The sequence below is a fragment of the Mercenaria mercenaria genome, chromosome 13 (assembly GCF_021730395.1).
Source record: "Mercenaria mercenaria strain notata chromosome 13, MADL_Memer_1, whole genome shotgun sequence".
In the NCBI taxonomy this organism is placed as follows: Eukaryota; Metazoa; Mollusca; class Bivalvia; order Venerida; family Veneridae; genus Mercenaria; species Mercenaria mercenaria.
In genome coordinates, this window is record NC_069373.1 from 63,133,757 (window position 1) to 63,198,998 (window position 65,242).

Sequence of the window (65,242 nt, forward strand, 5' to 3'; positions counted from 1 at the left end):
ACGACACAGATCTAGAGTTGATACTTTCTTTTCCTCTAGGATCAGTCTCCTGCCACAACCGGCCGTCCAAAAGATTTTGAAACTGACACTAACAGCCCTCTGTCGATTAAGTCATATGAACGTCGAAGACATGGATCTGCTCCAAAATTCTTACTGCCAGGAGCAAAAACCAAAACATCACGTGACTGGAAAGCATTTTTGTCAAATAGTGAAAACAAAACACAGTTAATCAATCTAATTTTCGAGCAATGGAAATCAGATTCCTATGCTAAGACAACTGCATTTTGCCAATGGTGAAAAGAGTTATTTACTCACAACTGAAGATGGAAGCAAAGTTCAAGCTCGACCTTATGTACCACTGTACTCTAAACAGGAAGAAGCAGACACAAGAATAATACTTCACTGTTTAGACATCAGTACTATAGTACTTCACAAAAGACGACAACCATAGCTTGATCCCCAGATACAGACATACTTGTGTTATTGATGAAACATTCTTCAAAGAAAACGAAATACTGTTTTGTTTGACACGGGAACAGGCAACAAGGGACGCCTATTAAATGTTCACAACATCTTTAAAAGCAATGGAGACAGAATCTGCTCAAATTTGCCGGCAATACAGTGTCTGAATGGTGTGAAACAACCAGTGCTTTTGTTCGCAGAGGAAAAGTAACACCGCTCAAATTAGTAAAGAAACGCCAGGGCCCAGTTGTTCGAAACTTTAACATGTGATTAAGCTAACGGTCGATTAACTTTTAGGGTTATATTTCAACAATTTAAAAGACTTGGTAAACATATGTAAGAATTAAGTATTATGAACACTGATGAGTCTTAACCGTAGAATTAAAACATTAAACTAATGTTTCCCACCAAGACTTTTATTTTGAATCAAAAGTTAACCGCCGGTTAGTTTAACAGCCGCTTAAAGTTTCGAACAACTGGGCCCAGGAGTATGTTGCAACATCAACGAAAGTAGGTCATACACATCACTAATGACCACTTTAACATCATCAAAACTGTTGTATGTACAATCTATGGACACAAAGATAACAATGTCATCAACCATCTTATATATATGACATGTTTCTTGAAAAGTATTAAGTACATGCTGGCAATGTTCTAAGTACATATAATGGTATGGACACGAATCTATTGCCACCGTGCCAATCGTGACTTAAAATGCACATAAAACGTGTGAATTATCAAGTGTTCATTTGGATTCATGCTCATGAGAACTTCCGAAATATACCAAAGGTAAACGAATGGAAATTTTCGATCAGAAAATTTGTTGGAATATGACTGGTGTCTAGCTGAAATTATTTGTGACACACCAACACCATGTGACGAGGATGACTCTAATGATAACTATGAAGACGTAGAGATGACCAATATAACTGACACCATATTTGAAACAGATAGTGATTATGAGGACTTAGGTGACTAAAAATATAAAACTGAAAAGAACAGTTTATAGCAGTAAATACTAAATTGTTTATTACAAGGTAGCGGAATAGTGTTAAAATTCAATGCTACAACAAATAGATAGATACAACTTAATTGTTTCTCGTTTATGATTTATGTGAATTGATTTGGTTAAGCAGATAAGCACTTGTTAGCATGTATTTTTTCAGTTACTAAAACACATTCAGTAACGTATAGTTACGTAGGTTACAATGTCAGTGCTGTGCTATATACATTCTTATATGAAAGATACTCGCATTATCTATGTCTAAACATCATTATAAGGATTACATAAACACCCTATTGGCTGAGAAATGAAAAGGTTATATCGTGAATTCTAGTAACGTATATAATAATGGTAACGTACTCGTTCTTAAAACTGTTGAACGTTTAATTCTTGAATATATGTATCTGAAAATACTATATTTCACACTGAAACAGATGGTAACGTAAATTAAAAAAAATGAAATGATCGATTGAGAGAATAAAACTAAGCGGGAACATTGACACCATCATATACTGCATATCACTGAACCCAACTGCTAATGAGTTTGGTTGTTTCTACCATAAAAGTCACCCGATTCCAGTTTTATCATTATTAATAAACCGTTAAGATAATGTAAATAACAAACTGTAATTTATAGAAAACCAGCTTGCCAGATGGCAGAATTCAAAAATACGCTCTACAGACACATGACTTCAAACATAATGGGGTCTACAAAAATCAATAGAGGGGGGAGGGGCCACCTTCCAGCTCGAGGCCTACTTATTTATATTTCTATGTTACGTTCAGTGTTGACAATCTTTACAGAGATAACATGACACCCCATTCGTTAGCCACAGTATCACATATACGCTCCATGTAGTTATAGAGACCGTACAGCGAGTTCCTTTTCAAACATGCCTTAGATTATGAATAAATAATTCTAATCTTTCGTTATAGATTCAGGAAACGCTGCAAGTTTTCAAATATCACATCAGATTACTTCTTTACTGCTGTAAGGATCGTTAGAGCGAAATTATACATTTTGTAAATAAAAAAAGTATAGAAATGGTATCGTGTATCACGATTCCTAGCCTAGTGCCATATTCCGATAATGAAAAAAAAATCGTCGTCCCGGCGATAGTCTTCCTTTTTCTATAATGTTACCCATTATCACAGCTGACCTAACACTTGTAAGAAAGTGTTATGTACAAATCTTATTCTTGATCTTATTCGAATTGGTAAACAAACGCTTTCTACTGTACAGAGGCGTCAGAAAAGTTGAATCACACGCATTACAAAAAGAGAAAAAAGGTGTACTAGCTAAATAAATAACTTAGATAGACAAAACTTGCTTTAATGCATTAGTACTCGACAATGCAAATTGATGACTTATAACCAGCTTACCTATTTCTCCGAAAACAACACTCTAATTTAGATGCTTTGCCACGCAGACCTTCATACTTTCATAATGATTTTATTGTGATGAATGGAAAGCTGGTGTGCGTGCTCACGAGTCAAAAGGGCTATTAAAGAGCAGAATATATCATTAGATTAATGTATCATAAAATGAATTTGAAATATCCGTGCATTAATTTTGGATATCACAAATTAGTGAATGAATAGTAAAATGCGTTTTGTGATGAGCTCATTAATTTAGGGCAAGTGGGCAAGGATTAAGCTCCCCAACGCCCAATCCGCCCCCCTCTCCACCAAAAAAAAGAAAGAAAGAAATAAAATCAAACAAAATCAAAAGAAAACCTCACACACTTTATGAAAAAGATGATTTTAGTTCAATAGTTTTCAATAAAACATGTCACTGCATCCTGTGACAGCTGTGGCATTGTGGTCAGCTATGATATATCACTTGTGGAAATAGGTATAGAGAAATGTCAAATCCACATGCTGTTCATATATGATGGCCTTCGGTGCTTTGAACTCTTGAACCGCTAATGTAGCCTTACACTAATATATACAAGAACCCGGTAGTCAGGCTGCCAGTTCAGTTGTTAACTGCTTGTAGACAAATCATGTCTAAATTAGTGGTATTCGTGACTGTTATATTTGTGGTGTTTGCACTCTCGGTAGCTGTACACCGTGACGACCGACATGGGAACAACGTGGATGATATTGCTCACTGGGCTCTGGATGAGATAGGTCCGGGATACCAACTTATCAAAGTGAGAAAGGTCAAGCGACAGGTAATTATTGTACACATTTCATAATTTGTCCATTTGAACCTTGTTCAGAGGCAGTAATTAGTAGAGGTGCATGGTCAGGCATTCATAAAAATACAATATATATATATATTGACGACTTCTGGATCTTCATGGGACTTGGCCTGTAGCATCCTTGCGTGGTCCTCTCTCGTATTTTTTTCAAATGATTCCGTTCGGCCCCTTCAGTCGAATCCATGTAAATTTCCCTCTCAGATTTATTCAAAAAGATTTCCTTTAATCCATGTTAGGGGTAGCTAGAGCTAAAAATATAATTTCCTCGTGATTTACCACTTGATACATCGGCACTAGACCTGGTCTGTAGCATTCTTGTGCGGCCTAATACTAAGATTATTCAAGTTTTGCCCTTGGTACCTTTAAGGGCCACCAGAACTACAAATAGTGAAAACCTTTAAACAGCCTTTTCTCGTGAATCAAGTGATAGACCTCCACTTTTGTCTGTAGCATCTGTATGTGGGTTTCTTTCAAGTTTGGTCAAGTGGTTTTGTCTGGTTCCTTTAAGGGCCATTCAGAGTTAAAAAAAGAAAAAGCTTTAAATGATTTCTTATATGAACAGCTTGATTGAAATTCACCAAACGTGGTATGGAATCTGAAAAGTAGATCCCTCGGAAGCACCGAGAACATGGCAAACAGTGAAAATTGCAGACTCGATTTGATTGAGTCTGTTCATGGAGCATCCTTGTACATGTCCCACATCTTTTAGACCTAAACAGGAGAGTGACTTAGGCCCATTTAGGCATCCTGTTAAATTTTAATATAACATTGTTGTATTTTCAAGTCTGCATATTTTGACATCAGCCTACAATAATGAAACTTTTCAAGATCAGGGAAAAAAACGGGTTTGACCGTGACTCGATAGTTCTTTAAAAATGACATTTTGTTCAAATTCATTGCCATTATATATAGATATTGCTAAAATCTAAATAAAGCTTTCTGTATTCTGTAAAATAAAAGATATAAAAAATATATTTTATAGTTTCGATATTTTTATTTTGTTAAATATAATGTAAGAGATTTTCACAGCCTCAGTGAACTTGTAATTCTGTTCTTTTTGAAATGAGTCTCTAAAATATTTGTTTTGCAGCATGTGGATGGTACACTTTATCATCTGACATTGAAAGTCAGGACGTTCAGGCCGGGTGGGGTATGATTATATTAATTATCTCTATATTATATAACATCGGTAAACACTGTACATGCAGATTAGGCTTTATTGTAACTTTGTTTTATTCGTCGATGTCTTTATTATGGTAACACTTCTATAAGGTTTTCTCTATTTTTGACATAGTACAAAATGTTTTATTTAACGCTATGAACATATTCGAATAAATATGCCATTACCACAGGACGCAACAGACTCATTAGTAATATTTCAGTTCAGTGAAAAGAAGAAATGCATCGTTAAAGTACTTGTCTATGATAACTACAAGACTCTCCAGTACCATAGGTGCTTCGAGACAGGTAAGAACAACATGTAGAAAATTACGAACAACATAGAATATTTAACCAAAATAAATTATTTAAAAATATAGCTTATATTGGACAAGTATATATGACCAGGTAGTAAACAAATTTCGCATTGTACTATATTGAAATCCAGTCGCGTATCTTGCGTGTGTCCTGACTTCTTTCTTAAATATTCATGACCCGGTTCTGTACTTGAAATAGTTCAAATAGAGAAACTTTTTTATGGAGAGCGAGCCCCTTACAATGTCTGTGCTAACATAAAGTCACGAATGGCATTATTTTCTTATTCATTTCAAGATTTATTTTTTTCGCAAAAAATGTAAACGAAGGACATGAATCTACCACGAGTAAACAAAAATGATGTCTATATGTTTAAATATTTTACAGGTCGCCGTGGCTCTCGTATCGGCAGTCAGTTACCATGAAACAGTTCTTACTGCGAGATGTGTTCTATTTTATACACATACATTTTGTGGTTCAATGTATTCGAAATAAATATTCAAAAACGCTTGATTATAATTATTTTGCTTTGTTGTGAAGTGCTTTCTGTTAGACGGCAGCTGGTTATCACGATAGCCCATACAATACGTTACATGTGTGACATGTCATTTGTTACACCGTTGACATATATGTAAACGTACACATTTTAGCGTAACTTTATCAGAAACAGCAACTGTAACAACATTGCCGTAAATGTTACAAAATGAAAAATAAAAACCATGAAAGCGATATCAATTTAAAAGAAATCATTCAGTTTTTTTTTTCAAATGTAACACATGAATGTGCGTACCTTTGATCACAGCATTGTTTGCAATATTTATGGCTAGACTGTAAAAATACCGCTCAGTGGTACAGTTTCTTCGAAATATGTAATAACCACAGATACATATGTATATATTGAACTTGGCATATTTATAAAAGCCGCCGCCCCCCCCCCCCCCCCCCCCCTCCCCCACACACACTTACACACACGCGCGCGCACACACAAAATGACAAAATCAAAAAAAATGAATGACACTTTCAAAGCACGCAGCCATCCATACACCAATCAATACACTTTTTAGGAAACGATATAAGAATCCCCAAAGGGCGAAGGAACTTCAACGAAAACAAAAACTAATCTCGAAGAAAGAAATTACAGATCATTAGAAAACGATATTAGAATTCATATATATACTAAATAGTAATATTCCATTACACTTCAGTTAGTTTTGTTCATTGAGATCAAGATGGTTGTTCTGGTTGTCAAGTTTCAAGTCATTGGCACTGCAGATGATTTTGACCTCAGGTCCCTATTCTGTCTATAAACTTCTGTCATTTTAGGTGCAAACAAATCTCGTTTGTACCTTATGGCAAGTTTTTGTGGCATATAATCTGACTATAGTCAGACATCCTACTTATAATGCAAGTCGTAGTTTATCCAATACTAGTAGTTTGCTATAAATACCATAAAACAAGGAATTGCAAAAAAAAGAGTCTGAATTGTGACGTAATCAGAATTAAAAACGGAGTTGTTTACATCATCTGTTAGGTACCGCCTCGTCTGATCTGTTATACGTAGTTGTGGATATACAGCGTTATGGATATACAGCCTTGCACAAAGAATTGAGCCATGTTAAAGTGTAACCGTACCCGAGATTCCTAACATACTTTGTTGATTCTATCAAAGAGTGACTGCCCTTCCTCGGTATGTTCAGGGTAGAGAACGTAAGGTGGTATGCTGTAAGGATTAAGTCAGCAAAATGTATTGCTGTAACAAAAATGGCGGAACTTTAAACGGAAAATACACGTGGCAGAACTGGTAAGTGGGTTTTTGCCACTTTGGTTTGACTTCTAACGTTTCCATATAAGTTTATTCATTATACGCATATTCCGTTTTGCTTCATGATAATATCAGTGTATCTTAGGACGGATAATATTCTTTGTTCCATGAGAGAAAAGAGAAAAGTTAACACCAATGCAAATTGTGATTAGTGATTCAAATGCCTGACTTCTAATATATATACACAAGATACAAAAAAAAATGTATTAACTCTCGAAATATGTATAAACATTAAAATGTATATATTTCAAACAACTGACTTTACTTTATGAGCTATTTTCCCGCTAACGTAAAGAATAAATATGAATATAAATGAGTAAATCATAATTGAGCTCATCAAAAGCCAAGTAAAACTAAACAGAAATACAGAGCTTATAAAAATCCTGTCTAAACTAGTCCTTACTCCCCTGTAGTGCGATAAGATACGTGCCGACCTTTCATGTAAAGATCAAGGTAATAAGTGAATGCGACATCTTACGTCATATACTACTTACCACTGTACCACTGTGGGAGACATATTGTTTTTGCCCTGTCCGTCCGTCAATCAGGCAGTCCGTCCATCCGTACGTCCGTCACACTTCATTTCCGATCAATATCTGGAGAACAATTTGACCTAGATCCTTCAAACTTCATAGGGTGGTAGGGCTTATAGACTAGATGATCCCTTTTGTTTTATGGGTCACTCCGTCTAAGATCAAGGTCACAGGGGCCTGAACATGGAAAACTATTTCCGATCAAAAACTTGAGAACCACTTGACCCAGAATGTTGAAACTTCATAGGATGATTGGACATACAGAGCAAATGACCCCTTTGATTTTGGGATCACTCTATTTAAGGTCAAGGTCACAGGGGCCTGGACATGGAAAACCCTTTCCGATCAATAACTTGAGAACCACTTGACCCAGAATGTTGAAATTTCATAAGATAATTGGACTTGGGGTCACTCTATTAAAAGTATCACAGGGGTCAGAACATTAACTTTAGAACCATTGATCCAGAACCTTCAAACTTCATTGGGTGATAGGACTTACATAGTAGATGACCCCTATAGTTTTGGAGGTCACTCCATCAAAGGTTAAGGGCACATGGACATCAGGCTGTCCGTCACACTTCATATTCGACCAATAACTGGAGAACCATTTGACCTAGAACCTTCAAACTTCATAGGGTGATAGGGCTTATAGAGTAGTTAACCCATATTATCTTTGGGTTATTTAATCAAAGGTCAAGACCAAACGGGCCTGAACATGGAAAACTATTTCCGATCAATAACTTAAGAACCACTTGATCCAGAATGTTGAAACTTCATAGGATGATTGGACATGCAGACTAGATGACCCTTAGTGATTTTTGGGTCACTTGATCAAAGGTTAAGGTCACAGGGGCCAGAACATGGAAAACGGTTTCTTATCAATAAATATAGAACCATCTGACCCAGAACCTTCAAACTTCATAGGATGGTAGGACTTACAAAGTAGGTGACCCCTTTTGTTTTGGGGCCACTCGATCAAAGGTCAAGGTCACAGGGGCCTGAACAGGGAAAACAATTTCTGATCAATAACTTGAGAACCACTTGACCCAGAATGTTGAAACTTCATATGATGATTGGACATGCAGAGTAAATGAGTCATGTTTATTTTGGGGTCACTTGATCAAAGGACAAGGTCACAGGGGTCAGAACATGGAAAACCGTTTGGGGAAGACATGCGCTTTTCTACAAAAGCATCTTCTAGTTACATAGAAAGGACCCAGCCTGTCACCAAGAATAAGAATAGCCTTATTTGTAATAAGTACTGCTAATGTAGTAGATGCTTATAAATTTGTTTGTCCTGTAAAATCCTCGCATATTTTTGTGCAATTTGTTCATTTAAAGCTGGTATTTGATTCTCTCTTAAATGGAACTAACCCAGGCAAGTAAAATATTCTCTTTTAATCTACATTCTGCGAATGAAGGAATGGTGAAATTAGAGTTTATAACTGATATTGAAAAGTTAAATTAACATAAAAATTGACATCACACTAAATAGATCTACATGTTGCATATATAAATTTTGTTTATTAACCCATTCACATGTACATGGATATACACATCATGTATAACAAACAGCATACACTTTCGGTCTTACATTAAAATAGAAACCTTTCTAATCCGAAAACCCCTCTAATCGGAACTTCTTTTCTGGTCCGAGCATATACGGATTAAAAATATTCCACTGTATTTTCCTAGAAGATAAGATGCAATATTGTATTACTCACTCTATGTAGTGAGTAAATCAATTATTCACTAATTTCATGTTCCTAACTACAAAAACAACAAACACAAATATAGGATACAGGTCTTAGTATTTGACAGCATTCCAATGTACAAAAAATACGAATATATTTGTCTTGCAAATGTCAGACGGTACGATGTTGTGCGATGTGTTGATGATCGACCAGTAGAAGTTGGGTAAATGTGGTTATCTTTATCTTTGTACACCACTCAGCCTGAAAACATACTATCAAAATTTAAGGCAAACATACAATCAGATGTACATGAAAATCTAAACTGTAAAAAGGTCCCGAATGAACCAAATGTAATAACTTGAACTCATCTTATCTAGAATAATTAAACAGCATATAAGATGGCAATTCTGGTCTCTCTCAGCTTCGTTGAATAACCACAAAATAAGAAAAATGTGCAGTGTGTAAAACATAACATTCTTTCAACTGAAGGTAAAATCAAAAATAAAATGAAAACTAGCTCAAAAGAGGATAACGGCAATTTCCATTTGATAACGAAAGAATAACATTGCATGGGAAAAAACAGCATAAAATATATAGATATAGACTTAAATGCGTACTTGCGAATGTTACTTTTCTAAATGTAGATACCGAGTCTGGCATGAAGAATTCAAATGTTCTCATATAATGTTAAATGTATATCTGCCTTTAAAGTTCTAGTAATACATGAATACTCAACAGTAATAGTTATCAAGAAACTGTTCATGTCTAAAGACCCTTGAAAGATAAGGTACGTAACTGTGAACCTTATTTTCTATCAGAACATAAAGGAGACGTAATGTCTGACCTGAGGAATCTCTCTAGAACTAAATGTTTACTCTTGTTAAAATCACAGTCAAAAAGTCAAATCTGCCTTTGATATTCGAATACAGTTACAAGCCATCAGCAATAACTATTAAGAAACTTGAAATGGCTGTTAGGGTGGGTGGGAGGGAATAAACAAATAATCAAAATACTTGTTATGCTGTCAAATATTCAACCTTGAGTGAAGAATATCAATTAACAATCACTTATATAGTGCACTGAAAACATGAGAAAATCGTGAATTGCAAGCAGAAAACGCGGTAAAATAACTACCGGGAACTGGAGACAAAATAGTTAGCAGACGATGAAAAACGTGAATAATTTTATGTATTCGCATAACAAAATAGTCAAGCAGTGCTATGTTTAGCCCTTACTTTAAATGTATAATACATTGTCAAAACTTTTAATTGACTTGCTTAATTTGCTAAGATAAAGTTTACATCGATTCAAGTGTTCCTGTGAGAAAAATAAGTAAAAGTAAATCAGATATTCATTACTCATTATTTCATTTAGCTCGACTATTCGATTGACTTTTGTGCCGGTGTTGGCGGTTGGCGTAGGCGTCAATGTCGGCAGTCGTCATTGGCGACAATGTGACCTTGCTATAACGTTAAAGTTTTGTGGTTCGCTATATTTTATTAACCACTAACCCTGTTATCATTAAACATCGTGTAATGGCGGAAATTATCTTTTGGTTATGGGTCAGGTAGTCAGGTACTAGACTAGCTCCTAGACTATGATATATTTTTTAAATGTTTTATCTTTTAAATTGAATGTAGCAAGTCTATATCCTATTGCATTTGTCACTATCACATAAAATAAGAGAAAACATATAAAAGTCTAGTGGCTAGTCTATACAGGTATCTATAGGTCAATGATTTTTCAATTTCTTCTATTTGATCTCATTATTGCTTCTTATTTAGTAGGTCTGCCCCACCAATTATTACACCTAAAAATTAAGGTATTCAAATTTTGGTCAATTATTTCATAACTTCGCCCATTCATGCGAACATCCCTAAACCCCGCTCTCATTACTTGTTTCTTAGTATTCCCAAGCCAAAGCCCCTCCCTCCCACCGCACGCACGCTCGCACGCACGCATAATTTCTATTGTTTTACAACATATCTGTATTTTATCCACCGCTCGTGTCGTGTTCATTTTCTATTCAGTCGAGTGACTCTTGTACGTAAATATATACCATCTCTCATTGTGAAGGAGAAAAGTGATTTGATTGCACGAAAAGAAGAATCGCCGTCAGTTCTGACTATTTAAAAGTTAAATACCATAACGGTTGGTGGATCGTTGTCCTCGCCTAAACAGTTTGGAATCCGTTACGCCGACGAAGCCGGAATTTGATTCACCATTGTATAGGCCGGATATTTTAAAATTGTAAATACCATGCTATCTTTTATTTTGCTAGAATGTGTTCACTTACTGCGACGAAATTTATGGATCTATATAAATTCTTTTACTTCTTTTTGGTTCAGATGGGAATATCAGGCTCGACGGTCGCAGAATTCGCGGTAACATAGCTTGATAGAGTGCCGGATATTCTCATCTGCACCCACAATCGTGTTCCGCAAAATTAATAATAGTGAAATATTATGAAACGAATGTTTTGATAGCATTGTTTACTTATCGTAGCGTGGGGAATCCTCGTCCGTAAATAAGAAATACACAACGATACCTCATTTTATATTATGACCTACGCCGTAACGTTATGAATTTTTCGTAAAATGAAGTTTTATGAATCGAGAAACATACTTTAAAAGGGCGGCCAACCGAGGGGACATTTCAGTATCGTACACACGGAGTTTTCGCTCGATTTAGGTAACGTTTTTGCTTATAATTTTGTTATTACCTGACTAACTGAATGATATAAAAAGCGTCGAGGACAGATAAATGAGTCTTTTTTCGGCACAAAACGTGTAGTAGCCATTCACAATACTTACTTCAAACACTTCGCTCAAATGTTTTTTTCACGGACCAATAAGTCCCAGTAGTCCGCTTTGAGTGCGGGAGGTCTGTGGTTCGATCCTCGGCCGCGTTATTCCGAAGATGTAAAACATGGTACTGGTAGTTCCCTTGCTTGGCACTCGGCAAAAGAATGGTACCAGGAGGTAAAATAAGCGAGAGTAAGTAAGTTTTTTGTTGCACAAGAGCTTTGTAGCTATCGTTTTTATAGGAAAACCTTCTTTTTTCTAAAAATCGGTGTTTTTACAAGATTTTTTTAACACGTTTGTACGAAAACAGACGTTTGAGACAAAAATAGGTATAAAAATGCATTTTATGAAATCTCTGTATCCTTTCAGCGACCGTAACGTAATAAAACGTATTAGCGTCTGATGGCCCTTTCACGCTTCTGTAGAATCAATATTTATTACACGAAATTCATTTTGAAAATATTTCTGATGTTGTCTGTCAAAAACATACGTATGCCTGGCGAGATTGTATAAAAATGTGCTGGCCGTCCTAAGGTTATGTTAATTGTATGCGACGTTAAATAAAGCTCACCTTTACCTTTACCACAGGTGGCCTGCGGCTGGACATATAACCGGCGTTTTGACTAGCCGCCGTGATTTGACCGTTATTTCTCCTATTTGAAATTCTTTACATAGACTACATAGTCACCAAATAACCCATAACTTTCGATTAAAATGCTTCTTTAAAATATCCAGACGTTGCCGATGATATTTAGAAAATGACAAGGTAGCTCTCACGCCATTTTTTCAACCAACAGAAGTGGACTGAGCCCGGCTTGGCAATGAAAACGACAACATCCGCAAGGATATGTAATCAGAGCGAGATTCCTGGCATGCGCAAGCATTTTCAATGCCAAGCCGGGCTCAATCCGCTTCCGTTGGCAGAAAAAATGGCGTGAGAGCTACCTTGTTATCCCCCGACGAAAGTCGGAGGGATATAGTTTTGGCGTTGTCCGTCCGTCCGTCCTTCCGTCCGTCTTTCCGTCCGTCCGTCCGTCCGTCCGTCCTTCCGTCTTTCCGTCCGTCCGTCCGGAGCCTTATCTAGGAAATCTTCAAGTTTCAGTCAGATTGCCCAAGTAACACCAGAGTTATGGCCCTTAGAAGTTTCTAGTGTTAACTATATAGGGTGCTATAAATATGGCAATTTCTGCATCATAACTTTTGATATATTTGACCTAGAACTATGAAACTTAAACAGAATTTAGATCACCATAATGTGGTTGTGTACACACAATTTCATTTGGATTTATTTGTAAATTAAGAGTTATTGCCCTTTAATTGTATAAAAATCCACATATTTGTACATAACAAACTTACCATTTGGTAGAATTTCATTAAATTTCTTTCATTCTTGTCCATGAACATTTATTGTAAACATGTGAAGTTGTGTACCCACACCTGGTCACCCCCTTACCTTGATCACGCACCTCCCCCCCCCCCTATCCCCCGACACCCCCCCCCACCCCCACACCCCCAAAAAAATCCAAAAAAATCATTCCTTATTTTAGATTTTTTTCAAACAAACTTCATATACATGTTCACCACTGTGAGGTTGTGGGGCCCATCAAGTTTCAGACAGATTGCCCAAGTAACACCAGAGTTATGGCCCTTAGAAGTTTCTAGTGTTAACTATATAGGGTACTATAGATCTATAGGTATGCCAATTTCTGCATCATAACTTTTGATATATTTGACCTAGAACTATGAAACTTTAACAGAATTTAGAGCACTATAATGTGGTTGTGCACAGACAATTTTGTACGGATTTCTTTTTGTAACTTCAGAGTTATTGCCCTTTAATTGTCTAAAAATCCACATATTTGTACATAACAAACTTACCATTTGGCAGAATTTCATTAAATTTCTTTCATTCTTTTCTGTGAACATTTATTATAAACATGTGAAGTTGCGCACCCACACCTGGTCACCCACTTGCCTTGGTCACACCCCCTCCCCCTCCCCCCCCCCCCCCCCCCCCCCTCCCAATTTTTTTTTTTTTCATTTCTTATTTTAGATTTTTTTCAAACCTTCCAAGTTGTACCATTCCCCCACCTCACTTCTCCACCCAGTCATGCCCACCACTGATCATGCATCCTCTGCCCCCCCCCCCCTCCAACTTTTACCTTTTTTTTTTCATTTTTAATTTTCAATCAATATTTATAATCAACATGTGAAATTTTGTTTCCTCTCCAATTCCCCTGCACCCCCACCCCTAAAAAAATAAATATATGCATATATCTATATATAGATATATATATTTCCATTCCTTTTTTTTTTTTTTTTAAATGTTCAAACCTTCGACATGTTAAGTTGTGACTGCACAAACCTTGCCCTCAGCCATGTTCAAGATATCTTACCTGTGTTCTCTTAAGGACATCTGATCTTTTAAGTTCAAATGTACATGTAAAACAGCAACACCTGGTGCCAAACCACTCAAAGACAATATTTCATTCCAGTTAAACTTCAAGCTCACATTTCAATTAACTGCATTTAATTTTAAAAGCTAAGCTTATTACAGTAAGCATATCCCATTCAAAATAAATTCTTTAGTCAGGATCAAAGTATCATACATTTATTATGTACTCTTTAATTAAACATTTGTTTTCTGTTAAATTGATTTTGACTAATGAAATTATTTGCTTCTTATTAACATCCTTAACTTTTTGCCGAATATATCTTTTTGTCATTCCTGACCACAAACCCTTTCGGCGGGGGATACCAATTCATCGAATTTGCTTGTTTTTTAATACCATCGGCAAATTATGAATCTGTGTTTTATTTGGTGACTGTAAATGTAAAGAATTTCAAATAGGAGAATTAACGGTCAAATCGAGGTGGGTAGTCAAAACGGCGGCGCTTTATGTATATTTGAATGTGTAGTAGATGCATTGTGCCGAGGAAACTACGGTGTTCCGTTAGGGCCAGGGCCTGCTCGCTGTGAACGCGAAGCGCGAAGTAACGACAGTACGATGGCAAAGCGCGACAGTAAGATGCTTTGCGAGTATCATGCCACTTTTGTTGTTGTCATGATTTCACAAGGTTTTCATACTGTAATTTTTACCTCGTCTCTTCCTGCTCAAAAAAGTTAGAAAAAATTGTAATTATATTGTAAACAAATAAATGCTTAACTAAATTCATAATGACTCTTCAACAGATTTAGTTGTAAATATTCAATTCGGGAAAAAAAAACTTCATATCTTTTCCACTCTCATTTCCAGTCAATGACCTCTATTTTAAATTAGAAGAATTTTTGTCGGTCAATGTAGCAAAAGTAACCACGCACTCACGAACTTTTTAACAAGTGAAAAGGCTTATCACCAAGAACCTCAAGTTTACTGCCAGCTTGCTTATAATCATCAATCAAATTACAGAGAAGACGTCACATATTCTTAACAAAACTCGTCAGTTCGTCAGGAACAATGATTTCTGAGTCAATTAAGATCAGGGGTTTGTGTTTGCAACCAAATATTCTACTTAAAACTTGGCTAACATTGGAATTTGCAATTCGTTTTGCAAAACCTGTCTCATAAAATTCCATATCCCTGTTTATATCAACCCTCCCAAGACTGACTTATAAGACACCACGGACAGGAGTACGTAGCAGTCAAACCACTCAACACCTGACAGATCTGTGTGAATTTCATTTCACCACTGAATGTGACATCTATTTTATACAAAACATTTCTATATAGTTTTTCTCTATCAAGTTGTTTAGGTCAGTAAAATCTGGTTCGCAGGCTACTCTCAGTTCATCATAGTTTTCGTTGCATTTGATGAAGCTTGCAGACAAACATGTTTCTTCGTTTTTGGAAGCTTAAAGACAAAGTTACAAAATTTTAAACCCTGCATACTTGGCCCCATCCCTTGAGACTTTAATTTTTTACCACAGACTCTAGAGGAGTTTCTTTTTGCCTAACGTATTGTTTTATCTCAGATTTAATAGTAGCATATTCACCAGAGGCTTGTCCCGGACATCTTTGAACGGAAAATTTAATGTTAATTTCTTGTTTTTCTTTTCTCACTTCAGAATTGGAAGACGCACATTTAAACGCTAGTTCGCCAATTTATTGATGCATTTGTCGGAGCTACTGTGAGATTTGGGATTTCGGAATGAGCAATGAAATTGACGTATATAAATTTTGTAAGCAATTGTTAAATGTTAAAACTTCAACTAGTAATAAGGGTTATATGGTGACAAGTAAGAGTGTAATAAAATACTAGTGTAAAATTGTTACTTCAACAAATATTCTATAGCCAAGCTCTATAAATACTGGTTAAAATGTAATAGTAGAAAAAATAACTGGGCATACAATTTAAAATCACTCTTAAATAAATACGTTTTTTCTTTTATTTGGGATAATCAATTTGGGTTAAATTTAGAAAAGTTTCATTTATTATTTAAAGAACGCTTATTGGTTGTGTTTAAGCAAACGTGGTACCAAAATATATATGGGTGTAGAACATTATTTACTTACAGACATGCAAATGAAAATTTTGGATTACATAGATATCTTGATATTTTGCTACGTAAATATAGACTTGTTGTATCAAAATTGAGATTATCATCACATGCATGAACTATTGAAACTGGACGTCGTACTGGAATTGTTAGGGAAGAGCGCTTTTGTAAATTCATTTTATGTTAATATGTCCGGTGTACAATAACCTTCGGCATATTTATATCAAACCTATTATAACCATAGACAAAGTGTTCAAAAATATGTTTGTCTCCTTAAATGTCATAAGAATAGAATAATGCTCAACTTAGCAAAGTTTATTTACTATGCATTATCCTGAAGATCAAGTTTATTGCAATACTTGGCATCATGCCCATGCATTAATGAACACTCGGAAACATTTTAAAGAACAAAATAGTGTATTTGATTACCCTCCATCTATTTTAACTTATTGTTAAAACTGTCCGCATTGTATGACTTTTGCTGACAAATATTTATATGTATATATGCATCACAAAACAACTGTATAGTTTACGGGAATAAAATTATCTGTCTGTCTGTCTTTATTCCTAGTTTTACATTTTAAGACTGTTTGCGTCAGACCGATTTGCTCTGCAAATCACAGGGCTGTATTCGCCTTTTCCCTAAAATGTTTTGACAAATCTATCTTTGTGTTTTGATCACAGTTGACTTTTTGTTAAATCTCCAATAACTTTGCCATTACTTTTGCAATTGGTTTTGTAAAGAAAACGTGTACTATCTAATTGATTTTTGAGAAAAAAAAAAAAAAACATTTTTCTTTTTTTTTAATTTGACATTTTCATTTCTTTTAGACTTTTCACTTGTCAGAAGTGTAAAATTTTCAAGCTGAAGGTCGCTTTCGGACATTTTGGCTTTCTAAAGCAAATTGAACAATCCAGAAACACCATTGTTCGTTTTCAACATTTTCTCTCTTAAAATGGTCCAACTCGCAATTAATACTTTGGACGTTAACAAGTTCATTTACAAAAACAGCACTACTAACTGTCTGCTCAAGAAAAGTAACGCGTTTTCTGCCTGATTAAAATTTTGTTTCTAGTTGAGAGTTAATCCTATAACAAACTTGAAAAAATCTTGCTTCAAGTCTCTCACTTGCCGTTAGCTGAAAATAAAGTTATTTTAAGTTCTAATGATACAGCTATATTTCCGTGATATCTGAAAGTATTACTAAGAAAAAGCCAACGGAAAAATTGTCCTTAAATCAGATTTTATCCGGGGTAGAACATATGCCAGTCATCTTGAAAGTTCTCCCAATACATAGGTTCGACAGTGCAGAACAGGTAGAGTTTTCAACAGGAGCCTCAAACTAAAAAGAATGTGCACTTTACAGCTTTAGGAATGTGTTTGCTTTTAATTAGGACTTATATTTTAACAACAAGTGATAATTTATTCTCACCAAAGAAAAACTCGTATTTATGACCCCTACGCCGTTCCCAGGTAAGAAATTGATATATATACACACACCCAATGAAACTTATAAATGTTCCAGTATAAAATTGCTGTTTAATTAGTTATTAATTATCTTTATTCACATGCAGTAAGCAAATTATTGGAAATATAACCACGTATTGATTTTAAAATTCATGATAAGTTAAAACAACAGCGCCGTTAAATTGCACGTGCAACTTTCTCTGTGGGCAGGTAGCTGGGATTGTACTCTGTCGATACATGCCGATATTGAAACATCATACCTTACTAGACAATAATTCTTGGAAAAAATGTAAATAAGATATTGTTGTAAAGTAATGTTGTTCTTTTAAAGCATTCCCTTTATTTTTCTAAATTCAACGAAATAGAAACAATAATTCATGATTTTCTGATGAAAAAAATTACACCAGGATGTTTGAATAATTCGTATGACCAGTTTCATGTTTTGCCAACATGTTAAACTACGCAAATGTAATGCATTTTTTCCGTTGAATGTATGGGCCTTAAATATGAAAATCAAAAAATGTCACCTTTTTGTGGTAAATGATATACACTAAACATCACACAAAACAATTCATGTTTTTTCAATTTCTTTTATGAAAGCTTTGTACATGTATCATCTTTTTACTAATTTTAAATGTAGATGCGTATGTAATAAAAAGACTGTTAGGACCGCATCGAGAAATATGCACTCGTTCTTTCGCGGAATAATATTGCGCTCCTAAAGTCGCGCAATATTTCCGCTGCAGAACTCATGCGTGTTTCTAGATACAAATCTATTAACCTTTAACTCTTTGTCACAGCGAGGTGTATTAATTGAACATGTACTTAAATTCTTTAAGCATATTTCCGCCATCGACAATCCTTTTCAGAATGTGTATTAATTGTCAAGTTTTGATCATGGGTCATGTTGACCTACATCAAATATATTAAGTGATGTGTATTACCATGATTGTATTCAATAAACTTCTTCATACGAAAATTTGATAAAAACGGCATTTACTATATAAATAAAAGGGATGACTAGCGGATTAACGGGTGTGCACATGTATGTATTATACAATTTATACCAAAGTGCATTCCTGTATATGGAATCAAAACAACGGCGTAAATCAATGAATGCACAATACAGTCGTTTATTTTCAGTCATTTTTCAGGGATTGTAAAATGAAAACAGCTTCTATTGTGGAGCAATCTTTTTTGAGACCAAATTGTGCATCAGATATCGCATTATTTTCATTACACCATTTAGTAATTCGTTGGTTTAAAACACTATTGAACAGTTTACAAAGATGACTTAGTAAGGTTATACCTCTGTAATTTTGTACATTTTCTTTATTTCCTTTTCATGTAAGGGTATTATACAACCTCTTGTCCATATTTCCGGGAAAATATCCGACTCTAAAATACTTCATGTATTAAATAATTCAGTATTATGACCTGAAATAATACTTCCTCATATGTTATATTTCTAACTAATTCAGCAAAAAAACAACAACAAAAAAACAACAGGGTTTAAATCATCAAAGTCATGACTGTTATTAAAAACTTCTGCACTCTGATGAAAACATGATTTACCTCCGAGAATATATTTTCAAAATAAAGCTTAAAATCATCTACTGCTGTCCCATTATCATGGACTTTTAAAATAACGCCAAAACGGGGTTTGCATCTTTTGAAGTTTACAAAATGTTTTGTTAATTGCCATTTAAAAGACCTATGTTTTCTTTTTCACTAAATAGTAAATAATCAATCACGCTGGCTCCATTATTACTGTAACACGTTTTTACCTTTGCTATTCGAAGGGAGGTAGACTTCAAGCAGCCCATATCTATTAGTCTATTACCATAAGAGTAACTTCTTCTTTTTTTCCGGATAATGTGCTGGACTCCTCTGGAGCATCGCCGCACAATTGTATGTACATGTGTGAAGGAAAAATCAGTGCATCTAAAAACAGGATGATCCTGTTTTTAGATAAACTGATTTTTCCTTCACACGTGTAAAAACATTCTGCTCGAAATTTACATGTGTAGCCTGCCCATTCTGGTCTTGAAGACATCTAGGGACGGGGCTTACAATACCTCTTCTGGAAGCCTGTTCCAAATTTGGATTCCGGAAGGGAAGAACGAGTAGATCTTCTTGTTTTTGGTACCTGGCTCACTAACCATGTTTTGAACGTACTCGTTTCTGGAGGTTCGGCACTTTTTCTGGTTCTCCTTCTGGATTTGTTTGTAAATATCCCAGTCAGTCTGGTTCTTTGATTTCCTGGCTCTTTTCTTCTTTCTAGTCAGCCGCTTAATGAGACGGTTACACCAGGATTGGCTGAACCGTGTGGATGTTAGTCTGGATGGAACAAACTTATCGATTACAGTGGAGCACTTATTCTTGAAAATGGACCATAAGGTGTTGATTGGTGTCTCTGTATTATGATTTTGGTGAAGCTTGGCGAGAAGTCGCTAATTTCCTCTTTTATGGCTGGAATGTTGGCTTTTTTCCATAGAAAGATGCGTCGCTGAACTGGTTTCTGACGTTTTGGTATGATGTTGGAATCCACTAGGACAACGTCATGGTCGCTTATACCTGGAATGGGAGAGCATCTGTCAACTAAAGACGGTCTGTTGGTGCAGAAGATATCCAATGTGTTGTTGTTGCGTGCTTGGAAGAGAACAGTCAGCTCCCTGCCAATGTCATTAAATGTGTCAATGAATGTCTGATTGATAGGAATAGAGTACTGATGGCCCAGAATGTTATCCGTAGACCAGTCTATGTCTGGAAGATTAGCATCCCCGCCTATCCAGATGGTGCTGTTTTTATATGTGGCGGAAAGGTTGTTGATTTCTCGGCAGAGGTCTGTTGTGTAGTTGGTGTTGTTGTCAGTTGGTTGATACTGGCAACCAATGATGATCGGTTTCTTCTGGCTTGTGGTGTTGAACGAAGCAGCAACAAACTCGGACGTTTAACTATTGAACACCTCTGCGGATTCCATGTCGTGCTTTGCGATTATCGCTACTCCACCATTTCTTACTTCCCTTATCTATATTTCAAATAAGGCTTATCAGCAGTCGCGTTTAATACAGAAAGTTCGATATGTGTAGATTATTTTGACCAACTTACATACAAATGTTCACCTGCTTTTATTACATACGTCTCTAAGATTCACAGATTTCTTAACGGAATTTCCTAACGAAAATCGATGTTATAATTCTCACGGAGTCATGGACCGGTAAATTAAGTAAAATTGAATAAGACGGTTAGTTTTGTTACAATTTATATCGAAAAAGTATTAAAGATGGAATTCCACATGTTAAAATGTACACGACACGATTGTTTGGTTACAGTTTATCTGATAAAGTTTCTTTAAAAACTCTTCGGATATTTTCTTGGCGGCAGTATATTTATGGCCCAAAGATTCTCCGGTTGCAAATATATTGAATATAGACTTATTTGACTGTTTACAGAATGATATATAATATTTTAAATACAGAGGTACGGTACTGATTTCTGGTGATTGTAGCGCAAGGACATCATGTAAAAGCGATTTCATTTTATGTGATAGCTATGTGTCTGACATCGACGAGGATAAATATTTCATGGATACACCCCTGCTGAGAATTTCAATGGATAATGGAATATAATGTTGAAAAATCATAAACCAACACAGTTTTGTCAAAACATGTTTCGCTTTAATGGATAATGGAAGTAACTCTTATGTTAATAGACTAATGGTAATGTGCAAGTCTACCTCCCTTCGAATAGCAAAGGTATACACGTGTTACAGTTATAATTGAGCCAGAGTGATTGATTATTTACTATTTAGTGAGAAAGATTTTAAAATGATAAATGATTTTAATGTTAGTAATTCTAATGAGTTAAGTGATCATTCTGCAGGTTGAAAAATGTTCCATATCCTTTAACTCAGTACGAATTCGTCAAATGGGATGTTAATGCATGCTGGATTTATAGCATTTGCCAGTTCTTAATGTCATATTATTACCATATGATATCAACAATGTAAATGGTGTAAATGAAATGGTGAAGTCATTCACAGACGTAGTTAGGGGGGGTGGCAGACCCCTTATTCTTAAAATTGCCAACTTTGAAGTCATACAAGAAGATAAGTCATCTAAATGGGTTGACTATGACTGTAGAGAGGCAAAGCGTCTGTTTAAACATGCTCTTTAAACGATATTGAAGATGAATTCCATTTTAAGACGGTTGTATATTAAAAGTTATTATAGAAATAGACCCAGTATTTACACAATTATTAAACAGTAGCAGAAAAATGAAATTGAAATGTTATGCAAATTTATTTAAGAAGCTGTGGAATTGCGATACCAGCTCATGAATGGTTAGTCTAATAAATATAATATATGTGGAACCATGTAAATACAAACTGATGTTAAACAGTTCCGAACTACTTTTTTGTGTTTTATAAACAGTAGTCGTTTATTGCTGTTATCAAAGTGTTAATGTCCTTTCTACTGAATGCTAATATAGTTGAATGTGTATTGTTTGATATTGTAACGCAACATGTATTTGTAAAGTGTCTATTTCACATATATCTGAATTTAAAAGTGCGTATTTTAGTTTTTAGACATGGATCAGACGTGATGACGCCAATAATGAGATACATGCAATATATACTTTAAATGTAAGCAAAGAGGTTACATGCAGTTACAACGTTGCGTAAGATGGACATTTTGCGTTTTCATACTGAACATGGGTTTTGTATCACCCATGCGCCAAACGACTTATCTCTTACTCATCTACATTGAAAGTTTTGCTGGTAAGGGTAGACATACACCTCTTTTGTTATGAAGAGTCTTCCGGCATTTTTCAGGAAGCGTAGTTAGTTTGTGGCGTATAGGTGTAAAATCGGTTATAAATGTATGTCGCATTTGTTTTTGTAAATGTGTTAATCACTTTGAGTTCAAGTGGGGAAAAAAATCTGTTTTGTTCTGTTCTGTTCTAATACACACTGGGCAACATATCTTGGTTTTATTGCATAGTATATCGGTGTGCTTCCAAAAAAAAATGACTGAACAAATCTGTCACCATCACGGGGGCTTCCGTCTGGTGAAATTATCATAAGACTTTCTCCTTTATCATTTGTGAGTATGTATGCACCCTCCTCGTGCATGTAAAAGTTGGGTAATATACTGGCATAATTTTGCTAAGCAGTGTGGCTAAAGCATTCTCTTCATTATTAGCTCCATGTTACATAGCCGCCTTTGCTTTGTCTGACGCTTTCTCTTTGGCTTTATGATTGTCTAAGAATACTGAATCGAAATACTTCTTCTGTTCTGAGTGGTGACTCTAAACCAACAGCAGTGTGAGCAACACTTCCAGTAACCCGATTCAAACCATTCCGGTGACCGCTGCTTCAGATATTCTGGAGTGTTATTCTGGAGGGACAGTATGGAAATGACTTTTATGATAATCTTTTATTTCTCTGTATTAATAGTGCTGAGTTGTAAGATGTATATTACAATGTCCTGTCTCGAACAAGCTACACTGAAGAAGATCGTACAAGAACATAGATCAATACAAGCAGCCCTTTTATGCAGATGTTCATCTGATACATCAATGTTCTTATCTTATTTAATACTAACATGTATTTCCCATCGTTAGTTTCAGTGAGCTTTTTCTCACATGCTTAAAGATATAGTGCTTTCTTGGCATATGAGGTTCGCAATTCTCTTGTCGCAATACGAAGTGCAAATATCGTGCTGTTGCAATATATTATATACTGCTCTTTTCTGCTATCGGTTTCAATCATATTTATGTGATCGATGCTACTATCTGCTAAACATTTAAGACAATCCTTGTATTCCAACAGTTTATGTAAGTCTTCTTCATATTGCTTCCTAATATGTGTAATTTTTTGTTGATATTCTTGGTTTAAAAGATAAATAACAGTTTACTCAGGTAAGATATATTTGCCGTCAAACATTACTATAAATGATGTGTTTTCCATTACATTGGAGTACGTATAATTCCAGGATCAGCACTGTCTTCTGACAACACTCCTACTGGTCTGTATTCTCTCAGTACTCTGTCTGAGGGAACCGTCAGGTTTATATCTGCTTTGGAAGGATTATAGGAACCTATCTTTTACTTGTCCCTCTTCCATGAAACCTCTCATAAAACGAATAAACTGTCCACCAAGAAGTTTCTGCCCAGTCCAGAAGAGGTCCTTCGTTTCTTCTGAATAATGCATAGCATAAGTATTTTCCAAGAGTATGTTCAAAAAGCTTGTGAGATATTGAAGATGTTGAGTATTTCCCCTCTTGAACAAGACGTGATAAGCGTTCTATTGTTGTATTTAGATCCTGTAATGTTTCACTTCCTGCAGTCAGATCTTGCAAAGGATTTTGTGAAACTAAATCTACAATGTCATTAGAGCAGGTGTTTTCAATCGTATACATATGTGGTCGCACTTTGTTCATAAACCTTTGAACTATTGATGGAATAGTCAATAGATTGCACGATATCTTTCACACATGTTTCACAATTACATGTATTTTATTGTTTACAAACTGCGTTATCAAATTGTAGCTTTTTCGTAATTTCGACTCGTTCAGTTAGTGTAGTCTGATCGTTCCAGTAATACACTATTTTAACTGGTCGTTTTCTTTAAGAATTTTCATTATGGGTAAATGTCAAACACCTCTTGTTACACACTTTGAGACGAGCGTTATCGTGGTCGTTAGGACACATGTACGATGTTTCATCGGCGAAATGTTTTCGCAAATACGTCTTTCTGGTTTGGGATGTTTTCTGGTACGGCTTTTTGTAAAATGTAAAAAATGTCCGCCTTTTGTTCAAACTGGGCATGATGGAGCTTTTTTTCTGAACCTGCAATATAAGATATTTAAACTTCAAGGTTCATGAGCTAAAGGCATAAACAGACTAAATAGCTAGTCTTCTTTATTCTTTTTAAAATCGAAAAACTTCCAGTGGCTACAGCACACACCATGTCCCATTTTAAATGTCTGTAATATACATTTTCTTGAAGAATACTGTCAATGCCGAATAAAAATTAAAACAAATGTTGGGGTCAAGTTTTTTTAAAAAAAAGTGTTTTATTCAAACAAACACGAGACCCTAATTGCAGTGAGTTTCCGTGACAAATTATGAAATGTTATTTTTTCATTATGAAAATGCTACCTAATGTCATTTATAGATCGGTCATGTGATTTCAGCATAAAAATACATTGAAAATAAGGAAAATAACTCTCTTAGGCAAAAATAAACAAAACGAAACAGAACAACAACTGAGAATTATTTGAATCCGCCATTATCCGATACCATTTTCTTGCTCTTCATTTTCCTATTTAGTGGCTGTATACCTATACCCGCTAAGGCCTTTCTACTTATTTCATGAAGATATATACCGAGAAGAGGTATTACCACCATACAATTAAAAATGCAATGTAAATCTGTAATTTAAAAAGAGGCCACGAACTCTTTAATATTACTGAATAAAGATCTGCATTTTCCAGTGCCATGGACGAACAAAGCACTCTTAGATGTAAATGAGCCGTGCCATGAGAAAACCAACAAGTGCGTTTGCTACCAGCATGGATCCAGACCAGCCTGCGCATCCGCAAATGCACTATGTTGGTTTTCTCGCGGTGCTGCTCAAATATCGTAGATTTCAGCATACCAAATTTAAATGTTAACAGTATATCCCAGAGTAAGTTACAAACTACAGAAGTATTTAGCTTCAGACTTTGATAACTAATTCAAAATTTTAGATTTTAGCAGGCACTCTATGAAAATATAAAAAGGAAGGCTCAAATTACCCCCCTACTGGAAGAAGTACCCTTCCACAATGTTGAAATCATGATTCGAATACAACTCAAAATTTAAATATCATTTGTTCCTACATACCAAATACACGTGAAATCCATCCCATACTAAAAAATGGAGTGCAAAAAATGCAGAACAAAAACAACATAAAACTGACTCAAAAATATGTGTATTTACACCACGTTCAACCCTGACATGTACTTTCTTTATAATTAAAATGAATCAAATCAATGAACGCTGGCAATCGTCTTTGCTAAAATTAGGAAAAAGGTAACAAAAATTATCGGACTGTCACCGAATTAAAGCGATATCTGTAGTTTATTTGAATATCTGCTTACAGAGCCACTATCTAACCAAAGCAAATTTTTACAAACACGGTTTATCTTGCCACCAATATGAAAGAAAATGTCGTTCATTTCTTTCTGTGTAGGTACGAAAACAGTAATTCGCCGGATACGCCTCCATGGTCCACTCAAATGTAGTTCGTATCAGTATATAGTGCCATTTTCCTGCCAAGTAAAGGCCATTTTCCTATCAGATATTAGCTTTATATGCTTCCAAGTTTGTGTCGAAGCTGCTGGGTAAAATGGAAGTGAAAGTAGGTATTTCCTGATGTTAACCTACGCAGAATTAGTATTTTTATCACGTGTCTCCGTCACATGGCCATGATTTCATGGCATTACTTCTGGGTACATTTTGATTGCCTATAGAAAGACATTCAAGATAAGGGTAGTATCACAAGAAAAGTGAAAGGCTGGAAATGCTGATAAAAATTGTTATAAACATTGTTGTTTTTTTTACATAGAAAGTAGTAGCGGAGACATTTAATACATTCCAGCCTTTAGCCCTTATGCCCTTATGTGCAACGGAACAACCCGTTAGAGGAACATTCATTCCAAGTTCTATTAACTTTTATCAGGTGATGTAAAAATGTCGTTTTAAGAAAATGTGAAGGAATGGATTGATAGACTGACGCTAGGAGGCCACATTAGTCCAGGAGGACTATGGCAGATCTTTATTACCAAAAGTTAGTTCCATTTAATTTTGAAACTAAATGCTAAATTTCTACGTTGATTTATTGGTTCAAGAAGTAGAGCATCTAGCTATTATATTTCTACCGCGCCTCAAATACTTAGAATGATAGAAGTAACAGAAAAAACAAAGCGGCTTTGACAAACATATTATGTTTACAGTCAAACTAACCGTGCTTCATGTGTTTTAACTCTACCAAAACGGGGCTTACAGTAAAAGAAAATTCTCAGAAAATGTGGGTAGTTGAAGAAGAGCCATCAATATAGCTACATGATCGGACACTTTAAACATGCAGAAAAGTGACATATTTACAGCGGAAAAGGGCAAAATTAAGTAAAAAAACACACACAAGACATTTATTTGTAAACATTACACCCGGGCGAAAAACCTGTTTTGAACTTGTTTTGTCTTTAAACTTAAGACAGTGTTGCTAAACAATAGGCTTTACGCCACAGCACTAGCATATTTATTTCGTGAAATGTGTAGCAAAATCCACTTTTCCTTTAAAAATTCCGCCATTTTTGTAACATGGCAACATTAGGCTCACTTAATCCTTATAGCATACCACCCTACTTTCTCCCCCTTGTATGTTAGCAATGTGACTGGAATAATGCTTTGATGTGAATACATGAACAATATTGCTTCTGTTTTGCCATCATTAATAAGCCGCGCCATGAAAAAAACAACATAGTGCGTTTGCGACCAGTGTTGATCCAGACCAGCTTGCGCTTCCGCGCAGTCTGGTCAGGATCCATGCTGTCCGCTAACGGTTTATCTAATTGCAACAGGCTTTGAAAGCGGACAGCATGGATCCTGACCAGACTGCGCGGATGCCAAATTGGAGAATTGTTATGTCAATCAGGATTTTCAATAGAGACAGCTCGTTATATATACAGTCTGTTGTCCTTCGTGAAATTTGGTATTGCCAAGACATAACGAATAAGCAAGAGACGATACACAAGGACTTTTGTTTTTGCAAGTATTGAAATTTGGTATTGCCTAGACGCTACAAGATATCAACTATTATTTCTGAAACATTTTAAATGAGCGGGAGACGGTACACAAGTATTTTTGTTTTTGCCATGACAGCAAAACGAGTAAAGCTCTTCTAAGTTTTTTCTGACTGTATACAAAGGGATTGAAATCCATTTAATGCTGTAACCTGTTTAACGTTCTTCAGGAGAAATTAATTAATACATCTTTATGAGAAAGAATGATCACAATCAGAATAATATTTAATTTGAGTAAAACAACATACATAAAAATCAAACAATAATAAATAAAAATATGAAACAACATTATAGCCAATCCTGCAAAAATATAGCATGAAAATTGTTTACTAAAGTCTGAAACTTCAGTTGTAGGTAGAGTTCTGGAAATTTTTAATTAATATATGTTTTAATTATTTCACAGTCCTTTAGAACATCCTATGAAAACTAGTTTGAGAATATGGAGAAAACGTTCCATTCTGCTAGAAATCTGCAGGTTTTGTTTGTTCATTGCAGTTTATTTGCTCTGCACAATCCAGGGTTCTTTCAAGGTGTTCAAAGTGATTAACTGCCATTTTTTAACATTCATCTCTTCCCAGCAACGTCGCTCATTTCTTCAGATGAACAGTCATGTGAAACTTCAACTCAAAAGGTTGAGAAAATGATTTTCCGCATACAGAGCATACGCAAAGTCTTTCGCGCGCATGCGTTCGTCTCACGTGACTATCGTGTGCAGCATGGGATGCAAATGCTTTCCCACAGTGTTTACACTGAAATATAAAGTACACCAGTATGTAAAGACAAAATTAATTACATTACAAAAGGGATAGCATAAACCCAAGTACTATCTTTACTGAAATATAGTCATTTATAAAGGACAGAAGTGTTCTATTGTTTTGCCATTAAATTATCATCATTACTGACATATTTCGATATAAAACACATACACAGTACTTAGCACAAAATCAAGAAACATAACAAATTTTGCACTGCTTATACCTTAAATGGTTTTTCTCCTGAATGCTGTCTTATATGTGTTCGCAAGATACTGGAGGCTGTGAAAGCTTTGTTGCAATACACACATTTATATGGTCTCTCTCCACTGTGTACCTGTAAAACATAAAATTAAATGAATACATGCAAACATCAGGACATATTCGTATATGGTATACCATTTTGGCCAATTGTCTGATTTACAAAAAAATCGCAGACAGAAAGTACCTAATTTAGTCGCAGTAACACAATTTATGTCATATGGCAACTTTTTCAGCTTTTGGTGATGGATGAAAACCCAGGTGCTTCCCCCGACCCCCCCCCCTCAACGAGGCGTGGGCAGGTACCCGGGTAGAACCACCGGCCTTCCGCTAGACGGCTAGATGGCTTCCTCCCATGAATAATTCTACGCCGCGAGCGAGGTTTCGAGCCCACATCGGTGAGGAGTAAGTACTTGGAAATCAGCGCCCTTAACCACTCGGCAACGGAGGCGCCTGTACACAGAAACATTCAAATGTTTCTGCACCAAGCACCGCAGAACACTTTCTTTATTATTGTTTGTTTTCCTACCAGATACGTTCTGAAACATGTAAAGTTTTAAACAGTGACTATAAATATGAAATTAAATATAAAGAATGGGGGCACTCAATAATAATAAAAAAAACATACACACGGCCTAAATATTAATTGCTATACTATTCAGTTTAAGATGAGTTTATTTAAAGTTAAAAGAACTTACTCTCATGTGTTTATTTAGACTTGAAGATTGACTAAAACTTTTGTTGCAGACGACACATTTATGGGGTCTATGTTTCTCATGCACGTGCAGTATGTGTATCCTAAGTCTGTCACGTTTCTCAAATGATCTGAAACAGTACAAAGTTGCCATTTATATGGAGGTATAAAGTGTCTTTGTTACACAGTACAACAAGAACAGTGATGTAAATAGAATGTGATCTGATGAATATGTAAAAGCTATTATAATAAAATAACTCATTAATACATTCCATACAGTAGGTACACACCACCAAAATACAAGGTTAGGTTTAACCTAGCTTCAAAAATATAATTGTGTTATACCTACTCTATGGCCACAGTGAATCGGCAGCGTATGGAAAAGAGTCGCACATCCTGATGGCCAAGCGACATAAAATATCTCTTTCTGACAGGTTTTAAGGTTCCGAAGTACGCCTTGTGAAACAAAAATCAAACAACACCAAATCATAGAAAGAAAGAGTTGTTTGACATGAAAATTGAACAGCATGTAAAACATGTATATTACTTTACGAAACAAGTGTCAGTATACTGATATAAACTTTGAATTCCAGAAAATGACTGCCTATAGGGGCCCCACTTCCGGACAGTCAAACGCCTTTGAAAACTCACCATTTTCAAAGAACTGTTACACATGTTCGTGTTGATGCATTTGCAATAGCATGCGAGTGGTGAAATTTCACATAACAAGGTAGAACATAGTTTTCAGCAATTGTTTATCTTTATTTCTCATTTTCAAAGGGAGACAACTTTTTTTCGACGATTACTTAAAATAATCAGAAAAAGTTGTCTCCCTTTGAAAATGAATGCCATTTGTACTTAAAATAATCGGAAAAAGTTGTCTCCCTTTGAAAATGAAAACCATTTGTAAAGAAATAAAGATAAACAATTGCTGAAAACCGTGTTCCACCTTGTTATGCGAAATTTCAACACTCGCACGCTATTGCAAATGCATCAAAACGAACATGTGTAACTGTTCCTTGAAAATGGTGAGTTTTTAAAGGCGTTTAACTGTCCGGATGTGGAGCTCCTTTAGGCAGTCCTTTTCCGGAATTCAATGTATATATCAGTAAACTGACACTTGTTTCGTAAAGTAATATACATGTTTTTACATGCTGTTCAATTTTCATGTAAAACAACGCTTTCTTTCTATGATCTGGTGTTGTTTGATTTTTCTTTCTCAAGGCCTTCTTCGAAACCTTAAGAGTGGCGGCACCAAGTAGAGATTGTAATGTCATAAGATCATGAATTATAGTCATGTCAGTAAATATAATTATTATTCTGTAAGTGTGTAAATGTATGATATAATAATGTTAAGCTGTGGGGTTTTTTTTGCAACACTTGTTTACTGGTGACACACTTTTATCTCACTATGCCATAAAATTTAGTAACATAAGGATCTTTTTCTTACATTAAGAAACACATGTAAAAATGAAAGAAAGAATTGAAAAAAATGAAGAAAAATAGTGTGTTCTGCCGCCGGGTACTTCTATCATTCAAAATATAATGTATGTGTTAAACTTGAAAAAAGTATATTCACCTGGTACAAAGATGGCATGGGTATTTGCGGTCACCCTGGTCAACACATCTGGTGTATTTGAGGTGTTTATCTCTGTAGTATCTGTAAGCAAACACCTTCCCACATCTCTCACACTGGTACCCTTCTGATGCTGTAAATACATACATTTATATATAGTCGTACACGTGGATACATAGTTCCAGAGAAATAAAGTGTAGATAAACACAGAAGAAAATACTGCAAGTCAAAGAATGCAACAATTTAATTGGTCAGATCACAGCTGTGCTCACGTGCAACCATTCGGACGCTGAAGCTTTGGGAATGGTGTTCAAACCTCTAATCCAGAAGAGGACATGAATAAAAGAGATGATAAAGAGGATGATCAAACTTTCAAAGAGGAAGTTGGTAAATTGAAATTTGTTTTCATATTGTAGAAGATGAATAGAATAGTGTAAATTGTTAGCGAGGTCATACAGAAGAATATCCCGACAGCAATTAATGTAAGACATTAAACAGAATGTTGATAAATACTTTAAAGGCGTACGCTAGAATTCCCTGTATATGAGATGGGCGAAAATTTTCCCAATAACAGAATTTCTTTAAACTTAGGATATTGAAGGACAATCATCTAAGAAACAAAAAAATGCAATAAAAATCATAGGTCACCGGATTCGAAAAAGAGTTATCTGCCCTTGAAAACGTCATTTTTGGGGGAAATGCCATTTTCAAGGGCAGATAACTCTTTTTCGATACCGGTGACCTATGATTTTTATTGCATTTTTTTGTTTCTTAGATGATTGTCCTTCAATATCCAAAGTTTGAGGAAATTCTGTTATTGGGAAAATTTTCGCACCAAATTCTAGCATACGTCCTTAAGGAGGTATCAATGGTACTTACAATCTGCCTCTTCCTGTATCTCAGGGTTATTTGTTTCCTTCAGGGCTACAGGAACGCCCATAAACTGTAGATAGCTGTCCCCGTACCATACCAACAATTCGGTATCCTTGGGTATATCCTTACACACCTCATAGTATACATCACCCTCTACCTAAGGTGTAAGTGACAAATTGATGGTTATCGATCTATTATAGAATTAATATAACTACCCAATCGTATGCCTAAAGCATACACACGAAAAATATTATAGATTCTTGGTATAAAGATGTATATACAAGTACAATGTTTCACCATTAAACTTAAACCAAATACCCCATCGCGGCCTCCTAAAAAGTTGTATACCGGACTTACATTTTATAAAATGAACACTTATTATCTCGTCGGAGTCGCTGGGATGTAGACTCTTATCAAATATTTCTTTCACTGCAATTGAGTCTTTCTAAATCAATCTTTCTTCCAGACGATTGTTAATTTACAAATGAAAGAAGAGTTCCCGTACAGATAGTAAAGAACTGTTGTTAAAGCACTTAAAGGTCCATTACTAAGGTAAAGTGAGTTGGCAATTTTTTTCATAGCCAGTGCATAGACTTCTGCAAGACACTAAATAATGAAGATTGGCAGGTCAAAATTTACAGAAGGTCTTTGGAGCTCAAAGAAATGTATGTGTATTTTGTTGAAATTTCAATGAATCGACAGAATGACCCCCCAGGTCTTTTTAACTTTCTTCATACTTCATAGAAAAATAATTGTACATATACTGCGATTTATTTCGAATTTCTACATACCAACTTTCATTTTCCAATAAAATGAAATAGTTTCTGTGCTTTTTAAAAGAAATTAAAATGTTCACTTTCCTTAGTATTGGACCTTTAATACTGTATTAGGTAGTATCATTTCGTCAAGCCGTACTACTTTAAGTAACATGTATGTCAACAATTAATATCACAGCATGTACCTGTAGTGCCACTAGGTTCTGTTCCTGGGCGTATCTGGCGCAGTTCACGAAGGCCATCCAGTTGCCAGCGTTCCGTCGGCCGTCTACGAAATGACTCAGCTTTCCGTCCTGAAATATCTGTTGGGGGTTTCAACTAGTCAAATAATGTTGACAACATAAATCATTTCTATTTAGAATATTTTAAACATAAATTTGTATGAAGGTTTTCTTAATATGGTCCAGACATTTCTTTTCAAATGACTCTGCTTTTCTGTTTTGCCGACCGTAACAAATTTAAATTTGACGTAAAATGACTACACGTAATTAAAACTGATATGGACATCTGATTGTGTAATATCGTCAATCAGGAGGCATTGAATTTATCTGATAAAATTCGTGTTTTTTTTTCCTGGACCAATACAAAACTAATTAAACACAGTGATTTATTCAGCATCGAGAAGTTGGCACTGACATCGAAGATCGAAAATCGAAATTAAATTTCTAGCCAGCTTTAAACTTCGAGCCAGCTCGAAGATCGAAATTCAACATTGAATATGAATTTCGTGCTAGCTTTTAACTTCTAGCCAGCTCGAAGATCGAAATTCAAGATAAAATTTCGAGCTGGAATTGAATTTCGAGCCAGCTCGAAGATCGAAATTCAGATTTTGAAAAAGTTGAATTTCGAGCTGGGGTTGAATTTCGAGCCAGCTCGAAGATCGAAATTCAGATTTAAAAAAAATTGAATTTCGAGCTGGGGTTGAATTTCGAGCCAGCTCGAAGATCGATATTCAGATTTTAAAAAGGTTGAATTCCGAGCTGGGGTTGAATTTCGAGCCAGCTCGAAGATCGAAATTCAAATTATGAAAAAGTTTAATTTCGAGCTCGGGTTGAATTTCGAGCCACCTCGATATTCAGATTTTCAAAAAGTTGAATTTCGAGCCAGCTCGAAGATCGAAATTCAAATTATCAAAAAGTTGAATTTCGAGCTGAGGTTGAATTTCGAGCCAGCTCGGAGATCGAAATTCCAATTATCAAAAAGATTTTCAAAATCTGAATTTCGATCTCCGAGCTGACTCGAAATTCAACCCCAGCTCGAAATTCAACTGTTTGGTAATTTGAATTTCGATCTTCGAGCTGGCTCGAAATTCAACCCCAGCTCGAAATTCAACTTTTTGATAATTTGAATTTCGATCTTCGAGCTGGGTCGAAATTCAACTCCAGCTCGAAATTCAACTTTTTCAAAATCTGAATTTCGATCTTCGAGCTGGCTCGAAATTCAACCCCAGCTCGAAATTCAATATTTTTTTAAGATTTTGAAAAAGTTGAATTTCGAGCTGGGGTTGAATTTCGAGCCAGCTCGAAGATCGAAATTCAGATTTTGAAAAAGTTGAATTTCGAGCTGGGGATGTATTTCGAGCCAACTCGAAGATCGAAATTCAAATTATGAAAAAGTTGAATTTCGAGCAGGGGTTGAATTTCCAGCCAGCTCGAAGATCGAAATTCAAATTATCAAAAAGTTGAATTTCGAGCTGGGGTTGAATTTCGAGCCAGCTCGAAGATCGAAATTCAAATTATCAAACAGTTGTATTTCGAGCTGGGGTTGAATTTCGAGCCAGCTCGAAGATCGATATTCAGATTTTGAAGAAGTTGAATTTCGAGCTGGAGTTGAATTTCGACCCAGCTCGAAGATCGAAATTCAAATTATCAAAAAGTTGAATTTCGAGCTGGGGTTAAATTTCGAGCCAGCTCGAAGATCGAAATTCAAATTATCAAAAAGATTTTCAAAATCTGAATTTCGATCTCCGAGCTGACTTGAAAGTCAACCCCAGCTCGAACTTCAACTTTTTGATAATTTGAATTTCGATCTTCGAGCTGGCTCGAAATTCAACCCCAGCTCGAAATTCAGCTTTTACAAAATCGTAATTTCGATCTTCGAGCTGGCTCGAAATTCAACCCAAGCTCGAAATTCAACTTTTTCATAATGTGAATTTTGATCTTCGAGCTGGCTCGAAATTCAACCCCAGCTCGAAATTCAACTTTTTCATAATTTGAATTTCGATCTTCGAGCTGGCTCGAAATTCAACCCCAACTCGAAATTCAATTTTTTTTAAAGATTTTGAAAAAGTTGAATTTCGAGCTGGGGTTGTATTTCGAGCCAGCTCGAAGATCGAAATTCAAATTATCAAAAAGTTGAATTTCGAGCTGGGGTTGAATTTCGAGCCAGCTCGAAGATCGAAATTCAAATTATGAAAAAGTTGAATTTCGAGCTGGAGTTGAATTTCGAGCCAGCTCGAAGATCGAAATTCAGATTATGAAAAAGTTGAATTTCGAGCTGGAGTTGAATTTCGAGCCAGCTCGAAGATCGAAATTCAGATTTTGAAAAAGTTGAATTTCGAGCTGGAGTTGAATTTCGAGCCAGCTCGAAGATCGAAATTCAGATTTTGAAAAAGTTGAATTTCGGGCTGGGGTTGAATTTCGAGCCAGCTCGAAGATCGAAATTCAAATTATCAAAAAGTTGAATTTCGAGGTGAGGTTGAATTTCGAGCCAGCTCGAAGATCGAAATTCAAATTATGAAAAAGTTGAATTTCGAGCTGGGGTTGAATTTCGAGCCAGCTCGAAGATCGAAATTCAAATTATGAAAAAGTTGAATTTCGAGCTGGGGTTGAATTTCGAGCCAGCTCGAAGATCGAAATTCAGATTTTGAAAAAGTTTAATTTTGGGCTGGGGTTGAATTTCGAGCCAGCTCGAAGATCGAAATTCAAATTATCAAAAAGTTGAATTTCGAGGTGAGGTTGAATTTCGAGCCAGCTCGAAGATCGAAATTCAAATTATCAAAAAGTTGAATTTCGAGGTGAGGTTGAATTTCGAGCCAGCTCGAAGATCGAAATTCAAATTATCAAAAAGTTGAACTTCGATCTCCGAGCTGGCTCGAAATTCAATTCGAGCTCGAAATTCAACTTTTTGATAATTTGATTTTCGATCTTCGAGCTGGCTCGAAATTCAACCCCAGCTCGAAATTCAACTTTTTCAAAATCTGAATACCGATCTTCGAGCTGGCTCGAAATTCAACCCCAGCTCGAAATTCAACTTTTTCAAAATCTGAAATTCGATCTCCGAACTGATTCGAAATTCAACCGTAGCTCGAAATTCAATTTTTTATTTAAATCTGAATTTCGATCTTCGATCTGGCTCGAAATTCAACCCCAGCTCGAAATTCAACTTTTTCATAATTTGAATTTCGATCTTCGAGCTGGCTCGAAATTTTCATAATTTGAATTTCGATCTTCGAGCTGGCTCGAAATTCAACCCCAGCTCGAAATTCAACTTTTTCATAATTTGAATTTCGATCTTCGAGCTGGCTCGAAATTCAATACCAGCTCGAAATTCAACTTTTTTATAATCTGAATTTCGATCTTCGAGCTGGCTCGAAATTCAATACCAGCTCGAAATTCAACTTTTTTATAATCTGAATTTCGATCTTCGAGCTGGCTCGAAATTCAATTCCAGCTCGGAATTCAACTTTTTCAAAATATGAATTTCGATCTTCGAGCTGGCTCGAAATTCAACCCTAGCTCGAAATTCAACTTTTTAAAAATCTGAATTTCGATCTTCGAGCTGGCTCGAAATTCAACCCCAGCTCTATATTCAACTTTTTGAAAATCTGAATTTCGATCTTCGAGCTGGCTCGGAATTCAACCCCAGCTCGATATTCAAGTTTTAGAAAATCTGAATTTCGATCTTCGAGCTGGCTCGAAATTCAATTCCAGCTCGAAATTCTATCTTGAATTTCGATAATCGAGCTGGCTAGAAGTTAAAAGCTAGCACGAAATTCATATTCAATGTTGAATTTCGATCTTCGAGCTGGCTCGAAGTTTAAAGCTGGCTAGAAATTTAATTTCGATTTTCGATCTTCGATGTCAGTGCCAACTTCTCGACGCTGATTTATTCCTGGGTTTGAATCTAAATTTCAGCCTCCGAGAGTTGGTGTATACATAGCAGGGTATAGAAAGAACCAGTAAAGGTAATAAAAAGCCATTTTGGAGAAGATGGAAAACTCACCTCCCACATCAGAGAGTTGTCGTCATTAGCTTTTATCTCACTGGTGTTGATCACGCGACCTTTGAAAGGCCCGAACTTTGTTCCTTTGGGAACCACTGTCTTGTTGCAGAAAACTCCATAATGGACTGACCCAGCTACCAGCGTCTTTCTGATAACCAAGCCTGAATTTTTTATGAAAAAACTTATCATTTGGCATATGCTTTTACACTCGTGCAAGTCTTTTTTATTTTAATCCATACTGCTGTTACGAAACGTCAAGGGAGGTAAATAGAGTCACAAATGTGGACTACTGTTTTACGAGCAGTGGCGTTAAACAGCAATATTGCTCTATTAAGGTACGTCTTAGTTTTATAAAGGTAATCATTCCAAGTTTTTGAAAGATATCTACACTTAATTTTCGCTTGAATATAAATAGAAAACGTATATTCAATAGTAAGATGTATAAATGCATGATAGCCGTTCTAGTTGGGCAACAATATTCTACGAGCTCGCTCTTGCTAATGATTTACCGACGTCAGAAATACTTAGATGGTTTTGACTTATATCATTTCTCGTGCTGATTCATAAAAAATATAGGTAAATGTGGTATAGAATTTAAAAAAAAAAAAAAAAAAGAATTTACCATCAGGAAGATCCAGTCCGTCAACGTCCACTGTGCGGTTGTCCTTGGTGGCCGTCAACTCTCCTTCTGCATGCGTGGTTAGTAACACATCAGACCTGGAGGCCGATATTCCTTGATGTGCCGGCGGCGGTGTTGGATTTGGGACCTCTGACTTGGTTGACAAAATTCTATCTATGCCTAAAACGGTGCAAAAACGTATTGATAAGGTAAAGCGCATTGCATGAAAATATTGGGATTTTTTTTTCAACTATAACGCTGATTTTGGGATTCAGAATGTGCCCTATACTCCAGTCCCTGGGGACCTCCCGTGTGCACCATCTTGGATTTCTAAAAACGTACCATGATGCGGCAACTCCACCCAAAATTTTCTGACACTTCAGACATTTATCTAAACATTGATATAAAAATTAGCCGGTAGACTTTTTTGCACACGGGAGGCCCCCAGGGACTGGAGTACTAAGGAATAACAATATACACATGTTAATAGGATAATTTGTTTGCTAATTTGTTATATGATTGAAATACAGAACTGTTCAACGAGGGAACACAATATGCATCTTTTGCCGTTTTCTACAGAATTAACCCGTTTTTATTCGCGCTGCCTCATGACATCACACTGTTTATATAGCTAGGAAAAACTTTCTTATGAAGAGATGTGTATATTTTTTGTGAAAATTATTTACATCTTGTCTTATTAAAGTTTATTTTTGATAAATTTCATAGTTTTCTGCGTTCAAATGTTGCTCTATACCAGTGTCATAATGATGATCTCCCTGTTGAAACATTATGAACATGTAACATCATTGTATTTTAATAAACAGCTATAGAGCATGAACAGAAAAGGAGAATCCGGGGAACAGATACGAACTGCTTCTTAAACTATCAGATGTTTTGTTCTTCTTGTGCATGAGAACAAAAATAACAGCTGTTTTGTGACTTTCTTGTATGAACTCATTATCTAAAAGAGCCGAGTGAGTATGTTTATATTCGGGTATCTGGGTGTGTAGAGAGACAACCATTCTCGCTGAAAACACGAGTGTCAGTTCAGAATACATCAAAGTGTTATCAGTCTATTAGGTCATTGAAATAGTCTCGTGCTGCAAAGAAAACTCACACAAAAACTGACAAAATAAATGGGAAAAATTCAATGGATGTCAAGCCCTTGTCTTCTCAAACCAACTAAATGTCATCAGTCTACATCTGCAAATTCTTTAATTGCTCTTGAACGTTTCTGTAATAATCAAATATAACACGAGTGTAATACCGCGTGCGCAACACATGTCTTTAACAAGAGCTTCATTAACTGGTGAAAATCGAGGAAGTTCTTAAATCAACATTTACCATTGATTACTTAAGGCTGTAATTGACGTATTAACAACACTTGATGGTAATTCAGGTCTGAAAATGACTACACTTAATCGCGATTTTCTATTTGTCTAGCGACAAATAAGATTTGGTTACCCGCTGTCGGTACTATTGAAATGATCTAATCGTGTTAGCATTCTGTTCAAGTGATATTGTCAAATAATGAAATAAAACTTGATGGCGAAATCCAATCTAGATACTCTCTAAACGGGAGGCGAAAAATCGGTAATCAAATTCGTTATGCGCAGGCGTTAACCTTCGATCTCCGGACAGCCAATTAAATGTGAGAAGTTTACGCCATGTGAGCTAAGTTTGTTAAATTGGCGACACCAGCAAAGCTCCTTACGTTCAGTTGCTATGATGTGAAAAATATTATACTGTCAGCAGTCTCTTATGAGTTAAATCAAACAATATGCGAGACGCTCTTTTACTCCACAATTTCCACAAATGAGCCGCGCCATGAGAAAACCAACATAGTGCGTTTGCGACCAGTCTGGTCAGGATCGATGCTGTTCGCTAACTGTTTCTCTAATTGCAGTAGGCTTTGAAAGCGAACGGCATGTATCCTGACCAGACTGCGCGGATGCGCAGGCTGGTCTTGATCAATGCTGGTCGCAAAGCCACTATGTTGGTTTTCACATGGTGCGGCTCAAATATGATTGCTTCAGTTACAAGAATTTATACAAATGTATATGAATTCGTACAACTTTTTACGTCAGATTTGCAGTGTTTTTAAATGTTCAATACTCATCTTCTATAAACCCGCTTTGACGTACATTTCAGTAATAATGACAATGACAATGAGGTTTTTAGGGATCACACTAGTTAAGGTATATTTCCAATCAGACTGAACATTCAATCCGGGCAGTGTATTAGAAACGCTGAACTAAGATGAAAGCAATCATATGCTGCCATGGTACAAATTCTATAGAGTACTGTTTCAAGACTGTTTCAAGACTGTTATTTTTTAGGAATAAACAATATCGCTATACTAAAGGGGTACACTTGTTTCACTTGTCTCGTGTTGAGTTTAAACATGCGTGATGCCTTTTACACATGCGTATTGATGTCTCACAAAATTGGTCTAAACTAACACTTAGAACAACGTTTATCGTTCTTGTAAATTAACTACAATTTTGTCACATGTTTTGAGGATAAATTTACAGTAAGGCGTAAAAAATGTCTGTTTCCGCAACCCAACCTACCCTAATTTTTTATGCCCGACTCTAAATATTTTATGGCCTTGGAGAATTTTTTTCAACTTTTTAACAAAAAGTTGCAAAACTGCACTGTTTATGCTTTAAACATGGTCAGAGATGTTCGAAATCAACTTACTGATGCTCTAAATACATAATCCCCTTATTTGTATTCATTTTTGACACAAAAATAATTTCCGAAAAGTCCCACTTAATAAAACAAAAATTCAAAAAAAAAGTACCGACCTACCTATCCTAATTTTTTTAGCATGTTACCAGAAACAAACCATTTTTACGCATACTTTTGATACGTTCAATGTTTTTTGAATGAATCAAACTAAAATAGACCATTTTTCCATTTGGCCTTCGATAGATCATTCAAGTGGCCTTTGAAATAATGTGTATCTTTTAAACACAGTCGTTAGGACTTAGCTTCAGACCAAGGCTTTTCTCATTTGTTCTGCATATTCATTTTTATAGTTTAATCACGTACATGTATATGAGAGATCAGTTTCAAGAATATTTAGTAAGACTGAGTTGTGTAAAACTTTGAACTCCACCTGTTCTTGTTCGTTCCCTGAAAAATGGAGAGCAAGATTTTGGCTTTATTTTATTAAACTCGTGTTATGTTCTATGTGTTATTTTCTCTAACCAACGCTACTTTATTCTAGTATTTGCCAAACAAATTTAGCCAACCTATTTGCATAAGAAACGTCAGTATTTTTTAATGTCTGTAGTATTATAGAGCGTATCATGGCCCGTAACATGGTGAAATACGACCAATCGCGTCTCGTTTGAAATTTAGTTTTAAGAGGTCATGATCTTTTATTAAGTGGCCATTCAATTACAGGAGTAAATTGATCCAGTTTTTTAACAATATTTTTATAATGGTAGAAGAAGTTAAGCCTGTTTTCATTACATTAAATTTCTTCTTCAAAATGTTGGTGTTAGTATTATATTTCACCGTGAATTGTTGTAGTAATTTATTCTTAAAGGCACGAATAAACCAAATATCTGGAATTTCTGCCTAATCCGATATTAATCCGAAATTAGTGCTTTATCGCCGAAATGTAATTCTTACAACTTTGTATTTCTTACAGAAATTCACCGGTCAAAGGATTATGAAAAGAAATTAATGAACAGCTCGCATCAATATTTTGTTAACAGATAAGGTATGAAAAATCAACAGTGAAATGAATAAGGAACACATATATTTCGGATTTAATACCCACAGACTTATATACAGATACATAAAAATCAACAAGTTTTATTAGATTTTAGCGAATAATAGGTTCTTAAATAAACAATTAACAAAAGGTGGCGTACAGTAGGAAACGTAATCCGAAAAAATTCCGTACCCCCTTGGTCAGTAGAAAATTAATTATAGAGCCGTAAAATAAACATGCTACAAGCACGAGGCGGCGGACTTTTATCTTTCGAATTTTAGATATATCTGGCGAAAATAAAACATCTATTGAAAAGATAAGACCCCGTACAATGCATCAACTCTAAGGATATAACACGCGACAGACAATTTAAAAAAATTATATTTGACGACAATTTTCCGATCGTTATCATGCTTAAAGAATGTACGTATAACATACATTACAATGTTTGTCTAAAATTTACAAATGCTCCATTAGAATTAGTACTCCGTTTTTAATCTTTGTCCATTATCTCTTAACCAGTTTTTAAGTATCAAATATTTTTCTAGAAAAATAAGAACCTTAGATTATAAAGAAAATACTCAATTTGCAATTTTAAAATGAATTGAAAACTATTTGTTCAGTCTAACAGAAAGCAATATTGATACAAAAAGTCCTGTTTATTACATAAATTGCCGTTTATGACTCATATTTTTTTTTCTGACAATTCGTCAAAAAAGAAAAGATTATATTTCGCTTAAAGCGATTTTAAAAACTTTCTGCGCCTATTTCGCCTATTTTATCTTGGGTAATATTGTGTTCCACAATTAAAAAAAAAAAGGAGAAAAAGATTCTGTATGAAAAATATGCATGTACTTTTAAATTTTTATCCATATGTTGATCATGTTTCAATATGTCTTTTTTAACAAACTGGTGTATCATTCAAGTAATACTTAAAAACTTCAAAATTATCAACATAGATGGTGTCATTTTCTTTATAAGACCAATTAGCCTACTATAAAATTTGCGAGGTACCTTAATTTGCGAGACCACCATTACGTTTTCATCAAGTGTGTTTAATTGTGGTTTGTTTTGTAATTCATAGTTACTTTACGTTGCGTTCTTGTTTTGTCTCAGTCACGTTGGAGCGGTCACAATTAGGAAATACCGTTTGTCTATAATTGCTAATCAAATACTACAATATAGGAAAGCTTTTACCTTTTATTTAATCTGCCAATCGCAAACTTTGTCACTATCTTTACTTAGATCTCGGTAATTGTGCCAATGTTTAATTTCTGTTTTCGATCTTTGAAAAAAGAAGCGTTCAAAAACCTTAGAATAGGACAGAAACGTGAAATATTACGCCTAATGGCCTAAGAGCAAATAGTCTAGGTATATACAAAAATATCTCCAAACACTTTTGAGAGATGAACTAAAGAGATAGAGAACTTCTGTATTTGTTGATGCAAATAAAAATGTTCTATTTTTGATAACTTTCCCATTGAGATATAAGAGTCATATTTCACCCCACAAGACGCAATATTTTACACCAGAAGAAGAATTACTTTTTTATGTTTGCTTAGGTGGTATTATATCATTTAAGTGGATTTTAGCATGTGGTAATGTTAGGAGTGTGTGCACAACCCTAGCATGCCTGTTTAAACATTGAACAAGTACATCGTTAACTATATAGTAAGCGTCCATCCATCGAAACTGTTAAGTTCGTATCTTTGTTTATTTCACGTCCTTTTAATGAACTCATAAAATGAAAACAGTACTCTGGGGGAAAAATCATTCTAAAGGTGTGAAAATACCATTTTTGCTGCTATATTCATTACTTCTTAGCAACTAACTCATTTAAAGGATGGTCCATTAAACCCTGCAAAAATGGCCTTCTGCAAAAAATTGAATCTGGAATAGAATAAATAACGTGCCATAGTTTTTGTAGCTGTTGTAATTTTGAGTGTAGAAACTTCTACGAATCACATACCGTAGCTCAAGTCTCCTGAACGAAGTCCAGACAAAGCATGCCGGCTTTTCTCGTCCTCTTTATTCTTTGTATAACCATACAAAACCATGTCGACTTCCTTTTGACTGAAATTCAAGGTCGGGATGCTGAGGCCTAGCGGTGGATATAATCTTGGAGTCAGCAAGCCTGGACTCATCGGAGACGGACATAACGTCTGCGCATGTGCAGCTGGAACCGGAAGTAAATTTGGAAACTGTTGAAATGGGAAACCGAAAGGCAAAACCTGTTGCGGAATACGATACTCTTCAAACGGGAATCTGCAAAAGATTCGTTTTGCATAACTATGACACTCACAATCTAAGTATTGTAACATTTTATTTATGCGAGTAATGAAAATGTTTTAACGATTTTAACTCTCTTTGAACGTTAGTGAGTCAAAGTTCCAAGTTCTTAAATAACTGCATTTTCGAAAGACATATGGAATGAGGTCTGTTGTTGTTTTGATATTGATGTTTTTCAGCGTATTTATCAATGGTACACAGATCTTCATAATTCACAAGAGACTTCGAATGAAAATGCCATTTTTACTTTTTCTTGTTTGTACTTGTTTAGAATTGTATTCAACAAGAAAATAACGGCCTAGTTTCAGTCTATTGACATTTTGTATCATTATTCATTAATGTTTCGGACTGAGTACCGTTTTAAAACTAAGTTAATCGTTACTTTTTTCTGAAATAAAACGGATATTTTCGTGTATTTACTATAATTATGTAATCCACTTTACATCTTATGAATGTATGTCAAATCAGTTAAAACAATTACATCGATGTTAGCATTGACTTTTTACATTTGATTCAAATCATATTTTTTATTTCTTTTTAAAAACGTAACGAAAATAGCATGTAAACAAAATGACATATCTTTCATGGTGATATAATATGATTATCAACCTTCAGAATAGTTTGCCGGTCAATGGCAAAAACTAAATGCCCTCGGCCCCAAGCTTCATTGCATGACATCAGAAATAAATTGTCATATTTTTTCTTCAAATCTTGACTAAAGCCCAACAAAATTTAGTGTTGAACTATACACCTGTCAATAGTTCAAACTATGGAGCGGCGATTTATGTATTTATACGTTACCGGAATCTTTAAAAGATCGATTAATGTTTCAATTACTCTTGAAATTATCATAAAAAGTTCAATTTTCAGAGTATATTTCAGCTATTTTGGTCTAGAGCTTGATAAATTGCAGTTTACACTTAGTCCTCAGTTTCTCACGAAACTTTTTTACTATCTTAAATCTTCAAAAGATATTGTGACACACATTTTACATGTTTGTACATTTTACTCACGCTATCAAAATTTGGCAGTTGTAAATTAAATTATACTCAAAATGTATCAATGTAAAACTGATTGATGAATTTTGGAAATAAGTTTATTTGTTGCAATTCTTTGATACTTTGTTAAAACTTGTGGCCCAATCGTTTTGCTTTTACATTTAATCTGTGCACCCATGCATTTATGAAATTCTTAAATTTAGTCCGTCTTTTGTATGCATGTCTTGTAAATTTGTATAGCAATAAAATATGATTAAAGTAAACTAATATTTTGAAGTTTTAGTGTCCTCTTGAAGCAAAAACACTTTAGAACACACAGGTAGCATTTCTACTTTACATTTAAATGTTATTTAACTTATATTTCTTTCCTTAAATATGAAAAAAAAATTGTCAAGCGCTGGATTTTAAAGATACATTTCTTTAATTCTAACTCAGGTATTCTGAAGAAAAAACAACAATATTACACATAATAATTCAAATTATTTTAAAATTTCAAATTATTTTTAAATTTCAATCTGTAAAAGGTCCGAAAAGGCTGGCAATTTGGGGACAATATTTCTTTTACTTCTGTTATGTGTCCTTCATAAAACATTTGAAAATCCCATGAAGAGTATGTATAATTAAACATTCTTTTTAATTTTCATTCAAACATACTTTTATTGCGACCATTTTCCAGTATGGTAATATCAACAGTTGTGTATCTTTCTCATATTAAAAGTAACAAAATGCATGCACTCATTGGGAACCGACATGTATGTTGCGTTTTATTTTTTGCGTCTTTAGAGTTAAAACTTCAATCCAGTCCACAAAGGTAGTTTTTTTTCCCTCAATATTAAGCTACTATACAATACTTAAATGGAAACAGAAACTTTCGGCAAGCGTTGGTTTCACTAACGCTAGAATGTTAGACTTAAAGATCTTCAATTTCGCGGGTTAAAATTTTGTAAACCCTTCGTCACTTGTATGAGCTAATATATAGCAAGTTTCAAAATAATTTTGGCTCTTCACTAATAGAAAATAGAAATCAAGTTTAGCCTTTTAAAATGTAATTAAACCAAAAAGTAGTTCGAACAGAACAGAACATATACTTTATTACCAGTTCGAAGCTCTTGTCGTTTCATGTCTTTGATTCTTTTATCTTTTAAACACTTGATGATGAATACAATTTAAAAGATTAATAGTTTCAAACGATAAAAAAGGATAGTTTTGTGGAATAATCTTTTAATTTAAAGAACAGACATTTTGTTAATGACATACCATTTAGCGAAATAAGAAAAATGTTATGTAGAATATATATATATTATTTATATTTATTTTTTGTTGAATGAACAAGTTTTAATGCACTTACCCTTGCATTCCATTTATTGGCGCTCTAAACCGTTCTTGGAACATCTGAAGAAAATTCGCTTGCATTTTACCTACGCTGAAGACCAAACCAGCTTATTTCTACACCTTTTTGTCTCTTTATTTCGTTACGTTATACTCAGTTATACAGATGGCTAAAACTTATTTATTTATACAAAAAAGATAATATTATCCATTTTACCGAACTGTTATATATATATAATTTTCAAAATAGCTAGGAGATATAATTCAACTTTAGTGTGTATGATGAATCTTGTTATTTGCGAATGAAGATCAAAAGATGATCATTTCATATTGCCGAAAATCATTGGTATCACATAATGATAATTGATTGGCAAGCCTTAAACAACTATTTGTACAATAGGAACTTCATATTTGCTTTTCATTCGTTATAGTCTCAATAATACCGTTTGCGCTTGCGCATTTTCACAAGTTTAGAGATTAGGAAAAGAAAATAGCCTCGGTTCATATTAACGTTTTGATAAATACTTTGATAATAAAGAATGAATTGGCATTTCTATGTTTTATGATTAAAAACAATAAACCTAACCGAATTCTGAAAGAATTAAAATGCACCCTCTCCTCGGAGATTTTAGCGAAACTGTAAGTAGAAATCTAACACCAAAACACATAGATAAAAATACATATAAAAATATTAAAAAAGTCAGTAAAATCCTTGTGCAGGTATAAAAATATATATATAAGAAAGAACTTTTTTCTTACTAAAAATTTAGCCGGGTTTATTTTTGATAAAAATCAAAAAGTACGGGGGAACTTTTAGAACAATTTAAATAGCCAGACTGTATTAATCTAATTCAGTTTAGATATTTATAAACAATTATTTAAATGTATACTCGTAGGGCTATTGGTGGGGCTATTGATAATACTAAAATAAAGACTGACTCAAGTATCAAAATAAAGACTGACTCAAGCAATATTTTTACTAAACTAACTATTTTTATTTCACAAAATGTTACAAATATGCTATTTGAAATACTTATACTGTATTTTGTGACTTTTTATTTTAGCTTACTCGTGCTTTTGTTGTTATTGTTGTTGTAGTTGTCATTATTATAAATACGCTTTTACGACCGTGATAAAATGAAAAAAAAAATCATTCTGTTGTTTTAGCTGGTACAATATTTATACATGCACATGTTACATTGCAACAATTTGATATATCATTAGAAATGCCATATAAGTCAGGAGACTTTTATAAATCTCGCTCCTGTAAACATTTAATAAGGTAATCTGACCCCGTGTTCACAAAACATTTTTTCGGTCTGAGTTTGAAATTTTGATATCAACTTCACTAAAAGTTCAAGAATAAATTCTGAGACTGACCATAAATACTGAATAGCCATTTGAAAATAGTTAGTAACTTAAAATTTAGTTTCAATCATGATATTTAGATCTGATCGTCAAAATAGTGTATTTTTTTCTATGTGAAAAAGCGCGGAAATCATAAAAGTGCTTACAACTTTAATATATTTAGAGCGGTTAAGTTAATTTTTATATTCGTCTATAGAGGAACCCTTATTCTACGGCATATGTAAAAAGAAGTAGAAAATATCTACATTTGATAAGGTAGTCTGATCGTCAAAATAACGTTGTTGTTTTTTTCTTCTATCTAAAATTGCATGATTTAGAATCATCCAGACAATCATAAATGCATTTGACGATGTTTGGAGCAACCAGACAAAGTCTTTGCATGTGGAAAGAAAATTCGTTTAGAATTCGATTAGAAAAAGAATGACTTTTATCTGGGCAGTTTGCAATATAATGTAACACACGGCTATAAGAGTTGTTTGTCTGAAAAGTAACAGGCACGGCCTATCCCATTTAAGGATGGACTGGAAAAAAGGAAATCTACAAAATAGAGGGAAAGCTGTAAGTACGTAAAATGCTTTACAATATGACAAGGCAACCAACAAGCATGCATGTTAGACTTAGCACATGATTATGCCACCATAGATAACGAAATGTAAACTTACCTTTGATATTAGAAATACTTTGGCTTAAAACTAGGTCCAATTTCTGCCATTAATATTTTACGTTATTCATCCAGTTTCAAAACATACTCAGTTATGTCAGTCAAACATTCAAACGTTGTTTTTCAAAAATCAGTATTGTCAATTTGAACATCAAGTACCTCATGGCGTATTTCAGGTAACGCTCGTTAAAGATGTATGATTTTGTATATAAATAATTATTGTTAGATTTTCACCACTTTTTTTTTAAATACCAGTATTTTTAAATACCATATCGCCATATTTTTACGGGTGATTATTTCTTTTTAGGACAGTTTCCAATTATATTACAACAGTTGAATACGAAAACAAATGTTCAAAATTTACAAATTTTGTCAATGTTTTACCGTTATCAAAGTTCGCACTTTCTGATACTTTGGCGTAATTTATTCTACTCTCGTATCACTTAAATGTCCAGTTCAAAACACTGTCTGAGGTAACAATTGCTGTTTATTTAATTTTAATAATATCATAAGAAGAAAGTTCAAGTTTAACTTGAGAAAATGGTAATGCCCCTATTCCATTTTCTGTCACAAATTTTATAGCATCATCAACATGTATTATGCTATTTGTCACAAATTATCATAAAGCAATCCTTTTATTTCAAGAACATCGATTTTAACATATATTTTTGTTTTCAAAGCCATTTTATAACACAGTCTTAAGCACGCTGAAACATGTATAATTTTGTGAACTATTGACTTTTCTTTGTTAGAAATCCGCCAAAGTTTTTATGATGGAAGCGATTATATTTATCTAGTTTCAAATAACTGGACACTGGTCTTGCAAATCCCATTAACTCATTAAGAAGTCGTTATATAAAGTATATATAAAAAATTGTAAAAAGTTCCGAATTTCTCAGTTTTAACTTCAAAAATGAACTTAGGTCGGATAAATACCTTCAGAAAAAGTACAAAAACATGTGTATTTTGATTAATATTACGATCTTTATATGGGAACTAATTTGATCATACTTACAATTTTTACATATGTGAATGAAGGAAAATACACTGCTACAGTTTGGAATATTATGTGAATTTGATAAATGAAGTGTACAAAAACAACAATTCTAACACGACCGGATTTGTTTCCTACTGAAAACTGTGTGTTATTTTGCAACAAGTCACTGATGGAAAAGAAACCAACAAAAACAGGCAAATAATTGATGGACGTCGTTAAGGATATACTTAAAAATCCTTGGTAACGTGTTAGAATCGAAATAATATATCTGATTCAGTGATTTGCTCTTGAATAAAAAAATCTTAGCTTTCTATATTTAGGACAACATATGATATGATGATACTCAGTTTCAACTAAATTTACGGGAAAGAATTAGTGCCAGGTGCGTTTTATTAATTAATACGAAATCGAGTTAATAAGTTGAAATTTCAAGGGAAGAAACTCGAAATTTCGAGTTCATAGCACAAAATTTTGACTTCGTGTCTTGCCCTTTTATCCGCAAAATTTGAATGTCTGTCCGGTGTCAAAGGCCAAAAATGTAATGAACGACTTTTGACTCTTCGAAGTGGAGTCTGTCCACACATACCTATATTGTACCCAACATGTAGCGACTTGAATATATACTGTCATACATCAATGTATAACCTACCCCATAGCCTCTAGAGCTACTGTATCCAGGATATATACCTTCATCTATATGTGTAATATGTTCAGTTGGTAGGGGCTAGAACTAGGTCGAACACCTTCCATATATGGTCAAAATAATGAAATACTGGTATTCTAAGTTTGAACACTCCCCAGTCGTCTGCTATGATCTCTCCTCAACATCTAGAGCTATTTGGGTACCCAATCTTGGTCAGACTGATTACTACACGTTCATGTAGGGTTACTAGGTATGTCTATATTTCCTTGCCATATAGCTCAAACTAGGTCGAAAACCTTCCAGACTTAAACATGGCTGAAATAGTGATATTTTTTTATGAGCAAACGCTGCTCGGTCATCTTAATCGTATGACACTGTGGGGCTTCCCGATAGATATGCCAGGTACCTAACCTCAGCCAGGACCTATACATCAACGTAATCTATTGTAGTTAGTCACTCGAAATTTCGAGATACGTTACACGATATTTTGACTTTGTAACTCAACATTTCGACTTAGTAACACGAAAATACGAGATACGCTACTTGAAATTTCGACCTTTTAACATAGTTACTCAAAATTTCGAGTTAGTAGATCGAAATTTCGGGTTAATGAATAAGATACGCCTGGCACTAATGCTCTTCCATAAAACTGATACAATTTTGACATGTTCTATTATATCTTTCTACTCCATTATATCTCCATGTGATTAATCTTCTTAGGTGATCATTTTCACAAAAGTCAAATAATGTACAAAATCAAAAGAGATTTACTTTTTCTATAATACTCTAGTTTTTTTAAGCACGCCACGCTTGAGTAAACTGGTGTTTCAATCTTTTAACATAGGGAATATCTGAGCATCGATATCGTTCTGATAGAAAATAGTACCGAAAACCTAATTCGACTAGATTTTTTTCCACAGATATTTAACCCATGGATACAATTGATTCTATTCACATGTTCCCTTTCATTTAATATGAACCACCTTGGTTGTTGGTATTCTTGTATTTATATCTCCATCGAACGGACAGAGCTACTTATTCATGACCCCAGGGCATGATAATCTCCTTCACAATCAATCTTATTTAATGCATACGGGAGACGAAAATTATTGTAGAAGTGTGCTTAACAATTAACATATTAACAAAGTACAGAAATAACACAGAGCAATCATCGCCGCAGGTCCGCCAAATTGCAAAGGGCGTGCAGGAAAACACGGGGAGTAAGACTTACACAATCACTGATCAATACAGAGTAAAACCAGACGAAACATTTTGTTTTGAATACTGGTAAATACATCGCATAACTGTGATGAAAGTTATAATCTTGACACAATACAAGAGCATACTGATTTTACGAACTCAAAATCGATTCACAGGATGAAGAATATTCTGAATATTTGAAACAAATGAAAACAATGCACCATAACCTACAATCTCAAAGCTGTCAGACATTCTAAATGACACAGATAATCTTCAAAGCTATCAACCATGTCAAGAGCTTCATGCAGAGCTAGAAAATCAGCCCAAATTAGTATACATTGAAAAGTTACTATGTTGACAAATGAAGAAAGCGTAAAACTAGAGAGCTGCAATACTTGCACAAAGACTAGCGCAAACCAATATTTGCCCAGAAGGGAGACTTATTCACGGAAGTGGTTCTAAGAGTTACCCATTCTCGTATAAACTAGAAAAAGACTGCTATTTATTGTACATGCTATCGAAGGGAGAAGAAACAACCGAAGTCGAAAAACTATTCAGGAAAACCGCCACCAACAAAGAACTCATTGAAAATAACAACCAACAAAAACCAAATCCAATAGCAGAAATTGAAATAGCAAAGCTAATATCAGATGTATTGAAATGTAAACATCGAGTAGAAGAAAAATATAAGAATCAACAAACTTGGATCAATAAAAATTGAAAGCTCAAGTTCTGAAGTGAACAAACTTTTCTTGGGAACATACTTAGTATCAGTTGAAAAAAGACTTGAAGAAAAGCAAACACAAATAAACAGGTGCTGAGAACTAGATGATATGTATCAAATGCTTAACAGAATAACAGAACTCGAAGAAGCAGTAATTTGTCAAATTGTACTCGCCTCTTACCTCGCCCATTTACGACAATCAGTTTAAATGTGATTTTGAAAAGAACTATAAAACACTATTAGAAAGCCAAAGAAGTGAACTCGATCGGAAATACGAATACAAAATGATTGATCAAAGCAAGCTAGAACTAATCATAAATCATTCTGAAACTGAGAAGAGCACCAGATCATGACAAAATAACTAACGAACACTTCATACATGGAGTGAAGTCCTTTGTTACGCACATACATGTACTTTTAACAAAATAGCAACAGAATGCTATTCGACAATTGACAGTAAAAATTGGTATTATTATTCCTATATATAAGTGAAATGGAAAGGACTAATATTCGTCCGATAACTTTACTTCCGGTAATCTACAAACTATATGAAGACACACTGCATCAGAGATTGAACTGAACGTTTGTAAATACAAATATTATACCTTTTTCCATCTACTCAACAAAATGCATTTCAAAAACAAACAGGATCTGAAACTGCCTCATTCAACCTACAAGAAAGTGTTCGTCATCAAGTTGAGAACGGCAGCAAAACTTATACTGCCCTCCTTGATACACAAAAAGCATTTGATACCGTTTGGCTAAAAGGTCTTCTCATAAAAATATAGAACATGGATGTAAAAGGTATGTTATAGAAAATCTTAATGAATCTACATTCCGACATAATTTGTAAAATAGTCACTGATGAAGCGGATTCAGCTTGGCTTCAAATTCAGCAAGGGGTTCGACAAGGAGGGTTGGTATCAACTTGTGTCTATTCTGTTTTGATTGACCTATTACTCGCTGAACTTCAGAATAGCAAATCAGGAATCACTGTAAATCATATACAATGTGGTAATATAACCCTTGCAGATGACCTGGCACTAGCAGCGATATCACCAAATATTCAACAAAGTATGCTTAAAGGAACTGGCCTCCACAGATCATTGGACAACAAACAAATATTTTTAGATATCTGGAAATAAATGCTATATTTCTTAAGAAGTCTTTAAAATTTAATTACTGACGAACTATATATTACGGAAACACAAAAGACTTTGCTGTTTTTACTACCTTTTACGTTGAAACTCGAAAAGCATTTCTAACGCTCACTCCAGGTAAACTGTCTCGATCATAAATATCTATATTTTGAAACCATGAACATTAATTCCGCTATAGCGCTATTGGTTACGACGACGTGAAAATGTCTTTATTGCCGCGGCGGTCCAGGGTTCGATTCCCGGCGAGGTCGTCTTTTTTTCTTAATTTCGAAATTTTAAAATATTTTAGAAACAAAAACTCTTATTCTAATGTTCATAATATGACCAAACTTCAGTTTGAAAGAAAGACTATTTTTAGCCAAATCCGGAGGTCAGTGCCTTTGATATCGTCGGAACATACCGACTAAAATGGTGATACAACATTAATTCTGATAAAAGTGCGATGTAGATCTGTGACTCTAAGAAAATGACATGTGCTTAAGTATGCTAGGCTGGCTCGATATTGAACCAGAAATTGGAAAACGAAAATTGATGTTTCTACAAAGGCTGTGTAGTCTATCAAGTAATCAACTTACCAAGAAAATATTTGACTTCCAACTCTGTCATTACGTATTAAAGAATGTGTAATTAAACTAGCGTTTTCCCCGATTTGTATCGTATCTTTTGTAAATATGATCTTGCAAATTATTTATACGACTGGACTTACTGTGAAAGGGTAAATGGAAATCAATAGTTAATAAGCGCATCGGAGATAATCATTTAGCATTATGGACAGCAAGAATGAAGTTGTCACTAGATTTCGAAAGGTTTAAGCATATCAATGCAGAGGTAGACACCGCCATTATTAACAAGTGTATTTGCAATGAATTTACACCGGGAACGGCCCATTGAATTTCTAAATGTTTGGGTACAGTTACTTTCTATATTTCACAATCTACATATACGCGTGTATATCAATTCAAAGTAATCAAGAAAATATAAGTTATGGTTCGTTCTTTTTATTTTTTGAACATTGCACGCAAAAGTTCGCATCAGGTTTGGCTATTATTTTTTATAGGTTCAAAATTGGCTATTATTTTTTGGAGGCCAGTGTGAGCCCTGTATATGTTATGTTTGTACTGAAACATGTAGACTGTAACATTGCGACATTTCAAAATAATTTATAACAAAGTATACATATTCTATAATCATTTATAATCAGCGAATGTATCTGTTTACATGTATATAATGTGTGTTATAATCTCTAAGTAAGGGGAAATAAAAAGAATATAATATATAAAAAATTTAGCCAGTTTTATTTTTAGCAAAACGTACGAGGAACTTTTACAGCTATTTTAATTAATGATGATAAATAGCCGGACTGTATTGTTCTAATTCGATTTAGATATTTAAAACAATTACTTCAAAATACTTCTGTATTTAATTAAGCGCAGGGCTATTGATAATACCAAATAAAGCTTTCTTCAAGTATATTTACTACTAAATTTTTTATTTTTGATATATTTTAAATCATGCATTGTCAACCGGTATTGTAAATACACTTTTACGGCCGTGATAAAATGCAAAAGAAATTCATTTTTGTTTTAGCTAATACTATATTTATACATGCATATGTTGTATTGCAATAATTTGATACATCATCAGAAATGCCAAATAAGTCAAAAGGTTTTTATAAATCTCGCTCCAGTAAAAATTTATTAAGGTAATCTGGCCCTGTGTTCACAAAACATTTTTCGGTCTCAGCTGAGTTTGATATTGAAATTTTAATATTAATTTTACTAAAACTTTAAGGTTACATTCCAACAACTGAGACTGACCATCAATACTATATAGGCATTTGAAAATAGTTATTAACTTAAAATTAAGTTTTAGTCATGCAGTTTAGATCTGATCGTCAAAATATTGTATTTGTTTATGTGAAAAAGTGCGGAAATCATACAAATGCTTAGAACTTTAATATATTTAAAGCAATTAAGTTAATTTCTATATTTATATATAGAGGAACCGTTGTTCTACGGCATATGTAAAAAGAAGTAGAAAATATTTACATTTAATAAGGTAGTTTGATCGTCAAAATAACGTTTTTCTTTCTATTTGAAATTGTATGACTTAGGATCATCCAGAAAATCATAAATGAATATAACGATGTTTTGGACAACCAGACGAAGTATTTGAATGTGGAAAGAGAATTCCTTTAGAATTCGTTTAGAAAAAGAATCTGACTTTTATCAGGGCATTTTGCAATATACTGCAACACTCGGCTATAAGATAAGAGTTATTTGTATGACAAGTAACAGAGGTTAATTTGTAATCACGGCCTATTCCCACATTTTCCTTGGTGATTATTTATTTTAGTACAATTTCAAATGATTTTACAACAGTTAAATTCGAAAACAAAAGTTCACTTACAAATTTTGTCAATGTTTTTCAGTTATAGTTCACACATCCTGATACTTTGGCGTAATTTATTCTACTCTAGTATCACATAATGTCCAGTAAGAAACACTGTCTGGGGTAATAATTTCTGTTTGTTTTATATTATTGATATCAAAAGAAGAAAGTTAAAGTTTAACCTGAGAAAATGGTAATGCTCCAATTCCAGTTTCACAAATTTTACAGCATCACAAACATGTATCATAATATTTGTCACGTTATTATAAAGTAATCCTTTTATTATAAGAACATCCATTTTTACATATATACATTTGTTCAAAACTATTTTATAACACAGTCTTAAGCGAGCTAAAACATGTATAATTTTTTTAACTATTGACTTCTCTTTGTTAGAAATCCATCAAAGTTTTTATGATGAAAGCGGTTTCAAAGTACTGGACACTGGTTTTCCAAATCCCATTAAGCCATTAAGATGTCATTATATAAAATATATATAAAATATTGAAAAAAAATCCGAATTTCTCAGTTTTAACTTCAGAAATGAACTTAGGTCGGATAAATGCCTTCCAAAAAGTATAAAAACATGTGTATTTTTATTAATATAACGTCTTATTACATACTCATTTAAAAACTACGTTAAGGATGTACGAGCGGTTTCTTTTTCAGGATGTCCATTATTTGAAAAATGTTTCTTCAAATATTTCTTTCTAGCACAATTTTTGCCTATTTGTCAAAAAATTAGTGCTAAATATTCAAAATATGGCTAATAATGCACCATTTTACCAAACGAATTCTACTTTGTCTAATTTTTTGTTGAAATTTTTAATAAAACTCTTAGATGCACGGTGACCCCTACTTTTTCTTTCCATTTTGAGGCATTTTTGGTTGTCATTAAAATCTGCAAAATATCTTTGAAATCTTAATGTTCGAAGTTTTTGAAGATTTGAATACGTTTATTCAATTGAAAATAAAGTGGGTGGGGTAATTATGTCAGCATGTAAAAATGAAAAATATTTGTTTGTGACATTTATGCTTACATAATAGGATAGATCGCCATGACGTCACGTATTAACAAGTCAAGTCAAATCAATACTTTTATACATCTGTTTATCTGGTGGTGGGCAAAAATCATTCGTGTATTGGATATCGTTTGTGTATTGGATCGAAATTTTTGTTTTTTAATAACTTTTCGTTCATTTATAGATTTTCAAAATTTAAAAAGTTTTGAAATACTTACAATTTTCACATTTTCGTATTCAAATATCTGTTTTACATGAATAACCTTTTTAAATGACTTGCAATTTTAATAGCGGTGTTGTAATGTTCAAAACTTTTAGAAAATCAGTATAAGTTCAGCGTTCATAATTAATCCATTTTATTTCAAAATGATAATTAAAAGTAATTAATAAATTGCCTGTTTTATAACCTTTTCATTGATTAAAAAATTATTGATATAATTTGTGTATTAAAAAAGTATAGGCAGTTAGAAAAACATCATTGTTTACAAAAACATGGACGTTCGGCGTCTACCCACCCGATCACTGTCTTATCAGTTCTAAAAATAGAATTCACAACAGATTTGTATACAAACACGATCTCTCCTATACTGATATCACCTTGTGTTCGACCTGAAATCCATGTACCATTTAGTGGGCTATCATATGTTTTATAAAGTACACTTTTTTTTCAGTTTTACAAATTTCAGAAATGCGTGAGCAGTAGGTGAAGAAAATGCACTACTGTATAAAATTTAAATGACTTCGGTGACCTGTGCTTTTGCATCTCTTATTTGTCTTAGAAACTAATGTTCTCCAAGCTCTTAAAAAATCTTAACGTCAGAAAAAAGAAGCGATCCAAAATCCTAAGTTTCAATAGACCCTGAAACGTCATAATTTTCCATATTGACACTCATATTTCATATCGGGTATGTGACATCATTTGTGACGTCAGTTTCATGTATGCCGATGCGTTTAAAAGTTCTTTAGCGACGATATTCACAATTTCACACATGGTCGATAACAAATTTGAATCATTGATATATAATTTGAAGTGTAGATGCGTATGTAATAAAAAGGTTATAAGTTTTGTATCGAGAAATATGCAGGAGGAATAATCGCACGACTTTAGGAGGGGTAGTAACTTTGGTTTTAGGAATAATAAAAGTATATCTGATTGTGTTTTTATTTTACAGCTACACAGTATTGTGAAGAAAATAGTTGCAAGTAAACACTCTCCATATTGTTGTTTTGTAGACTATGAAAAGGCATTTGGCACTGTATATAGGGAAGCTTTGTGGTATAAACTTACACAAATTGGTTTAAGTTCTAAAATTTTGAAAGTCATGAATTCAGTGTATGCACAGGTAACAGCATGTGTTAGACATTTTATGACAGTGTCAGAATTGTTTGTCGTCTCTTTGGGCCTTAAACAAGGATAACACCTTTGTCCAATTCTCTTCCTCCTTTACCTGAACAACGCCACCTGTAATATGAATTTCAATGCATTAACTGAAACTGATTTAAACCACCTATACATGTACGTGATTTCATTTGTGGATGATCTGTTAAATGGTTTTTCATGATCTGAGTAGCATTTTATTGTGTGTTGTCCTAAATATAGAGAGCTAAGAATTTGTTTTACCAAAATACTGTACGAATTGGCCAACAATTAAATAAGTTTATTACACTTATGAAATAAAAATCCAGAGAACCATTGTTAAGTTCGGAAAAGTTTTAAAAGCTGTATAAAAGCTTAGAAATAACACAGATTAATAAGTAATAGAGTTTATGTTCTTCTGTTCTGGCGATACCTACATAACGGTTTAGTTATAACAGGTATATCTCTGCGTGTCTATCTTGTATACTTTTACTTTCGCACAAGATAGACAACAGTGAGAAATTTTGCTATTATATGCATGTTCACATGTCATTACGAACAAGTTTGATATCCGTGAATCCTGCATATGTTCTAGTATTTAATTATATATACTAGTATGTAAACATGTATATTTGTATATGAAGTTATTAGGATAAAACTATTGATTCTGTTTAACATAAAATTATAAAGTAAAACTTTTTTAAAGATCGTGATGCCTTAATATACATAAATAATTATTATACATAATGCTTACGGAATATGTAACCACGTTATCTATGACAAATGTTTTGTATAATATAATATATGATGCACATATGTTTGTAATGTGTATTTTGTATTTTGTTTGTAATGATCGTTGCTAAAGTCATGTGAATGATGATATGCAAGAGATTATTTGTTGTTGTATTTGTTGTTGGTAAACTTGTTTTATTTCTTATGAACAGTCCGGGATTTTGTCACGTGATCAGGTGAAAAGGGTGTACATTTTAAGCTGATGGACTTTTAAATAAAACTTTTGAAATATTTGAATAAATATTTAAAAACTGATGAGGAAAACAAGTTTTAAAATTGATATTTGACATTGTGTAGGAAAGAAAACAGCATAAACAATGGAAATACATCTAAAACGGGAAAGTATTCTGATTCGCCAGATGGGGTATGTTTAAGTAATGTTCCAAAGCAAACTAACTCTGTACTCTGTTCATTTTGAGGACTTCAATGCAGACTGTATATTTAATCTGGAGACAATTTTTGATGAAGAAACTGGCAGTTCTTCGAATGAAAAGTGTCCAAAAAATATTGATTCCTGAAAAATAAGTAAACACGAGAAAAACATGAGTCAAGCAGAGGCCGTGAATTCCGAAATAAGTAAGAACCGTACAAAACCGTCAGTCGAAAATCATTCAAGGTATGAACACCCGAACAGGAACAGACATGTGCTTAAGTATGCTAGGCTGGCTCGATATTGAACCAGAAATTGAAAAACGAAAATTGATGTTTCTACAAAGGCTGTGTAGTCTATCAAGTAATCAACTTACCAAGAAAATATTTGACTTCCAACTCTGTCATTACATATAAAAAGTGTGTAATTAAACTAGCGTTATCCCCGATTTGTATCGTATCTTTTGTAAATATGATCTTGCAAATTATTTATATGACTATCCTTACTGTGAAAGGGTAAATGGAAATCAATAGTTAATAAGCGCATCGGAGATAATCATTTAGCATTATGGTTATAACACACTAAATAGTTATTGTTCTTTATTCTATATAAAATTGACCTATTTCCAATGACCGCAGCACACATCAGGACCCATTTTACATGTCTGTAACTTATATTTTCTTGAAGAATATTGTCAGTGCTAACTGAAAATCAAAAGAAAAGTGGGGGTCATATTTGATGCAAGAAAAATAATTTCAGTCAAACACACAAACTGCAAAATCAGCTTAAAAATGAGACCCCAAATTATACTGGTGGTGTAGGATCTAAGTTTCCATCAAAAAATTTGTCATGTTGTTATTTCATTATCAAAATGCTACCTACATGTCAAGCATAGATCTGTCATGTGATTTTAGCAAAATATTGCGAAGAAAATAAGGAAAATAGCTCTACAGAGCAATAAAGCTTAGGACTATTTGTATCCGCCATTATGCGACTACCATTTTTTTCGCGCCATTTTTCTATTTAGTGTCTGTTTGCCTTATGGACAGCAAGAATGAAGTTGTCACTAGATTTCGAAAGGTTTAAGCATACCAATGCAGAGGTAGACACTGCCATTATTTACAAGTGTATTTGCAATGAATTTACACCGGGAACGGCCCAGTGAATTTCTAAATGTTTGGGTACAGTTACTTTCTATATTTCACAATCTACATATACGCGTGTATATCAATTCAAAGAAATCAAAAAAAAAAATCTAACTTATGGTTCGTTCTTTTTATTTTTTGAACATTGCACGCAACGGTTCGCATCAGGTTTGGCTATTATTTTTTATAGGTTCAAAGTTGGCTATTATTTTTTTATAGGTTCAAAGTTGGCTATCATTTTTTGGAGGTCAGTGTGAGCCCTGTATATGTTATGTATGACTGAAAACGTAGACTGTGACATTGCGACATTTCAAAATAATTTGTAACAAAGTATACATATTCTATAATCATTTATAATCAGCGAATGTATCTGTTATATAATGTATGTTATAATCTCTGAGTAAGGGGAAATAAAAAGAATATAATATATAAAAAATTAGCCAGTTTTATTTTTAGCAAAACGTACGAGGAACTTTTACAACAATTTCAATTAATGATGATAAATAGCCGGATTGTATTATTCTAATTCGATTTAGATATTTAAAACAATTACTTCAAAATACTTGTGTATTTAATTAAGCGCAGGGCTATTGATAATACCAAATAAAGATTTCTTCAAGTATATTAACTACTACATTTTTTATTTTTGATATATTTCAAATCATGCATTGTCAACCGGTATAGTTTCTATTTTCTGTTTGAAATGTATTTCCACATTTGTTTTCGTTGTGAAAACTAAATAGCTATTTTTGTTCCACACAATGTTACAAATATGCTACTTGAAATGTACTTATTTACTGTATTTTGTGACTTTTTTTTTATTTTAGCTTACTCATGCTTTTGCTTTTCTTAGTTGTCATTATCATAAATACGCTTTTACGGCCGTGATAAAATGCAAAAGAAAATCATTTTTGTTTTAGCTGGTACTATATTTATACATGCACATGTTGTATTGCAATAATTTGATACATCATCAGAAATGCCAAATAAGTCAAAAGGTTTTTATAAATCTCGCTCCAGTAAAAATTTGATAAGGTAATCTGGCCCCGTGTTCACAAAACAGTTTTCGGTCTCAGCGGAGTTTGATATTGAAATTTTAATATTAATTTTACTAAAACTTTAAGGTTACATTCCAACAACTGAGACTGACCATCAATACTAAATAGGCATTTGAAAATAGCTTTTAACTTAAAATTTAGTTTTAATCATGCTATTTAGATCTGATCGTCAAAATATTGAATTTTTCTATGTGAAAAAGTGCGGAAATCATACAAATGCTTAGAACTTTAATATATTTAAAGCAATTAAGTTAAACTCTATATTTATATATAGAGGAACCGTTATTCTACAGCATATGTAAAAAGAAATAGAAAATATCTACATTTAATAAGGTAGTTTGATCGTCAAAATAACGTTTTTCTTTCTATTTGAAATTGTAAGACTTAGGATCATCCAGAAAATCATAAATGCATATAACGATGTTTTGGACAACCAGACGGAGTCTTTGCATGTGGAAAGAGAATTCGTTTAGAAAAAGAATTTGATTTTAATCTAGGCATCTTGCAATATACTACAACACTCGGCTATAAGACAAGAGTTATTCGTATGACAAGTAACAGAGGTTAATTTGTAATCACGGCCTATTCCATTTAATGATGGACTGGAAAGAAGGAAGTCTAATAAATAGCTTTAAGGTACGCAAAATACCTTAGAATATCAAAAGGCAAACAACAAGCGCACATGTTAGAGATAACGGATTGTAAACCTACTTTTGATATTAGAAATGATTTGGCTTTAAATTAGGTCCAATTTCTGCCATTAATATTTTATGTGATTCATAAGTTTTAAAAAATTCTCAGTTAGTTAGTCAAACATGCAAACGTTGTTATCTAAGTCAGTATGGTCAATTTGAACATCAAATAACGCATGGCGTATTTCATGAAACACTCGTTATAGATGATTTTGAATATAAATATGTATTGTTTGGTTTTCATCACTATTTTTAAATATCGTTTCGCCATATTTTCCTGGGTGATTATTTATTTTAGTACAATTTCAAATGATTTTACAACAGTTAAATACGAAATCAAATGTTCACTTCCAAATTTTGTCAATGTTTTTCAGTTATGGTTCACACATCCTGATACTTTGGCGTAATTTATTCTACTCTTTTATCACTTTATGTCCAGTACGAAACACTGTCTGGGGTAACAATTTCTGTTTGTTTTATATTATTAATATCAATAGAAGAAAGTTAAAGTTTAACCTGAGAAAATGGTAATGTTCCACTTCCACGTTCTGTCACAAATTTTACAGCATCAAAAACATGTATCATAATTATAATATTTGTTACGTTAGTATAAAATAATCCTTTTCTTTCAAGAACATCCATTTTTACATAAACAACTTTATTCAAAACTATTTTATAACACATTCTCACGCACGCTGGAACATGTATAATTTTTTGAACTAGTGACTTTTCTTTGTTAGAAATACGTCAAAGTTTTTATGATGAAAGCGGTTTCAAAGTACTGGACACTGGTTTTTCAAATCCCATTAAGCCATTAAGATGTCATTATATAAAATATATATAAAATATTGAAAAAAATGCCGAATTTCTCAGTTTTAACTTCAGAAATGAACTTAGGTCGGATAAATGCCTTCCAAAAAGTATAAAAACATGTGTATTTTTATTAATATAACGTCTTATTACATACACATTTAAAAACTACGTTAAGGATGTACGAGCGGTTTCTTTTTCAGGATGTCCGCCATTTGAAAAATGTTTCTTTAAATATTTCTTTCTAGAAAAAAAATTGCCAAAAATTAATCCTAAATATTTAAAATATGACTAATAATGTACTATTTTACCAAATGGATTCTACTTGTTGCGAAATTTTATTTTCACACTTTATTTTGACAGACATTTGCCTAAAATTGGTGTCAGATATACAATGGGGTAGGGGTCGGTAATTTCAAAACTCTATGAAGGTAGATCAGGTTTAGTTCTGATATTTTTCTGACTAATATATATAATAATGCTACAACTGAAATAACATTTTCAACATAGCAATTCATATTTTCCAGGAAATATAAATCAAAACAAACAGAACTAAAGATATAAAAAGTATAAAAAAGCACCAGTTTTTAAAAAAGAATCTTAATAAAACTCTTAGATACACGGTGACCCCCTACTTTTTTCTTTCCATTTAGAGGCATTTTTGCGTGTCATAAAATCTGCAAAATATTTTTGAAATCTTAACGTCCGAAGTTTTTGTAGATTTGAATACGTTTATTCAATTGAAAATAAAGTGTGTGTGTGTGGGGGGGGGGGGGGGGTGTTATTATGTCAGCATGTAAAAATGAAAAAGATTTGTTAGTGACATTTATGCTTATATAATAGGATAGATCGCCATGACGTCACGTATTAACATCTGTTTATCTTTTGGTGGGCAAATATCGTTTGTGTATAGGATATCGTTTGTGTATAGGATCGGAATTTTTATTTTTTTTAATAACTTTTCGTTCATATATAGATTTTCAAAATTAAAAAAGTTTTGAAATACTTACAATTTTCATATTTTCGTATTCAAATATCGTTTTTTTAAATGACATGTAATTTTAATAGCGGTGTTGTGATGTTCAAAACTTTTAGAAAAAGAGTGTAGCTCTATGTTAAGCGTTCATAGTTAATCCATTGTATTTCGAAATGATAGTTAAAAGTAATTAATAAATTGCCTGTTATATAACCTTTCCATTGGTTAAAAAATTATTGATTTAAAGTGGAAAAATGCGCATGTTTCAAGTACAAATCAAGCTGAAGTAGATGTGTGAGAAAAAAAGGGTGAAGGAAATTACAGCTTTTAACCCAATATAACAAACTCTTCCTGTTACCAGTACAAGATAATTACTTTCCAAATATGACTTTTCTTATTTTGACTGGGGCAGTCATTTTAAGAAAAGTCAAACTGCACGCAGGAGTTGCTTCCCTTCAACTACAGAAATCTCTACCTATAGGTAAGGGAGATCACTGCGTAGAAGACTGAAGAAAAAAAACTATTATCTTATTAGTCTGATTTCTTTATTTCTAGAGCATCAACTTCAAATACTTATGCGGCATTATCGTTAATTTAACACATTTAAATGCACAGCAACCGAAAATTGCTTTTATAAAACATTCACCAAAAACACACTATGTGCAGTAAGATGCGCATAATGCCACTTTAATTTGTGTTTAAAAAAGGTTTAGGCCGTTAGACAAACAAACAGACAGATACTTTTATTTACAATCAGATTATACAGCATGTACATGAGAACAACATGATTTATTATATTAACAAATGTGGGTGTATATACATAGCAATACTGAAACAAATATCACTGTTTACAAAAAACATGGACGTTCGGCGTCTACCAACCCGATCACTGTCTTATCAGTTCTAAAAATAGAATACACAACAGATTTGTATACAAACACGATCTCTCCTTGTATTCGACCTGAAATCCCTGTAACATTTAGTGGGCTATCATATGTTTTATAAAGTACACTTTTTTTCCGTTTTACAAATTTCAGAAATGCGTGAGCAGTAGGTGAAGAAAATGTCCTACTGTATAAAACTAAAATGACTTCGGTGACCTGTGCTTTTGCATCTCTTATTTGTCTTAGAAACTAATGTTCTCCAAGCTCACAGTGTATGAAAAAAGATCTTAACGTTAGAAAAAAACGATCCAACATTCGTAAGTTTCAATGGACCCTGAAACGTCATTATTTTCCATATTGGCATTCATATTTCATATCGGGTATGTGACGTCATTTTGTGACGTCAGTTTCATGTATACCGATGCGTTTAAATGTTCTTTAACGACGATATTTACAATTTCACACATGGTTGATAACAAATTTGAATCACTGATATATAATTTGAAGTGTAGTATGTAATAAAAAGGTTATGAGCTTTGTTTCGAGAAATATGCATGAGGATTGATCGTGCGACTTTAGGAGGGGGGAGGGGTAGTAACTTTGGTTTTAGGAATAATAAAAGTAGATCTATATCTGATTGTGTTTTTATTTTACACAGTAGAGCTATTTTGAAGAAATTAGTTGCAAGTAAACAATCTCTATATTGATGTTTTGTAGCTTTGTGGTACATGTATAAACTTACACAAATTTGTTTAAGTTCTGAAATTTTGAAAGTCATGAATTCAGTGTATGCACAGGTAACAGCATGTGTAACAGCATGTGTCAGACATTTTATAACAGTGTCAGAATTGTTTGTCGTCTCTTTGGGCCTTAAACAAGGAAACCACCTACCTTTGTTCAATTCTCTTCCTCCTTTATGTGAATGACGCCACCTGTAATATGAATTTCAATGCATTAACGGAAACTGATTTAAACCACCTATACATGTATATGCTTACATTTGCGGACGATCTGTTAAATGTTTTTTTTTTTCATGATCTGAATAGCATT

General features: G+C 33.9%; 1 protein-coding gene across 1 annotated transcript; it reads right to left on the reverse strand.

Moving 5' to 3' along the window:
• Nucleotides 1–28,127: 28,127 nt before the first annotated feature.
• On the reverse strand, nt 28,128–46,272 carry LOC123530093 (PR domain zinc finger protein 14-like). The gene is made up of 10 exons (XM_045310791.2): nt 45,962–46,272; nt 43,296–43,591; nt 37,600–37,776; nt 36,978–37,138; nt 32,939–33,055; nt 31,984–32,134; nt 31,108–31,237; nt 29,533–29,659; nt 28,800–28,910; nt 28,128–28,570 (listed from the first exon to the last, which is right to left on the reverse strand). Exons 1-10 carry the CDS (start codon nt 46,024–46,026, stop codon nt 28,409–28,411), a joined length of 1,497 nt encoding a protein of 498 aa, XP_045166726.2. The 5' UTR covers nt 46,027–46,272; the 3' UTR covers nt 28,128–28,408.
• Nucleotides 46,273–65,242: the final 18,970 nt, after the last annotated feature.

What these genes read in the sequence shown, in the direction of transcription:
- LOC123530093 (XM_045310791.2), bottom strand. Translation starts at nt 46,026, where the DNA reads ATGCAAGCGAATTTTCTTCAGATGTTCCAAGAACGGTTTAGAGCGCCA. An exon ending in GATACAGGAAGAGGCAGATT is followed by an intron (nt 31,238 to 31,983) that starts GTAAGTACCATT and finishes ATGTATTTACAG; the next exon opens with CATCAGAAGGGTACCAGTGT. An exon ending in CCATGCCATCTTTGTACCAG is followed by an intron (nt 29,660 to 31,107) that starts GTGAATATACTT and finishes GTACTGTTTCAG; the next exon opens with ATCATTTGAGAAACGTGACA.